Source organism: Lissotriton vulgaris, chromosome 1_2, assembly GCF_964263255.1.
Source record: "Lissotriton vulgaris chromosome 1_2, aLisVul1.2, whole genome shotgun sequence".
In the NCBI taxonomy this organism is placed as follows: Eukaryota; Metazoa; Chordata; class Amphibia; order Caudata; family Salamandridae; genus Lissotriton; species Lissotriton vulgaris.
Window position 1 is genome coordinate 223300131 of NC_141686.1, and position 72089 is coordinate 223372219.

Below are 72089 nucleotides of genomic sequence, written 5' to 3' on the forward strand. Positions count from 1 at the left end.
TTATAGGACATTTGTTAGTGGTCTGCAATCATGATGACGGACTGTGTCTGTCACGCGACGTCTCGAGCTGCTGAGTGATGGCAGTCGTAGCAGAACCTTTTTGTTGTTGGTGTAGTTAGTGAATTACATAACTTTCCTATTAGACGGTCTGCGAATCCTGCAATACTGTACTACTATCCTCCTAGTTGACCAGATCAGATGCAATTGTTGTTGATTTGTTTCCCCGAGATAATTTTAGATTGTGTTCAAAAAAATCAAATATTTAAAAAAAAAATCATCCATTTTTATTTCATCTTTATTTCATGATCATCAGCACCTCCCAGGGGCAAGGCGATTGATACTCCTGAGGAAGAAGGTGGACCGAATCGGTCCCTTGCAGGCTCTTCTGCTGGCCCCAGTAAGTTGTTCTATTTTTATATTAATACTTATACTTCCCTAACTTTTACAGCTCCTATTCATTACAAACGGTTTCCTAATTCTATGTTTTACAAAATAGTCTTTGATTTTCTTCTAATCTAGACTACTTTTTACATTCTTATCCTACCTCTACCATCACTCTCTGTGCTACTACTATTTACGATTATGAGTCGGTCTGTGTAGTAGCTAAGCTTGCCCAGTCGGCAGACGATGTTAAACAAAACTCTGATCCAGCAATAGCTCTAGATACTGAGTGCAGTCCTCTGGGTTGTCCTTGCTGTCTATTCCAGTTTTCTTAATGTAAGTGCTTTGACAATTTCCAACAACAAAATGTCATTGTTTACACCAAGTAAAAGGTAGCAGTTGCCTTTTTGATTTGAGAGGAGCAGATCCCATACCGCTAGTGTTTCAGGGACTATTCTGCACATAAACAAGTATGGACAAGAGAAAAAGGACATTGTTGTTGATAGGTGCAGTTTGACTTTCGACATACCTCAGTCCGAACAGAAGTTGAACCCCCAATCCACTGACCGACTATCTAGTGTGTCTGACCAATGATTTTACGATCCAGAAGAACAGAAGAAGACTACCGCCGAGTGCCGGCCTATCTGAGTCACTGAAACATGACTGCCAAGTAAAGTAGTTCAAACCCTTCCGCTCACTCACTTGTGAACAAAAACCACACAGTGTTTGTCAGTTTTAAAGTTTTATTTTCAATTAAGAAATGAAAACATTATTTCTTTATTTTTAATAGCGTAGTATTCGGAGCGAGCAATGGTGATGGATGAAGATGACGTTAAAGTTTAAACAACATTCCCATGAATGAAATTAGTATTACTCAAACTTAATAATAGTTAACAGACACATGAAATTATTAGAGTAACTGTGCGGGAGCCCCCACCTTCTTTAAAGTACTTAAAGTACTGCTGGTGATGACTTACGAGTAGTTGCTGAATCATCCTGTTGGCAGAAGGGCAATGGAATATTCTTTCTGTAATTCGAAAAATGGTGCACGTTAAGCAAACATTCATCAGTTGTCATAAGAAGTGTAGCATTTAATGGAATAAGCATATAAAAGGTTAACACCCTCCCCAAAACCGTTACTTTTTTCAATCCCAGTAATAAAAAATGTGTTATGTAACATTTTCTTCCATTACGAGACAAATTAGAGGGTTGTGAATGGCATCTGAAAATATGACATGTTTTTCCTAGACGTTACAACATCTGATGCGGCACAGATGACCACCAGTGCTGGGCCAGCAGTGTGGAGGGGTCCACTCTAGGGCTGGATGCGGCGGCGCCAACAGGAGGAGCTGGGGGGGAAGACGCAGCGCCGGCGGATGGTGGTAAGTTATTATACTCCTTATGGAATTTTTTTTGAGTAGGCTCGCAAAGGAGTGTATGATGACCTGTACAGTAGTACACAATACACTAGTATAAGTACACTGTACTGTTAAGAACAGTTACTAATTTAGAACTACTTTAGAACTACTTTTTGGGCTATCACGGAGAAGACAGTCAACCTCGACTTGTAATAGCATTAGCGGCGGTACTTCTCGGGTAAGAAATGGCCCCCTCTATTTCACTTCAACTCAGCTTGCGAATTTTTATTGTGAAGCCAAGTCATATCAGATGTAGTTTAGGGATGTGAAGAATGAAAAGTGAAAGAAGGGTGAAACGAAGGACGAGCGAGTCTTAATATTTATGACTGTAAAGAATAAAATGTCAAGATAAGAAGACGGTGGATTCCAAAATATAATGAAAAGGGTGTTAGTTGGTTGTTGACAAATAGAAATGTTGGTACATTTGAGATATTAAGAAGAATCATAGACGTACTTTGGAAGCCTGGATGTTATCTTCTTTTTCCTCATCAATAGCAGAGGTGTATGATGTAGTAGAGCAGACACTGAGTGGATGAAGTATGGCCAGTGGCAGTGCCAACCCTATAGAAAAATAAGACGTTCCTATCCCCACCTGCATGTACTGCTTAAAGTACTGCGAGTCTGCATCATCATGGCTTTTGTCTGTATTTCTTGGGTGCAAGCTGAGAGAGCTGCCATTATGCCGGCTACCACAAGTTCACGTACTAGTAATTTCTTTTGCAAAACAAGAGAAAAAGTAAAAAAGGACTTTTTTAGTACTCTCTGACTATGTATGTAGTAGTGAGTCCACCCATAGTGCTGCTAGTGGAATTCCTGAAACTCCCAGTAATGTCACAGGCTTACAAAGACGGCCGAAAGATACATGCCAAAATGTTATACTGTGTTTGCTACTTGCTGGTGTTACTAAGAGTCAACTTTCCGTTACATTATTTTAACTTTATGTTAAAGACTATTGGCCACAGTATTTTTCTTTCTTTCTTCATAGATGCTACTCCAAAAAAGCTCACCCGCAAGGAGATGGCTGTCCGGGCCAGGGCCCGTAAGCTGGATGTCAGACTCCACGCTGCCGAATCCGGTTGATGCACATATGACTCCACCTCCCTATCTCACCAACACGCCAGTAATAGCAACACAGCGTGTTCGAGTGATAAGGCGAGGGAAAACAGGAAACAAACAAGGAGGGGACGGAAGGGGGCTGCAGGGAAGGGACAGCTGGAAGACAATTAAACAATCATACAGGTTATTCGTATTCACCTTGAAACCCTACACTCTCTCTGTCTTACTAAGTAAGTGTAATTGTTCACCTTTACGAAAAGAAGATAGCTCCTCCTCCTCCCTGTATTCCTTAATGTTGATGTTCGCCACACTAGTCCCTAGAGAACACAAACACGGTTAGTGTCTAGCCTCTCCCAGAATCAACATATAATGCTATCCATTAGTGATGAACCTACCCTGCCTTGTGTTGAAAAGTGTCCAAATTATAATCATGTGAAATAACCCCAAAACCCTATGTGAAATCAGCAACAATCCTTTTCATCAAATAAGTCTGTTCACATATGTACAATACTCTCCATATGATTCATGAAGGACACGGTAAGACGTAGCCTCAATACTACAGTCTTCTGCTCTCTATTTCACACCCAGCTTTCCTTTGTTATTTCCGCTCCAAATACGGAAAGGTGTAGGATCTCCCCCCACTACCTTCCGCTTTGGCACTTGCTGAAATAAGTACTAGTGTCTTTCTTCGTAACGGAAGTACGCAGAAAGAACAATCCGCAGTACTCCGTTCTCACTGAGGCAAACAAAATCCTTCAAATCACTTCAAACTTTCAGGCGCCTTATTTTCCTAGGCTTTAGAGCCAGTCCGCCTCTGTTAACTACCCAACAGCGTTTGACAAATAACGCGTTAACTTCACGCGTCTTTCACAGAACTCACAGTACTGTCGCCGCTGGTTCCCTGGTTTCTCAGTTCTCCAGACTTCTCTTATCGACAGCCGTCAACTCCGGTCAAGCCTCGTCACTCCTACGAGGTATCAAAGATCCAGGAAGCGCCGACCTCGCGCTACGGGGAAATTGACAGAAAGCGCCGACCTCGCGCTGCGGGGCTTCAATTCCAAACGCGCTTAACTTTTCTCTTAGCGCAAACGCGCCAACAGTTAATTCCAAAACCAATTCCTCCTCAGAAGGATTACCAGACAGCACTCTATGAAGGACTGGGTTCTGTAGGACCCAGCGGTGCCAGGGCACAACACCTGAAACCTTCGTGGGTAACCTGCTCCGGCGTACGAATCACAGAGACACGGGACACTTCCTTCGACGTCAAAGATTCAAGGTTTATTTACTGCAGGGAATACAGAAGTCACGACAAGCAACACACGTGCAACTTGGGGAGACTGCTTCAAATTGGTTCTGTGGATCGCTCCTTTTATACAGTTTTTACCCATAAGACAACATGGCACACAAAAGTTTACAACCCGGTTCCCACCATCATCCCCCAGAGGGGTCGCTTTGGTCACTTTAAAACACACAAGGTCCGGATCATAAGTGCGGAAACATTTGGCGGTTCCCAACTGTAAAAACCCATCTTCCCAACATTAGTGCATTCCAATCGGTAATAAAACAGATCGAAATAGGAACAAAGACAGGTGCAGAGGAAGACGGAGACAGTGGGGAGATCGGAAAGGGTGTAAAAGGGGAGGTATCGGGAAACACGAGATACAGGCATCAAAGGGACGTGCCTAATGAGATGCACGGCTGAGACAATAAGCCCGTGCAGCAAGATGAGCCTCGAGCGGCGCCATCTGCCTTACAGTAACATCCCCCTCGTCATAAAGACACTTACAAAGGACATGTGTCTTCCGCAAATATCTCGGGAGCCCCAGGGTCGCGAAGCGGACAGCGTCCGTTCGCTGGCTACTTGAGGGCAAGAGACAAAATGGATGCCGTATCTAAGATGGAACCCGTGGGTACAGATAAAAACCCACATAACAAACGAACGGTTCAAGTTAGCACAGCGAAACTGCGCACACTTACTAAACTCGTCATTTGCGGTTCTTAGATACCAGACTCGACCATATTCGTACGAATCGAATGCACCACTTACAATTGTCACGGAACCTCAGACGCTCCTTTTGCCCTCATGTAGGCAAGCACTAGTCGGAATCATATTCGATATTCATCAGACCATCGAGATGTTGCTGTAGCATAGCTCTGTCCAATCGAGTCCCATTGGTAACAGGCGGCTGTCTCATACACGTTGTAGCACAGAGGCCACATAAGGCAGGACCGCACTGTACACAAAGGCAACACGTGAACAGGAACACCACAACGACTCCGATGATCATCAGAATCTTCCAACCCCAAGTCGACATCAGGCCCCAAAACCATCCAAGTAACGTCCAATCCCCTACATCCACGTGTATGGATTCGGAGATCTTGTGCAACCTCGAGATGGCTTGATAAACAGTTGGAGCGTTATCCGGAATGAAAATGCAGCAGCTCGAATGGATCACCTTACATACCCCACCTCGATCTGCTAAGATGACATCTAAAACCATACGGTTTTGTAACGTCATAAGTCTCTCCGCCTGAAGTTCAGTGGTGATATTACCAAGGGCACTGGCAGTAATATTAGCTGTCGATTCTACCACTCGAGTCAACTGTCTCAGGTTCCTACTATTAACCATAGGTCCCCAAAACGGGAGGAAACCCTTGAAAAAGTCTCCTGCCTCTTGACCGGCAGTATCCTCTTCGCTAATTACGCCTCGCACAACTCTAGTCTTGTGATAATCGGCATCTACAGTGAACGTCGGAGGCAACAGATTTGCAATGAAGCATAAGCCCATGAAGTCAGCGGGCAACCATGCGTATGCACGATCATAGCAGATAAAGTATGTACCCTTGGCAGCCAGAAACACAGGGGACGAGAACATTGGCAGAATGTAATTTTCAGTGCAAGCACTTGCTCCAAGTCGGGCTTGAGATCTTCGGCCACGACCCATGAGACAAAAATTACCAGTGTGGGGTACGACCCATATTGGAGGCGAGCTTTTAAGCTGCTTTTCGCTAGTGAACGCACTATATTCACCTCTACTTAGGACCCTATAGGCTTGTACCTCTTCTTCGGGAATAAGCGAGGGATCATAGATATCGCTATCTAAATCCTCTATTGCTATTGACAAAGGTTTTTGATACGAGGTAGGACCAGAGTAGGGGGAACGTGGTTCTCGAATGGGGTGGAAACCCAGTGCGCTTCGAAACATTGTTTGAAATGCTCGAGCAGACCCTTGGGAACTATATGGTAACACCAGATATGGAATTCCCTTATCCGTAGTATGTGGCATCAACCCACACACCCAACAATTAGTAGCGTTAACCACTAACTGATGTTGATGAAGGAGCTGAATAAAGGAATTGTTGCGGAATTCTACACGTCTAGCCTGCTCATGTTCCGGTAACATATGAAAGGAATGAGGAGAAACAGTAGAGGTAAGGTTAGGGTCAGAAGTAGGAGTAGGTGTAGCAGAAGGTAAGAAGTAAGACATCATGTAATACACCCCACCCGCCAAAAGTGCAGAAGCAGTCAAAAACAATACAAACAGTTGGAATATAAAACATTTGGTACGACTGAGTTGTTGCAGCTTGAATCTATGAGCTTGTGCTCCTTCCAAATCGTTCAGCTTCGAGAATGCCATACCCTATGACCGTCCGCAACGTTTCTTGACGCACTTCGTTCTGTGTAGCAATAGTCAATCCCTAGGAGTTCCCAGGAACCGACGGCCTTTAACCTAGTGTCAAGACCTACTATCCAGAAGGAAGTACGCGCGCGGCCCTACGGCCTTCAATGCACAATATATATATATATATGCAAAAACAAAGTCTCTTCAGCTGTGGAAGCAAAAAGTATAAGGAATGAAGCTCAATATATATATATACAAGAATAATTACAATAATACAAATGTTCAAAACTGATCACGGAAAACGGGATAATGCAGTTGTCAATACAACAAAGATCTTTTATTAGTTCTTAGTACGAGATCGCAGAAAGTATCGGGTTTTCCCAAGACGTGTCTGCTCGTCGAACAAAGGATCCGTTGAAGAGACAGCGTCCTGCTGATCAGTTGGGTGTTCTGGTCTTGAGTCCTTTGATGGCAATTGTTCAACAGAGTCTTTCTGCTTCGCTGAGGGTTTTCCAACAGGCTGCGCGTCGCTGAAAGGTACAAACGCTGGCAATGCTTCGGTTTCAGTTGACCCAATGCCTTTCCTTACCCACGGGTCTGCCGGCAAAGGGATAGGGACTCGCTTGGTATGGGTGGCATGCACCCAATTCTTACGTCCCTCGAGACGAACGGCAGTCCTCGTGGCCAGGAGCACCTGGTAGGGTCCAGTAAACCTCGGGTCCAGGTTATTCTTGCGTGAAAAATTTCTCGTCACCACCCAATCTCCGGGCTGGAGCTGGTGGCCTGGACCCTCCGTCTGCGTCGGCAATGCGTCGTAAACCTGTTGGTGAATTAACCTCAGTTTAGCAGTCAAGTCATGTAGGTAATCGATCAACATTGGGTACTCAAGATCAGAGAACATTCCTGGCCTAGGAACCCCCCACACATTCGCAGGACGGCCGAACACTATTTCATAGGGACTAAGCCCTACTCGGGAGTGTACAGTCGCCCTAGTTGACAGTAATGCTAAAGGTAAAGCGTCAGGCCACGAAAGACCAGTCGTAGCCTGAATCTTCGCTAGCTTTAGTTTAAGGGTGCCGTTGTACCCTTCAACCAAACCAGCTGACTGGGGATGATTGGCGCTATGGAATTTCTGATTAATTCCAAGGCCCTTACATACACTCTTCATCACACTACCCACAAACTCACTTCCGTTATCTGACCACACGACTCTAGGCATTCCGTACCGAGGAAAATATTCCTTCAGTAGGATTTTCGCAGTAGACAAAGCAGTATTGTCTTTGAGAGGATAGGCCTCGATCCATCGGGAGAATGCGCAAACCACGACTAAAACGTATTTCAGGTTATTGCATCGCTCCATATGGATGAAGTCCAATTGTATCACCTCAAAGGGACATGAAGGGGGAGCAAAACTGCCAGGAGGAGTTGGGGTTCCTTTGCCAGGATTGTACATCATACACACCATACAATTCTTCACCAAACGTTCAGCACATTTCGTGATACCATCATTCTTCCACACAGGAGACAGCAACTTACCAATACCTTTCGCGCTAATATGTGCTAACCCATGCGCCATTGTCACAACGGAGAGCACATACGCATCGGGCAACAACCATCTTTTCTGATCCGACAAATCAATCCAACAACCATTCGTATCCAACTTTCCCGTACTTTCTTTCCACTTCGCCTTCTCAGTCTCGGTGGCCTCATTCTGAATTTCTTTCACACTTTCGATAGTATCCTCACACATGCTCGATTCTGTAGGCCACCTAACCGAACTCGTCACATACATTCGAGTGCTAAGGTTCCGGGCAGTCTCCTTAGCAATCTCGTCTGCAAACGCATTACCACGACCAACATCGTCCGTCACCTTACGATGCGCACTACATTTAACAATCGCTACTTGCTTAGGCAACGTCAGTGCATCCAAAAGGTCATTCACAAGTTGGCCATGCTGAATCTTCGTACCATGCGACGTCAAGAAACCTCTCTCTCTCCACAATCGTCCAAAACTGTGTGCGACGCCAAATGCGTATTGGCTGTCGGTAAACACATTCACACGTTTCCCTTTTGCTAACACACATGCTCTAGTGAGAGCAATCAATTCTGCAGCTTGGGCAGAATTCTGATTCAACCTTGCAGTCTCAACAACAGTATTCAACGTTACAACAGCATAAGCAGTAGTCACATCACCATTCGGCAACTTAAAACATGACCCATCCACATACAGTGTACCATCCGGATCTTCCAATGGGGTGTTTTTAAGGTCCACTCGACCTTTTGTTTCTTCTTCGGTCCTCAAGTAGCAATCATGTTCTGCTACTTCATCTGACTCTGTGCTAATTGGTAACAAAGTTGCCGGGTTCAGAACATTACAACGTTTTATCTGAATGTGGCTTGCCAACAACGTCAACTCGTACCCAGACAACCTCGCACTCGTCAAATGCTGAGTTTTCGTACGATTCAAAAGAGTATCGACTGCATGCGGAACCATCACCGTAAGCATATTATCCATGACCAATCCTGCTGATTGTCGGATGGAGACCGCAGCTGCCGCTGTTGCTCGTAAACAACTCGGCAATGCTCTAGCTACTGGGTCCAAGGTCGAGGAAAAATATGCACATGGACGCTGCTTACCACCAAAAGGTTGCGTTAAGACACTCAAAGCACAGCCTTCTCTCTCGTGAACATATAATGTAAACGGCTTACTATAGTCGGGAGTACCCAACACAGGAGCCGAACACAATGAATCACGCAATTCAGAAAAACTTTTCTGACATTCTTCCGTCCATGGTAAAGGAGTTGAAACATCCTTGCACGTAAGAGCCACCAATGGTTTCGCTAGCAATGAAAAATTTGGAATCCATTGCCTGCAGTACGACGTGATACCTAGAAAGGCACGCACATCTCTTTGGGTTTGTGGCACAGCCATTCGCGCAATCGCTGCAATTCTCTCTGGGGTCAACCTCCTTCCCTCCTTTGACAATAAGTGACCTAGATAGGTTACTTCTTGACAACAATATTGGAGTTTAGAAGGTGACACCTTGTGATTCAACTCACAGAGATGTTGCAGCAACGACACTGTAGCAATTTTGCAAATGTCCTGAGTATCGGCCGCCACCAATAAGTCATCGACATATTGTATTAAGGCCGCACCGACCAGCAACCGAAACGCATCCAGTTGACTCTTCAAGGCTTGACTGTAAATCGATGGACTCTCACAGTAGCCCTGAGGAGCGCGTTTGAACCGGAAGCTGCGTCCACCGAGAGAGAAACCGAAAAGGTCCCTGCTCTCCTCGGCAATCGGGATGCTGAAAAACGCATTTTTCAAGTCAATCACCGAAAACCACGATGCAGAAGCTGGAATCAGAGTCAGTAATGCCGTGATGTCAGGCACAACAGGAAATTGAGGAACCACTATTTTATTCACCTCCCGTAAATCGATAACAAAACGATAAACAGGCGGTTTGGAAGGATCCGTACGTTTAAGAATGGGCAGCACAGGGCTGTTGCACACGTTTCCCCGAGTCTGTTCAATAACATCTTTCTCGATCAGATCATAAATGATCGCTAACAATGCTCGTTCACCATCAAGAGAGATACGATACTGGGGAATACGTGGCAAACGCACATTAGATTTCAACTGAACAACATAGGGCGAGATATCAAGTAGGCCCACGTCATTCGGACCCGTTGCCCACAAAGACGCAGGAAGAGAACTCAATTCCGGTGGGAGCTTGTCGAGAGACAAGTACATGGGAGAGACAACCCTTTCTCCTAACGTAAGCTTTACACCCGCAGGAGAACAATACAAAGTTGCGTACAAACGTTTAAGCAAATCCAGGCCCAAAAGATTTTCACCACAACCAGTAGTCAAAATTAACGGAGCCTGAAGCTCACGTGGCCCAATTGTAAGGGGCAAAGGGCGCGAAACCGGATTGCTAACGGGGGCGCCAGAGAATCCAACGGAAACATTTGTTAAGCCAGACAAAGGTGCGCCAGGGAGTTTCGAATGCTGAATGGAACTTTTAGCTGCACCAGTGTCCAACAGAAAAGGCTCAACGACGCCCGATGTAGCAACTGCGACGTAAGGCCCTCTCTGATCAACCGGAACTGATACCACTCCCTCTCCTTGTCTTCGGCTGTCCTAGTAATTACTGTCGTCAGTTCCCTGATCGACGTAATAATCGTCTACATTATACTGCGCAGATCGTCCTTGCGATGATCCACGTTGATCGAAACAATTATTATTATTAGAGGAGTTATCAGAACGGTCATTCTGAGCACCACAACCTCTACCACGTGATGCCTGCTGCGAACCACCACGACCTCCTCTAGATGAGTTACCACTATTACGTTCATTTAAAACAGGGCAATTGAATTTAATGTGTCCCTCCTGCCTACAATAAGCACATTGATTGTACCCTAACGACGATCTTTGGGAGGAGGAATCATTACGTGGCTGTGATCGATTCGATTGCGACTGCGACTTATTCTGTTGGGATGCATTCTGATTTGAACGCGGAGGGTACGCTTGTTGAAGCAATACTTTAGTTTTTAGTTCTTTCGTCTTTTTATCAGCACGGTCGTTCTCCTCTTTCTCTCTATTCTCATAATATTGTGCTGTAGCCAATATCTGAGCTGAAGTAGAAACGGCCCATGCACTTTCCGAATTCTTTAATTTATTGCTCAAATCGGGCAATAAGTTTGAAACAAATTTATCCACAAACAATCGCTGACCACCCTCGGTACCCATATCCTGTCCACTATGGTCAATGAATGCTTCCTCGAACCTCGTAAAGAAGTCGGAAACACTCTCGTCCTTCTTTTGCTTACAAGCTGACAATTTATCCCAATTTACCCTCATAGCTGGCATAAGAGTTTTCATTAATGTTATTATTCGTTGAGGAAGATCAATAATCAGCTGGTCGGGTTTAGCGGCAGCCGTTTGTCCGGCATCTGCCGCTACAATGGCAGCCCAAGCACCACCTAATTCATTCGGATGGTTTTCATGACGAATCTTAGCCCATACCGGTTGCGGTACAACATTGCCGAACAACATGTCGATATCGGCGAGATTCATTACCGTAGCATCCACGAGCTGCGATAATTCCTTATAATATCCTGTAGGATTTTTGCGAGGGTCAGGCAAAGATTGCTTCACCTGTAACACTTCCGAGCGTTTCCATGGGAGATGTATCCATACTCTCTGGAAATGCGCCAATGTCGGAGGTTGAGCATTAGGATTGGCAGGTATCCAAACCGGTGGAACTTCGCGCATGGGATATTGGCCAGACTCGTCTGGCGGTGGTTCAACATCCTCGACAAACAATGCATGAGGTATCGGAGCGGGGCGAAAAGATAGCAACCGCTCAATAGCACGTCGAACATTACTATCCACTATCAGTCCATTTGAGAACTGAAGCTGAAGATCAGACAAAGCGGTCAGCACCTCGTCAGGTGCATCAGCCGATATCTGATCGCGAAGGAACTTACACATTTCATCAAACACGTATCTTTGGGTTGGTATATTGAATTGACAAAATGTTTCGAGTACAACACGGGGCGGATTTCTAAGAGGGTTTACCATCCAACCCATCGCCATATTATATAGCGCAACACGTTCTCTGTTTCCAGGAAGCTGACTACGTCTCTGAGGACCATCGGAGCTAGCGGACCCATGAACAGGTCCAAGCGAATGAAAGAAACTAGCTGCAAGAGGAGAATTACGAGAACGAGTCGAGGGAGAAGTATAGGACACAGGACTAACAAGTGAAGGAGTAGAAACAGTAGCAACAGCAGGGGTTAACAAAACAGGAGCAGCAGCGGGAGCAGGAGTATGTGGAAGCGGAGGAGCAGTAGGAATAGAAACAGGCAAAGGAGCAGGAACAGTCGGAAGAACGGGTGCAGGCTGAGGAACAGGCGGGGGAAGAATAGGCGGAAGAATAGGTACGGCAGGAACCACAGGAGCTGCAGCTGCGGTACCCTGTACGTACGGAGGTGGCGACTTCATGAGATAAGACATTAAAGGATCCTCAACTGGCTCTTCCTTCTTGTCCGACTCCGTAGGCAAAGCGGGATAACATTTATCAACGGTCATACGCTGTAGTCTATCAAACACTTCCTTATCCTTATCCTCCTTATCACGCTGAAACTGCTCTGCTTTCTTCACTATAGTAGCAACATTATCTCGCTGATTACGTTTATTCTGTCTGATCTCTTTCTGTCGGGCTTCTTTGCGCCACAACCGAAAGGCATCAAACATGGCCGGCCTTGATTTTCTTTCGAACAATTTAATCTCTAGATTATCTAAGATCGGGGCCTCGAAGCTACCATGAGGTGGCCAACGAAGGTCACCGTCCTTCTTCGTGTATTTAATCCAATAATCATTAAAGGTAATCGGACCTAGTCCATGTTTACTATATAGTTCATAAGTGGGAGTTCCAACCGGAGGTATCGGACACGAGTCCTCCAGTCGGGAATCCGTACCACAAGGTCTGAAACAACTAAACAAAGTACTGCGACCAGGCATCTTGCACACTAGCCGAGTTTCACAAACATCAAGGGTTACGGGATTTACCAAGTCCCAGCAACGAACAAAAACCCTCGGTTTTTGGCGGCTGCAGTCGTCAAACAACACAACAAAGTACGCTAGCAAAGTGTCACCGACAAAAACACTCACACAGCGTTAACAACAAAAACACTCGCTAAAGTGTCAACAACCAAGAACTCTGGGAGCGACCCACAAATACTTAACTCAAAGATTGATGGCGTCACCAGGAAGGCCCGTCTATCGTCTCGCTATACCAAGGTCTACGCCAGGCGCCAAAACAGGTCTACAGTCAGGGCAGCAGTCTGTCGCAGCCGTCAGGAGGCGGGAATCTTCGCGGGAAAAGTCTTCGGGCCACTTATTTCGACAACAGGATCGATGAAGCGGGGTGCACCTTCCCTCGGAGATTTCACACGAAGTTCCTCACGATCGTCGGGCTTGGACCGGTACCACTGATGCAGCCCCACGTTGGGCGCCAACTGAAGGACTGGGTTCTGTAGGACCCAGCGGTGCCAGGGCACAACACCTGAAACCTTCGTGGGTAACCTGCTCCGGCGTACGAATCACAGAGACACGGGACACTTCCTTCGACGTCAAAGATTCAAGGTTTATTTACTGCAGGGAATACAGAAGTCACGACAAGCAACACACGTGCAACTTGGGGAGACTGCTTCAAATTGGTTCTGTGGATCGCTCCTTTTATACAGTTTTTACCCATAAGACAACATGGCACACAAAAGTTTACAACCCGGTTCCCACCATCATCCCCCAGAGGGGTCGCTTTGGTCACTTTAAAACACACAAGGTCTGGATCATAAGTGCGGAAACATTTGGCGGTTCCCAACTGTAAAAACCCATCTTCCCAACATTAGTGCATTCCAATCGGTAATAAAACAGATCGAAATAGGAACAAAGACAGGTGCAGAGGAAGACGGAGACAGTGGGGAGATCGGAAAGGGTGTAAAAGGGGAGGTATCGGGAAACACGAGATACAGGCATCAAAGGGACGTGCCTAATGAGATGCACGGCTGAGACAATAAGCCCGTGCAGCAAGATGAGCCTCGAGCGGCGCCATCTGCCTTACAGTAACATCCCCCTCGTCATAAAGACACTTACAAAGGACATGTGTCTTCCGCAAATATCTCGGGAGCCCCAGGGTCGCGAAGCGGACAGCGTCTGTTCGCTGGCTACTTGAGGGCAAGAGACAAAATGGATGCCGTATCTAAGATGGAACCCGTGGGTACAGATAAAAACCCACATAACAAACGAACGGTTCAAGTTAGCACAGCGAAACTGCGCACACTTACTAAACTCGTCATTTGCGGTTCTTAGATACCAGACTCGACCATATTCGTACGAATCGAATGCACCACTTACAATTGTCACGGAACCTCACACCAGTCTCTCCCAAACACGGGAGATACACAAAATCACGAACAGCGTGATGAGGGGCCGCCCTGCTTTTATGGTGCCCCGCCCCCACACTAGAGTTCTGGGAGATGTAGTTCAGGTATAAGGTGGCGCAGCTTGGCCAAGCCTGACACTGGAGGCTATTTGTGCCGAGTATTGGCTGCTGTGGGCTCGAGAGCAGAAGGAGACAGCAACCACTACATCCTCCTCCAGTGCCTCCGGGTCCACCAGCCAGAAGCCTCCAGCCAAACGGAGCCATGGCCCGACAGCCTCCCGCTGCCGCCGTACAGCAGCAACAAAATCAGCTGCCCCCCCCCCAGATCCTGGATGGTACGTCAGTGCCGGCTCCATAAAATAGTGGAATACCTGGAGCGGTTGGGCGAAAAACATCAGCGCCAGCTCCGGAACCTCCGCAAAGAGCTGCAGGACGTGCAGCACCAGCTGTCCACACTACGCAACCGGAGGAAGTGACTGTCCCTTGCCCCTTTTATAAAGACTGTTGGGGGGTGGGAATTGGGTGTTTGGGTAAGGGGACTTTTGGACTTTTGGACATTGGTTTGGTTAGTGAGGGGGGTAAGTTGGGGTAATTTATTTTATTTTCGTGGCAACAACATCAATAATATATATTTCTTAATAATTATATTTTTCATACCAAAACACAGTATACGCGTTCATATTATTTTGTGTGGGGGTTGGCAGTGGTTACTGGACGTTTCTTCAAACTTACCAGCATGAATGAAACATCTTGTCCTGAAATGTACCAAAATGCAAGTAAACGAGTTATAGAATTCATTAGCCCTACTTCTGTACTTTACAAGTAGTAATGTCAGTCTCTGCCATACATTGTAGCCTAAGCAGTGCTAAATTAATGTACATATAAGTGGTAGTTGCGCGGAGTTTGACTGCTGTAAGAAATTAAGGCAAAGGACACATCAACGTAACATAAGCATTAAGCATTTGATTCTTCACGTCGTGTAGGAGGAGGATGTTCTTAATGATCATCTATACACGATGGCGCACATGAACTTCTGATTGGAATGATTTTGGTTGCTTTGACCTTATCCTCCCCAGCAAGTGTGTGGAATTTATTGTTGTTGTCAGTCACACCTCAATAAAATACCACACAGCCCGGGGGGCGAGGGTTAGGGTTTGCAAATTGGATGGGAATGGGGTTTTTTGCTAAAGTTTGGTAGAGAGGAAAAAAACACAGCATGGACAAACAACAAATGAAGAGAAACTAATCGTAGGATTTGAAGATATTGAAAAATCTTAGGGACATAAAGGAAGTACACTACTGCATGCATGAAGTTGTTTGCAAATGGATGGTTAGGTTACTGAAAAGTAGTACTACTACTTACTGCAACTTACTAGTAACTACGAAGAAACAAGTTGACAGTACAGGGCTGCAGTAATTACGCATTTTCTCTTGCCTCTCTGCCCTCAGAGAGAATGAAGACTTATTATTAGAACATTAAATTAGTTTTAAAAATAGCAAAGACGTATCAAATAGCTGGAGGGATGAATTTGAAGCAGAGATCAAACAAACGCACAGAGTCACACTCGTAGAAGTAAGTTCAAGTTCAAAACAATATCATTTAAAAGATAAGGAGAATGCTTAGTAGTTGTCCTGTTGAATTTGTGTGAAGTTAATCCATCCAGCCATTCCTCTTATACGCAGTACTCCTTCATTCCATCGGATGCTCCGTCGATTAATCTTGGTGACCAGACACACTGTCCACTGCCTGCCTGATGCGGAATTGTGGATCGCTAATGGTAAGCCTGAGTACATCGTTCGATGGCACAGGCTAAAAGCCTGCATGTAATTTTTGATGGAAAAACACAATAGTAAGTGATAAAAAAACACCACAGATTAAAAACAATATAAGGTACGCTGTGTAGTGCAAAAATAACACTTTCAGTTTCAGAGGTGACAGTATCACTCCCCAAAATCTAGAACACCCCACATTACCCTCCCAAAAACATGCAGAATACTGCTACCTGCCTACCTCGCAGAGGCCTAATTTCAAATTGTGCCAAAACACACTCAGAAAGTATGCCCACAACCCCCCTTTCCCACCATGGATTTTCTTCAAGCAACTTGCAACCAAAATTAGACATTCCCACGAGTTCTCCAAGACCCCAGAACCCAGTCGCAAAAATTTAGAACACCCCCAAACACATGCAATACTGCTAACCCTAACGAGCCCTAAGTTAAAAATAGTGCCAAACGCTTTCTGCAACTAGTACAAATCCCCCCTTTCCCACCATGGATTTTCTTCAAACCACTTGCAACCAAAATTAGACATTCCCACGAGTGCTCCAAGACCCCAGAACCCAGTAGCAAAAATGTAGAACACCCACAAACACATGCAATACTGCTAACCCTAACGAGCCCTAAGTTAAAAATAGTGCCAAATGCTTTCTGCAACTAGGACAAATACCCCCTTTTCCACCATGGATGTTATTCAAACCACTTGCAACCAAAATTAGGCATGCCCAGCATTGCTCCAAGACCCGCCAAGACCCCCCACAAACACCAGGAACCCCCCAAACAGCCCTCCGAAAACACGAAAGTGAGCAAAAAGTCTCAAAAGTGAAAAACATTTTCACCATAGATTTTCTCCAAACCACTTGATTCCGATATTTGACCTTCCCTGCATTGCCCCCAGACCCCTGAACCCACCCGCAAAAAAGCAGAACACCCCCAAACAGGCAAAAAGCAAAAATGCAAAAACTCCCACTTAGAAAAAGTTAGGCCTAGGTCCCTGATCACTCCATGCGCGCTCTGCAGCTAGGCCCTAACTCTCCTTTCCCACCATGGATTTTCTCCAAACCACTTGCAACCAAAATCAGACATGCCCAGCATTGCTCCAAGACCCCCCAATTCCCCCCAAATACCAGGAGCCCCCCAAACAGCACCCGAAAACACGAAGGTGAGCGAAAAGTCTGAAAAGTGAAAATTTTTTCACAATGGATTTTCTCCAAACCACTTGATTCCGATATCAGACCTTCCCTGCATTGCCTCCAGACCCCTGAACCCACCCGCAAAAAAGCAGAACACCCCGAAACAGGCAAAAAGCAAAAATGCAAAAAGTCACACTTAGAAACATTTATGCCTAGTTCCCAGATCACTCCATGCACGCTCTGCAGCTAGGCCCTAACTCCCCTTTCCAACCATGGATTTTCTCCAAACCACTTGCAACCAAAATTAGGCATGCCCAGCATTGTTCCAAGTCCCCCAACCCCCAAACACCAGGAACCCCCAAACAGCCCCCCGAAAACATGAAAGTGAGCGAAAAGTCTGAAAAGTGAAAATAAATGTCACCATAGATTTTCTCCAAACCACTTGATTCCGATATTAGACCTTCCCCGCATTGCCCCCAGACCCCTGAACCCACCCGCAAAAAAGCAGAACATCCCCAAACAGGCGAAAAGCAAAAATGCAAAAACCTACACTTTTTAGGCCTAGTTCCCAGATCACTCCATGAGCGCTCTGCAGCTAGGCCCTAACTCCCCTTTCCCACCATGGATTTTCCCCAAACCACCTGCAACCTAAATTAGGCATGCCTAGCATTGCTCCAAGACCCCCCAACCCCCCCAAACACCAGGAACCCCCCCGACAGCTCCCTAAAAACACAAAAGTGAGCGAAAAGTGAAAAACTTTTTCACCTTGGATTTTCTCCAAACCACTTGATTCTTATATTAGACCTTCCCCGCATTGCCCCCAGACCCCTGAACCCACCCGCAAAAAAGCAGAACAACCCCAAATAGGCAAAAAGCTCACACTTAAAAAAATGTAGGCCTAGTTCCAAGATCACTCCATGCACGCTCTGCAGCTAGGCCCTAACTTCCCTTTCCCACCATGGATTTTCTCCAAACCACTTGCAACCAAAATTATGCATGCCCAGCATTGCTCCAAGTCCCCCAACCCCCCCCCCAAAAACCAGGAACCCCCCAAACAGCCCACCGAAAACACGAACGTGAGCGAAAAGTCTGAAAAGTGAAAAACTTTTTCACCAAGGATTCTCTCCAAACCACTTGATTCCGATATTAGACTTCCCCGCATTGCCCCTAGACCCCTGAACCCACCCGCAAAACAGCAAAACATCCTCAAACAGGCAAAAAGCAAAAATGCAAAAACTCACACTTAGAAAATTTCGGCCCTACCTTCAATTCAGTCCAAATGCTCTCTGCAGCTAGGCACTAACTCCCCTTTTCCACCATGGATTTTCTGAAAAACAAATGCAATCAAAATTAGACTGTGCCAGCAGTGCTCCCAGACCCCAAAACCCACCCCATTAACCTAGAAGCCCCCCAAACAGCCCCCCAAAAACAGGCAAGTCAGGAAAAAACAGAAACACTTTTTCACCATAGATTTTCTCCAAACCACTTGCGTCCGATATTAGACCTTCCCATCAATGCCCCCAGACCCGTCAACCCACCCGCAAAAAAGTAGAACACCCCCAAACAGGCAAAAAGCAAAAGTGGAAAAAGTGACTCTTACAAAAATGTAGGCCTAGTTCCCAAATCAATCAATGCGCGCTTTGCAGCTAGGCCCTAACTCCACTTTCCCACCATGGATTTTCTTCAAACCACTTGCAACCAAAATTAGACCTTCCCACGAGTGCTCCCCGACCCCTCGACCCAGTCACAAAAATCTAGAAGATCCCCAAACAGACCCCAAAAAACATGCTATACTGCTACCTCGCAGAGGCCTGCTCTTCCACCTCTAGGAGGCTGTGATTGTTTTCTGTTTTTTTCACCCTTGCAGCATATCTAATTGTATGCAGCAACTCCAGAAAGCAATATAGCCCCAATTTTACATGAACTGCTGTCTGGACTCTGAATGGCATAACAACACTGCACTGGCTCGACCACTCCACCACGACTAGATAAACATGTAGTTCTGCTGTAGGAGTTGTTGTTGATTGGTTTACCTGTTTGCTACTCACGAATTGGACATACTTCTTCCGCAAACCGAGAATGATGAGCCATCCATCCCAGCGAGTGACTGTAAAGATATAATATATATTATTTAACTTGGTATATTGGCAAACAGTGAGTCGAAGAACATTTAACATATTCTAAAATGCGACGTAGTGGGCCCTACAGGTGAAGTACAATTTCAATTAAACAAGGTAAAAAAAAGCATAGTAGACTTTAGTTACTTTAAGTGTGTAAAAGATTACATAAAAACAGAAGAGGTTAATTTCATGCACAACAAACAAACAGCAATTGCTTGCTTCCATCAGAGCCAGACAGCCATTGATGTCCACTGCATGCCATCTTCTCATTATTCGGTCATTACCTGTTCCACGTTTTGTCCGCATCTTCTTCTGGAAGTGAAGTTCCACAGGGCAGCCTCTCCTGTCAGTTTCAGAAGTAACTGTGTCAGCGATCATTAATGTGGACTCATTCATTCCAGTCCCACTTGAGGGGACTCGTCTACGAAGACAAAGTTCTTTCTTCATTGTGCGTAATCCAGCCATCTGCTTTTAGGGAAATAGATAGGAGTCTGGAGGAGGAGGATAGAGGAGCATGACTGAGTTCTTGTGAACTTGTGAACCTGAGGAATGGAGACTGCTGCACCTTCAAATCAATAAGGTAATACGTGAAGACACTTCTGCTGATGGGCTTGTTGTTGTGATTAGGTGATTAAAGTTTTTTCGTGGTAAAAGTTGCGAAACAAAGAAAGACACACAGGAATAAAAGTGAATAAGGATGAAAAAGAAAGTAAGTCATTTTCAGGGCTCGGTGTCAGGGAAGTAGAGAAGAACTTCTGTCATCTAAGTCGGTGTCCTCTTCTTTCACCGTACATTCACATATTTTGTAATCTGGTGGTATTTCGGGCTGATTCATCTTGATCATTGTTAACCTCTCCACATTTTTGGGCAAGAGGCGGCTCTTTTTTGAGGTTACAATGCCACCAGCAGCACTGAAAACACGTTCAGAAGACACACTTGCGAGTGGGCAAGACAATTAATTTATAGCCAGGTTGGTGATCTGTCACCATAGATGCCTTTTCCCATACCAATATACCAATGGGTTCTGATTAACGTAGACCTCTGTTGAGTCATCCAGATAGGCCTGCACCATCGACTCAAGGTTCTCCAGGGTTCCTCCACTTTGCGTACTTTGTTCTGTGGCCTTTGCATCTCTGAAACGAGCCAACCCTTGCTGAGTTAGCCAATCCGCTTCCGACAATATTATGGCTGGGCCTGGTGCAGGTGAGGATGATGATACGGTTGCTGGTGTCGTTAATGGCTGAGAGGGAAAGTGACTCAATTCGGCCACAGATTCAGAAAATGACCTTGACGCCGGATGGCCTGCTGATTCAGTACTACTACTGCCGCTTCCTTTAATTTTCTGCCGCTCTTTTTTTAACCGAGTGGCTGAGACAGCGAGCCAATGTTTGCACTTTGTAACATCTGCTTCATCAAAAGGAATGAATGATTTGCTGGCCAATGCCTTTTTGTACCATGGATCCAGAATACTGGCACAAATGTAATGTTGTTCTGTGTGTATGTTTTTAAGCCTTTGATTGTCAACTAGGTGGCTTAATAAGATCTCCGCCAACTGATATGCGTCTTGCTTGTGAGTATCATCTTTGAACGTTGAAGATACCGCCTTCAGTTGGTGCTCTAGCATGCGCAATATTGGGATAGCTTTGCCCAAAGTACAGTCCTCCCTGCTGACTTCATGTGTGAAGACCTCAAAAGGATGAAGCATGTCTGTCAGGCTTTTAATGAGCTTCCATTCCTCCAACTCTAGCCACATGTCTTTCATAGTAGAACCCAGTCCAAAGACATACTGATTGATTACCACTCACTGCTCAGACAGACGCTCAAGCATGTAGAAGGTTGAGTTCCGACGTGTTACCACCTCCTGGATGAGTACTTTGACTGGCAGTTTACGTTCATGTTGCATGTGCCTCAGCTCCTTCCGGGCCTTAAAAGAATGGCTGAAATGTGTGCAGATTCTTCCGCAGGTGGTCAGTAACTTGCTGACTGTATTTTCTTTTTTCAAGAAATCTTGCACAACCAGGTTTATGCAGTGCGTCAAACACGGCACTCTGAAATAGCCACCCTTTTGCATGGCCTTAACTACATTATTGCCATTATCCATGGAAACATAACAAATCATGCGCTTTCTTGGAGACAGCCAATGAAAGACCTTTGTGTTAAACTCATCCAAAATGTTTAATGCAGTATGAGATTTCTCCATGGCAAACTTGGCTACTGTTGCATGTTTCCAAATAGCTTGAAAAATTGTGTCCTGGTCAACACCTGCGTCTATCTTTGCTCTGACCCCTGCAAAGGAGACCCAGTGTGTAGTGATGCACATGTAATCAAGGGCTTGGCAACTGGTCCACATGTCTGTTGTCAGGTGTATAGTGTGAACAGTACTCTTCTGCAAAGCTGCCCCAATCACCTCCAGCACATCTTCATGTAGTGCTGGAACCGCAACTCTGGCAAAATAGGACCGGCTAGGAACCTTCCAATTAGGGTAGACTGTTTCCACAAATTCTAGAAAACCCACCCCTTCCACCGGATCGTCCAAAAATATCTTTGTAATAAATATTGTTTACATCCGGGGTGATTCCTGCGCTATATAAGCACACAATTAATTAATTAATTAATTAATAATGTTATGTATTTTAGTGTTTTTAATGAGAATTGTTTGTCATTTTATTATATGTTTTAGAGTTTTGCTAGTTAATAATTTATTTTTAAGTTTAATGCTGCGTTTTTAGTTCAGTAGCAGGTTGTGGGTTTATTGGGGAATAAGGTAGGACGTAATTTAATTTTATAACATGGATTCAATAATGAATGTGTTAAATGATTATTTAATAATATTTAAAAAATTAGTTGTTGAATAATTTCAATTAGTCAATTAATAAATAATTAGTTTAATTATTTAATTAATTTTAGGTGTGTGTTGTGGTGTTTATATGTGTAAATTGTGTGAAGGGTGGTAAGCAATTAATTAATTTATTGAATAATTATTAAATACTTTTAAATACATTAATATTATTATCTTTGTTAATAAGAATATATTTAAATGTAATTATTTATTATGTTAATATTGGAAATTAAATGTAATAAATAGTCATTTTTAAGCCTACTCTATTCAAGGCTTTCCCTATTGTTGCACTCACTGGAGTGGGAATAGCAATTTTTACCCCTTCGCTATCCAACATTTTAACTACTAATGTTTTTATTTTGTCATTAAATGTGTGTATTATTGGAGTGGGAATAGTAATTTTTACCCCTACTCTATCCAATGCGTTCCCTACTGTTGCACTCACTGGAGTGGGAATAGACATTTTTACCTTCCGCTATCCAACGCTTTCCCTACTGTTGCACTCACTGGAGTCAGAATAGTAATATTTACCCCTTCGCTATCCAACGTTTTAACTACTAATGTTTTTATTTTGTTATTAAATGTGTGTATCATTTTTTTCAAGTAGTTTCATGTGTTAATTAAATATAGAATATGTTATTTTAAATTATTTATATATGCATTTATTTTATTTTTATATAATTAAAACGTTTATAAATTAAACAAAGTTAATAAATTGTATTTAAGCAAATATCTGTATATGTACTTTTCTGTGTTTATATTTATTAACTTGATTTCGTTTGTTATAATTTGTTAAAATATATATTGCATTTAAAGTATTTTGTTAATAATATTAATATTATTTAATTAATTTATTTTAAGTTATGTTATTTATTAAAGTCTATATTTTTTACATTGACATTTTTGAGTCGATATTAATGTACTTACCTGTTTAAGTAGAGGGATTCGATATTTTTGTAATCAATATAATTGCATCAATATTTTTTTCATCTATACCTTTGTAATTAATATTTAAACATGAAACCGGTAGGAAGACCCAGTACTTATACACCAAGATCCCACACTCCTGCACATAGTTCTGTATTTGTGAAGAATCCCTGCAACATGGTGCCTCCAAAGTTTGATCTGGTTCTTATTCGCGAGAACCCAGATTAGTGCGTGTGCTTGTCCACAGTACCCTCTCAATGGTTCCTGGAGACGTCCGCGGTGAGGGGGCTTAGCCTCCTATACTGTTAGATTTATACGTTTTTCAGTCTAGAGTTTTTAGCAGGTTTTGTTTAACCTATTTTGCCTTACCATTTTATTTGTTTCTGAATTCCATTTCTGATGAAGCACAGGTGGGCGCTATTGCAGCGCATAACAATGCTGCGGTCACAGCGTATTTGACTCAATGTGGTGTCCCTAATGCAGAAGCTGATTTTATCTTTGTTGTCAAGTCAGACGCATTGAGGTTTTTTACTCGTTACATTTCTAGCAGTGGATAGTTTTGATAATTTCTTTCATGAATATACATTGGCTGCGGTTCCGAAGGATTTTCGTCCTTACCGATAACTTGAAGTTCCGTTGACAGCCTGGGAGCATACCTTCTGGTTTAATGGCGCCCTTCCTTACCCTGTTTCTGTGGTCCGATGAGCCCCTTATCGGTTGACGAGCCACATGGTATCCAAATTACCTTAATGTTACACACGCAGAGCTACATCAGTTACATACGTCACTGGTTCATATACACAGAAGTGTTATACAATTCATGTTAACAATGAGTTTACCAAGTGGTATTGTTAACACTTTAGCTGATTGCACCACCTAGGGGAAGGTGTTTGCTGCAGTGTATACACTGTGCTTTCGCATCCCCTCCAAGAGCATTTTACCAAGCGTTCTGAGGATGGCACACCAAGAGGCTGATTCTGATGCAGGTTAGAAATGCTTCCCAACCGAATCGGGTCGGAAATGGTTTCTGAACCACTCGGAACGGGAGATGCATCCGGGACATCTAGTAACCACCAGTTGAACTGCAGCTCTTTGTAGAATTATTTTGATATTGGATACTATATAATATTCACTGCCCCCTGCTAATCTCATCCCATAATGCTTTGCAGGGCCTTTGGTTGGGAATGTATTTTTGCCAATAACTGTGCTTGGGGTGGTCCTAAGAGGATGGGATCACCACCAAATTGTTCAATAAGATGTGCTTTTTTTGTTTTCAAGGCATCTGTTTGGTACTCCCCCTAGATTAGAGAGGATCCCAAAATCATCACCACTCTCACTTCTTGCTAATTTTTCAGTTTCACTTTTGTGAAAGTACTATATGCACTTTAGCATATAAAGATGGAGATACTTATTTTATCTTAACTGGCACTGTCCAGGATGCCATTTACAATTATTTTGCAATTTTTTCACAGTGCAGACAAGTACACAGTGTCATCAGCTACGATACGCAGACTACGTGTAATACGTGAAGTTCAAAGTATACTACGTGAAGCTACGTGTAGTGCTGCTACGCAAACGGCGCCGAGGCCTCCTCAAAACCGCTAACGGCTAGACAGAGAAAATAACCTTGATAAACATCTACATCTGGCCAAACCCAAGCTCAAGGATAACTCTCTCAAAGACATGAATCAGTATGATTCTAAATCTTTGATCAGAGAATGCCAGTATAGACATCATATAATCAGGTACATCAGTATGTGGCTAATGTCAGAAATACCTGCAAACTAGATAACACAGGCACAAGATGGCATCTGGGAAACACCAACTCAAGATGGACCCGGGTGGCACAAGCACACAGAGGATAAGAATGGAAGAGCACTCCAAAGAAATCTAGAACACCTTGGTTTGAGAGTCTTAAATGGACGATCTCCCCCCCCATAAGCCACCAGGTTTTTCCTATCTAAGAAACAGTGGAGTTTCTGGAATTGACTTTACACTAGCCAGTCTTCCCCTACTGAATAAAGTTACCTCATTTGCTTTGTCAAAAAGATGGTCACTGACCATTGACCTCAAGAGCTCACCTTCAATATTAGGTTGGGAAAGTTTGATGCTGCAGAGGACTTAGTCCCAGAAAGTTAGACAATAAATCTGAAATGTATTAAGTGCACTATGAATTCCATTTGAAGCCTAGCCATTCCATTGAAGCTAGTAAATACTCACAATCAAGAAGAAGATCTAGATTTTGAGCTGCGCAATGTTCAGTGAAAAACTTGCAGGCCAGCATGCAAAGCTGGTACCAGGAAAAGCAATAAATCGTAAAACTCAAAAGTTGCATACTACTCAAAGAGGTGGAACCAGCCACCTAATAAGGATTGCCAAAAATAGGTCTAATCAGCTGTGGAGAAGCCTCAAAAGGTCACCAATACCTCCCCCCCCAAAAAATCTGCAACCTATGGGAAGCACGAAAACATGTGAAGGTGGCGAAAAAAATTAAAAGGAGACATGTCTGCATAGGCTTTATCGATTACCAATCTGCCTTCGATAGGGTCGACAGGGGAATGCTGTCACAGAATTTCACTCAATTCAATGTGCCTGGACATCCTACTCAGGACCCTTCAGTTGATGCATCATGATGCTTGGGTCAGAATTAAAATTGGAGATGCTTCACGCCTGTCACAGCCTATAATCACTGTGCAAGGCCTAAAGCAAGGCTGCGTTCCAGCACCTACTCTATTTAACCTGTTTTTAATATGATCTTACCCAGGCCTTGAATATTATCAATTCCCATTTACCTAAAGTTGGGGTTTTTCACCTTTCAATCTTATTATATGTGTACAACATGTTTCTCATTAGCAAAACAAAGAACGGACTGCAGCGCCTTCTGAATGAAACCTCCACATTTATAGCCTCTTAAGTGCTGCTGACGGCCAACGGTCGTCACGAGCGCTACCTCCCCAGTGCTGCGCACGACCATTGGACGTCCATTCAGCACTAGTTCCAATGGACAGCGCAGCACTGGGGAGGGATATCTGCGAAGCAGCTAAGGTGTTAAATAGGAATGGCCTGCTGATCAACAAAAAAAAAACCAAGATCCTTGCAGTTCGTGATTCCAGAATAGAAAAGCTGGCATGGTTTCAAGAGCAAGAAAAATTAGGCACAACAAGAGCATCATGCAGGCCAGCAAACTGGACTATGGAAACACACTCTATGTAAGAACCACCACAGACCTCGTCAAAAGACTCCAGACAATACAAAAGGCAGTTGTATGACGCATGCTTGGCTTGCGCAGAAGAACCCACATCGCCTCCCATCTCATGAAGCTACATGAGCTCCTGATTAAGAAGAGATGCCAGTTCAATATGTTGACCCACACCTACAAGGCCCTGCACAACGAAGGACCAGCATACATCAACAAATATCTGACCTTCCACCAGCTTCAAAGACACCTCCAATCAGCCTCCCTCTTCCTATTACATACCACGCACGTCCGCTGAGCCAATAGCAGAGGGCACGCCTCACACCTGGTAGCCAAGGCCTTGAAAAACCTACCCTGCACTTCAGAAATGCTCCATCGCTCCAGCAATTTAGAAGAGATTTAAAGACCTGGATGTTTGAATGATTGATCCTACACGCAGCAACCAATCACTCCAGTGCCTCAAGATCCTGACGGATGAGTATTTGCCAGGCTCTGTAAATGATTGATTGTTTGACAAAGCCATTTCTCTCTTCCTTTAACCACTTGAGTGGTTTACTGATTGAGAAGTGAGTCCTCACCATTTTATCTTTCAATGATGGTGTTTTCATGTATGTTACACTTGGTTTTGTTCACACTTTCTGTGGAAACATCCTTGTCTTTGCTCAGCAAGTACCAGCACTTGTTAAAAATATTATTGCTTTTTTAATTATCTTTAATGAAAATCAATATAACTCTTTCTAATATTCCTTATTAGTGTCTGTGCCTGGGTCAAATCTCTCAAAGTATGACTTAACTTAAGAGCTCTAGTTTTACCCTAAATGTATTTAATATATAAAAAATATGAGAGTAAACTCCATAAAATGTTCTGGTTCTCCAGTGGTTGATATCATAGGTTCGTATTGCAATAATTCAGATAAATAATTAGTTTAACGACTCAATGCATACAAAATGTAATGGTAATTACAGTTAACAGCAGGACTCCATGGTTCATTTTATACTTCTTCAGTTTGTAAGGGGTTTGTTTTATGGTCTATAATAATCATCTGATATTTGCTTAAACTAAGTTCAATATTTTAAGTTTGCTTTTTTATTGGTATCAAATGGCTTGATAATATTTTCACAATTCAGTCATCGTTCTCATTTTGAGCAATGCAAATGTTTCGCTGCACAATATTCAAGGTTTTTGGAGTGGTGTGCGGTACTACTGCTGATGGTTGGTTGCTCCACTTTATCAAACACCATGTCTTTCCTAATCAAACTATCATTAAATTTAAATCAGGACTGCATGTCTTTCCAACTCTTCTAATTAATATACTTTCCAGTATGCTTGCTGCACATTTGTGCTGCGGAAATATCTATCATCTTATATATATAAAAAAACTACAATGGATAATGTATGCAATAGTTTGGATTATTAGTGGTTTAGCTATGTCTGACCACATTTCTAACGTTTGTGAAAGTGACTCTCATAGTCAGGCAGAGCGAATAATTTAATACTCAGTGCCTGATGAGTGTGTTTTCTACCAGAGGGCTCCCAAAATACTATCCAAATTTCTAATGCAAATGCTACCTGCTCCTTTAAGACCCCAACATCCAGGCAGGGAGTTAACACCATCCCCACCCACACAGACACTCAGGCACCCATACAGGTTCTCAGACAACCAATCATTTTTCCATATACCTTGGCATATATAGATATAATGTTCTTGAAATGTTTAGAAACACTCAGTCACTGGATGATGTAATCAGTGATGTCATTTGAGACGTCTTCAGTTATGTCACTGAGCATATCATCAGTGCATTGCGGGGGTGCGAGTTATAGTTAGCTCTACTAACTATAACAGCCAAATTTCTCTGTTTTTATACGAGTGAAATATCCAACTAACTATATAGTCCCTGCAACCTATGCTGTTTCAGTGAATTTCTAAGGTTTTATTAAATACTAACTATAACGTCCCTGAAATCAATATTTTTTCCAATGAATTTCTAAGGTTTTTTAAATGCTAAATTCTAACTATAACATAGCAGTCGCGTTTGCAGAGTGATGTAGAAAGGTGAGAGTGACCTTTGAACACCTCATAGCAATCCCACTGTGTGGGATTTACTGGAGGTAACAGGAGGGGTAGATAGCCCCCAACGCCAACCTTGGGGGCCAACTACCCCTCCTATTATCTCCAGTAGGTCCCACACAGTAGGATTGCTCTAACTTCTCATACCAGGCCATGGCCCCCTTTCTCCACTACTCTGCAGACGTGCCTCCTGGTGCGTTCTGGTTTGGGGAAAAACCCCTGAGGGTTCCTGGGGGCCAACTAGCCCACCAGGTACCTCCAATAAGCCCAACACAGCTGGATTACTGAGAGTGGCCCGAGGCCACGCCCCCTTTTACATCACTCTGCAAACATGCCTCATGGCACACTGCTGCTCAGGGGATGAAGTTCACTTGTGTCTTGAGGTCCTCAGGACACAAGAGGCCCTTGTCACCCCACCAGCAGTGTGCCATGAAGCGAGTCTGCAGAGTGGTATAAAAAGGGGTGTGGCTTTGGACCACATCTCTGCAATCCAGCTCTCCTTCGCTTACTGGGGATACCTGTTGGGCTAGGTGGCCCCCAGGGAGCCTCAGTATTCCAGGGGACTTAATTTCCCAACTTACAATGCACCTGGGGGTGCGTTTGCAGAGTGTTGCAGGGAGGGGGCGGGGCCTCCGGAGAGATGCGGTTTTTTATTTTTATTATTGTTGTTGCACTATTTTTGGGGCCCTGGGGACCCCACCCCCAGGGCCTGATCCCTTTTTTTATTAAAAAGAGCAACAAAAAACTGCCAATTTCTGCCCTGGGGACCCCATCCCCCAGGACAGGGTCTTCTTTTCAAAATGTAACTATTGGGAAGGGGGGGGTCTGCTGTTTTTTTTTTAAAGAAAGGGGAGGGGTGTCATGTGGTCACCGTCCCGGGTCACTTCTGGCCCAGGGGACCCCAACCCCTGGGGCAGGCCCTTTGCACTGGGGACCGTTGGGAGAGGCCCAATGCCCCACGGTCCCGCCGGCTTCCCGCCTCCTGCGGGAGCCGGCATTGCTTTTGCAAAAGGTGAGCTGCTGACATGCAGCTTCCCTTGTGCAAAAGCAAGCTACTTTGGTTTTTGGAAGCTAGAGTAGGTTTCCTGCTCTCGCTCCTGCCCTGTAATTGCAAACAGCAATGTCTCAGGGGTGGGTAACCCAGGACATTGCAGGAGATGGCCCTGGGCCTTGGTGGTCCCCAGGGCCATCAAGGGCTCCAGGAGGGGGGCCACACAGCCCCTCCTCCCTTACTGTTTAAAGCCCCAGGAGGTGGTGGTCCCCGCGGCTCAGGAGTCCGCAACAGACCCAAGCATTTAAGTAAAGAGTGCCCTGGGGAGGTGGTGGTCCCCAGGGCAGTGTGGGAGGCAGGAGCCCCTCTACACTTCATTTTATTTATTTTAAGTTCTGGGGATGTTGGTCCCCGGGGCTGTGGGGTCCGCATCATACCCCAGGATTTATTTAAAGAGTGCCCTGGGGAGATGGTGGTCTCCAGGGCAGTGTGGGGGGCAGGAGCCCCCTTACACTTTATTTTAAGTTCTGGAGAGGTGGCGGTCCCCGGGCTTGGGGTGGCCCGCTAGGCCCCCCACACGTTATTAAGGATTGCCCCGGGGAGGTGGAAGTCCCCAGGGCAGCATGGGGGAGCAGGAGCCCCCCCCAAGTATTATAAATATAAGGCCCAGGGAGGTGTTGGTCCCCGGGCTGTGGGGTCAGCAACGTGTCCCAGCAATTAAGTGAAGAGTGCACTGCAGAGGTGGTGGTCCCCAGGACAGTGTGGGGGGGCAGGAGCCCCCTTACACTTCATTTTATTTATTTTAAGTTCCGGGGAGATGACGGTCCCCGGGATTGGGGGGCCCCACTAGGCCCCCCCACACGTTATTAAGGATTGCCCCAGGGAGGTGGAAATCCCCAGGGCAGTATGGGGGGCAGGAGCCCCCAAGTATTATAAATATAAGCCCAAGGGAAGTGTTGGTCCCCGGGGCTGTGGGGGGGCCACATTGCCTGCATAAACAATTAAGCCTCAGGGAGGTGGCAGTCCCTGGGCCTGCGATAAGCATTGCCCCAGGACCTGGCCCACCCGGGGTCTTTAAAAAATGAAGCGCAGAAGCCCATGCTTTGTTCTTTTTTTTCATTTTAATTTAATTTAATTTAAAAATATTTGTTGAGTGCACGTACACCAGGCGGTTTCTTGGCTCTGTTGAGTTGGAGGGAAGAGAGGGTTTAGATTTTAAAAGCCTGTGAGAACAGATAGGTTTTTAGGGTGCTACGGAACTCCAGGTAAGAAGGTGTTAGTCTCGTTTGAAGGTGTAGAGCGTTCCAAATTTGCGGATCAAGGACAGAGAACTTAATTTCTCCCATTGTGCTCTTTTTGAACCTGGGCACCACCAAAAGGGACAGAGAGGAAGAGCGCAATTGACTGCTAGGGATATAGGGTACGATTTTGGACTTGATAAAAGACAGAGCTGTTCCCGCCAGGGCCTGAAATGTCATGCATCCCAGCTTAAAAAGGGCCCTTTCTCTAATAGGGAGCCAATGAAGGGATCTTAGAAGGGAGTAGTGTGGTGTGATTTGGGTAGGCCATATACCAAGCGAGCAGCTTGGTTCTGCACCAGTTAGAGCCGTCGGATGGCGTACGCAGGGGCGCCGTTGTACAGGACATTCCCATAATCTAAACGGGAAAGAACCATTGCTATCAGGATCAGTTTAAGGGCTGGTAAGGAAAAAAAACGTGAGATCTTCTGAATAGTGCGCAAAAAAACAAGAAGAAACCACCGTGCTGATCTGAGAGTGTAAAGGGTCTTAACAGAGAGAGAAGGAGAAGGGGAGTGACCAAAGGAAGGGGGCCAAAAAGTGGGAGACCAGGGGTTAAGTTTGCCGCCAGTGAGGAGAAGCTCAGTCTTGTCAGGGTTGAGCTTAAGATGGTTGAAGCTCATCCAATCCCTGACAAAGACCATCACCGACTGGAAATTATAGATAGAATCAGGAGAGTCAGAGAGGTTAAAAATGAGCTGGAGGTCATCAGCGTAATTAAACACCGTGACCTCCATCCTCTGCAGTGCAGAAATAAGCGGAAAAATATATAAATTAAAAAGAAGGGGGAAAGGGAAGAGCCCTGAGGGACACCACATTGAACTTTGCGGGCCTGGGAGGAAAAGTTTGCCAGATGGACTGCCTGTGAAAGATCGCTCAAAAATGAGCTAAGCCAGGTCAAGGCAGAACAACCAATGCCCACCGCCTCGGCACGGGAGATAAGGATGGTGTGGTCCACCGTGTTGAAGGCGGCGGACAAATCAAGTAAAACCAGTGCCTGTGGAAGATTTTTATCTTGCCCCTCTCTGAGTGTGTCAATAACAGATGCCACCACTTTTTCAGTGGAATGGAGAAGGCGAAACCCGGCTTGGCAGGGTGCAAGATAGCCGCTGTCCTCGATGAAAGAACTGAGGACTTTAGTAACGTGGCGTTCGAGGACTTTGGCTAGGTAAGGGAGAAGAGAAATCGGCCGAAAATTTGCTAGCGCAGTGGGGTCTGCGCCTGTTTTTTTTAAAATAGGGATGATGGTAGCTGCTTTGTGACATAGAGGGACAGTTCCTGACTTAAGGGTCTCATTAAGAAAAGTGAGGGGAGGGGAAGGGCAAGTTAGGAAGATATCTCGCAAGATGTATGCCGGGCAGGTATCGGAAGGGGATCCAGACTTGACGCAAGGGAGCAGAGAGAGAAAGATTTCTTTAGACAGCGGAGCTATGTGGTCGAGGTGATAGGTATTGGGGTGGGGGATCAGGGGTTAGGAAAGCTGGGGAGGGAGGAGGAATGTTGGCCTTGATGTCTGTAATTTTATTAATAAAAAAGTTATTCAGCGAGTCGCATAGAAGCTGGGAGGGTGCCGGCTTGGGTGTGGTCCTGTCCGAGGAGGCCAGTTCGAAGACTGTGGCGAAAATTTCTCTGGGTTGGTTCTCTGCCCGGAGGATCTTGTTGGACAAATAACAAGTTTTGGCGTCTAAGATGGCTTTCTTGTACTCTGCCTGGATGGAAGAGTACAATAATTTAGAGGCAGTGCAGTAGGTGCATCTCCAAGCACGTTCGGCATGGGGGACAGCCAGTTTTTTCTCTTTAAGTTCTGAGCTGAACCATTTGTTGGCGTCGTGGGCGCGTCTTCCCCTAATGCGTCTTAAGGGGGCCAGTTGATCACAGGCGTTAGTCAGCCATTTGCTTAGAGTTTCTGCCTGGAACGATGTAGCGTGTTCCTCTATGGCAGGACTAGAGGTTAATAAAGAGGAGCAAAGTGATGGGATATCAACTTTGCCCCAATTGCGAGCCCAGATGTTCTTGGGCAGGGGGGGTTTTGTAGTCGGACTTAAGTCCAAGGAAATGGAAATCAGGTGATGGTCAGACCACAGGCAAGGGGTGACAGTAGGGGCATGGATAAGGATGTTAAGGGACCAAACTTGGTCCAAAATATGACCCTGAACATGGGTTGGGGTATGAATGTGAGATATGAAATTCAGGAGGGAGGAGGAATGTTGGCCTTGATGTCTGTAATTTTATTAATAAAAAAGTTATTCAGCGAGTCGCATAGAAGCTGGGAGGGTGCCGGCTTAGGTGTGGTCCTGTCCGAGGAGGCCAGTTCGAAGACTGTGGCGAAAATTTCTCTGGGTTGGTTCTCTGCCCGGAGGATCTTGTTGGACAAATAACACGTTTTGGCGTCTAAGATGGCTTTCTTGTACTCTGCCTGGATGGAAGAGTATAATAATTTAGAGGCAGTGCAGTAGGTGCGTCTCCAAGCACGTTCGGCACGGGGGACAGCCAATTTTTTCTCTTTAAGTTCTGAGCTGAACCATTTGTTGGCGTCGTGGGCGCGTCTTCCCCTAATGCGTCTTAAGGGGGCCAGTTGATCACAGGCGTTAGTCAGCCATTTGCTTAGAGTTTCTGCCTGGAACAATGTAGCGTGTTCCTCTATGGCAGGACTAGAGGCTAATAAAGAGGAGCAAAGTGATGGGATATCAACTTTGCCCCAATTGCGAGCCCAGATGTTCTTGGGCAGGGGGGGTTTTGTAGTCAGACTTAAGTCCAAGGAAATGGAAATCAGGTGATGGTCAGACCACAGGCAAGGGGTGACAGTAGGGGCATGGATAGGGATGTTAAGGGACCAAACTTGGTCCAAAATATGACGCTGAACATGGGTTGGGGTATGAATGTGAGATATGAAATTCAGGCTGAGAAGTGATTCCGTGAAGTCTCTGGAGGGGGCATCTTCAGCCGGATCAGATGGTCAAAAGTTGAAGTCTCCAAGCACCAGGACTGCTGAGTTGTTCACAGCCAATGTAGCAAGCAAGTCCTGGAAGGCTGGGAGGAAGTGTGACATATTATTTGGAGGGCGATACATCAGAACACATGTGATAGGTGTCTGAAAGGAGTTAGAGCGTGCAACTAGATAGTCCACTGCTGAGATGGGGGAAGGGGGTAATAGTTGGAAATGTAAATCAGAGCGAATGATCAAAGCCACTCCCCCTCCTGCTTTGCCGGGAGGTCGATCTGCCTGGAGCACATAGTAAGAGGAGGGCAGAGCCGCTAACAAGTTGGGCAGGGAATCCTGGCAAAACCAGGTTTCCGTAGGAAATAGTAATTTAGGTTTCTGAGTGTCCAGAAAGATGAACAGGTCAAGATGGTGTTTTACTGCTGACCGAGTGTTCAATAAAAAGGCAGAAATGATCGATGTGTCGCTTATTTGGGAGAGTCGTTGCGAGCGGGAAGTCGAGCTAATGAAGGCAGGTTAGGTGTTAAAGAAAGTAGGGGATGAGCACTTAGAATCCTGACCTCTGCAATGTGGTCCAATACTGCTTGCTTCAAGTCCCAAGGGCCTTGATAGGCACACAGTGTTTCAGGTGAATAAGAAACAAAATGGGCATAGTGCTGTGGCCTTGGCCCAGTCCGGCCGCGGACGGGCGCAGACGGGCTTGCCTTAGGTGCGCGTGCTGCGCTCGTCTGCTGCGCGTCCGAGAAATGCACATTGGTATAGGGTGGGAGGAGGGGCGCGGCCTCACGTCAGTGAGCGTGGCCTATGGGCTCGTGGATGATGGCGGCGATGATTTACCCGGCCCGTGGCAGCGCTTAGATCCGCTGCGCGTGAGTGTCCGACAAGACCCTGGGTAAATGGAGACCAGAAACAAGTAAGCAGCCAGATAAAAATCAAAGTGCTAAATACACAGGGGCAGATTTATGTTAACTGGCGCATCCCGAGGGATGCGCCAGTTAACGTGCGCCACAGTGGGCCACAGCTACGGCACCCATGGTGCGCTGCATTTATAATGTGTCGCACCATGGTGCAAAAAAGGCACAGATGCGTGATGCATCTGTGCCGGAAATGTGGCGCATTGCTGGAGTTGCGTCGCAAGCGCGACGCAGCTCCAGCAAGGCTCGGGTGTGCCCCATTCTACTAATGCTGCATTAAGACCTACGCCTGCTTCAAGCAGGCGCAGGGTTTTGACGCAGCATTGACCTGAAAGTGACTGAGTGAAATCTCATATATTTCACTCAGCCACTTTCAGGAGGTGTCCCTGCGCAGGAACCCCCCCCCTGCGCAGGAATGCCTCCTTATGGCACAGTGCTTTACAACGTGACGCATCTCCTAGATGCGTCACGTTGTAAATAGGGTGCATTGTCTGCGCCGCAGTTGCGTCAAAAAAAGTGACGCAATTGCGTCGCAAAGAGGCCCAACGGCCTCATAAATCGGCCCCCAGAGTGCAAAATACAGCTTTTAAAATAATGAGCGTCTCTCCGGGCTTCCGCCTCAGGAGTGTCTAATCCTCTAGCGCGAGCTAATATTCAGCGCGGCTATCTGAAGATTTACAAAGGGGCGTGGCCTCACGTCAGTGGGCGTGGCCTATGGGCTCGTGGATGATGGCGGCGACGATTTACCCGGCCCGCGGCAGCGCTTAGATCCGCTGCGCGGGAGTGTCCGACAAGACTCTGGGTAAATGGAGACCAGAAACATGTAAGCAGCCAGATAAAAATCAGAGTGCTAAATACACAGAGTGCAAAATACAGCTTTTAAAATAATGAGCGTCTCTCCCGGCTTCCGCCTCAGGAGTGTCTAATCCTCTAGCGCGAGCTAGTATTTAGCACGGCTATTTGTAGATTTTAAAAAGGGGCGTGGTCTCACGTCAGTGGGCGTGGCCTATGGGCTCGTGGATGATGGCGGCGATGATTTACCCAGCCCGCGGCAGCGCTTTGATCCGCTGCGCGGGAGTGTCCGACAAGACCCTGGGTAAATGGAGACCAGAAACAAGTAAGCAGCCAGATAAAAATCAGAGTGCTAAATACACAGAGTGCAAAATACAGCTTTTAAAATAATGAGCGTCTCTCCCGGCTTCCACCTCAGGAGTGTCTAATCCTCTAGCCGGGTTCACTTTTAATGAGCATGTGGGTCCTTGGGGGATCACTTGGCAGCCCTGGGGGCGTCAGGGTGTTTTTTCCTGCCCCCTATTCTTCTTTTTAATGGTTTACTCACCTTTTTCCTTCTCCCTCGGTACCGAGTCAGAAGATGGCTGCCCACACCTCCAGGTTGGAAGTGTTGGCAGCCAATCAGAGGCAAGATTGTGCTCGAGAGGGCTCAGCCAATCAGATCTCACAATTCTCAAATATCGATATTTGTACATCTTTAAATATATCAAAAACTACTGAACGGAATTACACCATTTAAAAACAAGCGTGCTTTCTGGACAAAGAGCTATCTCTCTGCCGAATTTGTAGCCGTGTCTAAAGTTTCCTATGAAAATTACCATGGAGAAAACACATTTTGGGACCCCCCTTTTTTCTCAGTCCACCTTGGTGAATTACCCAAAACTTTGAAGGCAGCAGCTGACCTGAGTGAACAATTAGTTTTGAAAATTCTGTGACGATTCAGCAAACGGCACCAAAGTTATTGGCAAATCAAAAAATGCTTTTCCTATGGAAAGCAGGTTCCAACTGTAATAAATCTTGTTAATCATGTACAAATATAATTTTTACAAAGCGTATATTAATTTTGTAAAATGTACATCACAAATATTACAGCATTTAAGCTGATATGTACACATTTATGGTGTTTCTATTAACACTAAGTACATGGGACTCTCAAACTCTGAAAGTATGTTTGGTGATATTTACCGGTATTGGACTGTTACCAGTTTGCAGAAACCCTCGCAGGAAGCAGTCTCCGTGGTAGGCAGTCCGTTTGCCTTTGGTTGGTTTCCAGGCAGCAGTATTGCAGGCGCATGGTGCTGCTACGGCGGGAAACCCGGGTGCACGAAGGAAAGTTTCGGAGAGAAACGGACTGAGCCCCCCAGTGCAGCAAGAACACTTTCAGTTTGACAGAATCGGAGAGTGACAGTGTGAACGAGGATAGCTGCCGTTCGTTGGAGGAGACCGCTCGGCTGAGCAGGTACAGGATGGGGTGGCTTTCATTAGTTTTAACGCTGGGTAATTTCACTCCGTGAACAATTGTGAATGCTGTTGGGGTTGCGAGGTGATTCAGAAAAGGGGGTGGTGATGAACAGAGTGTCTGAATTAAGCAGACCACTCTTACCCAGTCCAAAGATCAGGGCTTGATCCATCACCGTTATTTATCTCACTGCACCATCCCAGCTCAGAACCTGGCTATATGCAAATCAGTCTGTCCCTGGCCCAGTGCATCATGGGAACAGGGCAGACTAAACTACCAAGCCAATTCTTCACCAGAAAGGAGACAAGCTACCGGGGACTGGTTTCTGGCATTTCAGCCGTCTTCGGCCCGGCTTGCTTTAATCCTGATGGTGCAGTGAGAAAGGGACTCATGTCTGAGTATACCCTGCCACACCTATAGTGGCCAAAAACGATTCAGAAAAGGGGGTGGTGATGAACAGAGTGTCTGAATTAAGCAGACCACTCTTACCCAGTCCAAAGATCAGGGCTTGATCCATCACCGTTATTTATCTCACTGCACCATCCCAGCTCAGAACCTGGCTATATGCAAATCAGTCTGTCCCTGGCCCAGTGCATCATGGGAACAGGGCAGACTAAACTACCAAGCCAATTCTTCACCAGAAAGGAGACAAGCTACCGGGGACCGGTTTCTGGCATTTCAGCCGTCTTCGGCCCGGCTTGCTTTAATCCTGATGGTGCAGTGAGAAAGGGACTCATGTCTGAGTATACCCTGCCACACCTATAGTGGCCAAAAACGATTCAGAAAAGGGGGTGGTGATGAACAGAGTGTCTGAATTAAGCAGACCACTCTTACCCAGTCCAAAGATCAGGGCTTGATCCATCACCGTTATTTATCTCACTGCACCATCCCAGCTCAGAACCTGGCTATATGCAAATCAGTCTGTCCCTGGCCCAGTGCATCATGGGAACAGGGCAGACTAAACTACCAAGCCAATTCTTCACCAGAAAGGAGACAAGCTACCGGGGACCCGTTTCTGGCATTTCAGCCGTCTTTGGCCCGGCGAGGCGAGGTGTGCATAAAACTCTCCTCGCCAACCTAGGACATGACTGAGGCTTAGCCTTGCTTCAACGAGCAACGTCATTGGGATATCTTAAAAGGAGAATTTAATTTTGTGTAAAAACAACCAGTGGAATGTCTGCTGACGCACTCAGGAGCCGCGAGCTTGCCGTAAATGAAATGTTCTCAGATGCCATCGAGAATGAAGCAAGTGCCAAAGCAGAAATAGTAGGAGAATCCAATGCCAGAACTAATGGTTTGAAAGAAAATTTTAAGCTGCTGGAGAAATATAAGCGCCAGGAACAGTCAAAGTAGTGGGAGGCACGCTCATTAAAGAGATACCTGGATGTGGGAAGAATCCCCAGGGGGCCACGTATCATGATAGCCCCCAGTTATGAGGCACCAAACCCACTAATGATTGCGGAGTGGGGTGAATGTAACCTCAACTCATCAAGACAACTAGTTGAGATACTGGTTAAGTATGCTAAAATCGATAGGGTAGAGTTACAGGTCAAAGTCTAAGCCCTCGAAGACAGCATAAAACAGCAGGAAGGAGAGTTCCGGCTGGGGCAAAAAATGAGGGAGGAGATGACCATTAGACTGGCCAAAGAGGAAGATAAAATAAAGATACGTAAAAAGTATAAATTCAAGAGGGACAGAGAAGACTATGCTAATGGTCAGATTTTTACATTTGCTCGGCGCTATGATTCCTTGAGGGCTGCCACTGCAAATAAGCGATTGCAAGGAAGCAACAAAGTATCTAATGAGTGTGTTGAACTATCCACCATGTCAGAGTTAAGCTCAGCACCAGAGAGTGAATCAGAGAATGAAAGTGCCAGGAAAAACAAGGAGCAGAGCATCAAGCTGACATTGGGGGAAGAATTGGACATTTTAAAACAAGTCAGAAGGGACACCCTGAGACCACGAAATCAGGGAGTGGTGTCAAAACAAAGTCTCAAAGCAGACTGGGAAGACACTAGGCCTGCAGGAAGCATTGAACCCAAGAAGCAGGGCCGGGGACGAGCAAGGAAAAATTAACACCCCAAAATACTGAACACCAAGGTCCAGGGAAAGTAGCAACACATCAGGATGAGAACACTATAGTCAATCTGACCAACATTGACTTAACAGCAGCTGAAAAACAGTTACTTTCTCTAGGGCTCATATTCTGCCCAGAGTCCAACTTTCAGTATACACGAACAAGAGCTGATGTATACTTGTTCATACACAAATTAAAATTTAAAAAGTTTTGTTTACAAAAAATGAGCGTGGAGCCAATACCTCTAATTCCTTCAGTATCTGGAAATAAGGAATCCCCAGGACTGTGGTGTCGGACATTCAAACATATCAAGACATGTGCAGCCTAGGAAATGGAGATCAATCAGAGAGTCAGTCCCCCGCATTTCGATGGGGACAAAAAAAGCCTGAAACGCCATTCAAAAATAAGTCAAAATGTATTCCCTTGGCTGCACAAGATGGTTTAGACTCTTTTAGCGACCATGTGGTTGGACAGATTAAGAAATTAACCCTCACCACAAACAAATTGAAAAGATCATATACAAACAAAGAAAGAAATTATAACCAAATAATCTTAAAACTGCAAAAAGAAGAAGTGATCATACGGAATTCAGATAAGGGCGGAAATATTGTCCTCTGGCCGATGAAGAATTATTTAAAGGAGGCATACTGGCAGCTTGATGATGTGCAGTGTTACAGAACAAGTACTCCACTCAACTATAAGGGGATTCAGGATTCCCTGTTTAAAAATATACTAGCTTGGAAAAGTTGTGGACTATTGAGTTTGGATGAGTATAAATTCATTAAGAAAGAACATCCATTGATACCATATATTTACTTTATACCAAAGGTCCACAAGAGCATGATTGCACCACCTGGTAGACCGATCATTGCAGCATGTGATGGTCCACTGGAAAATCTATCCAGGTACATTGATTTCTTTCTCAAGTGCACATGAAACAAATCAGGTCTTATGTACAGGATACCAGTGACTTTTTAAACAAAATCAAGGACTTGTCCTGGGAATCAAATCTATTACTTATAACATTAGATGTATGTTCTTTGTATACGTGCATAAGACACCGAGATGGGTTAAAAGCAGGGGAGTATTTTCTAAATAAGAGATTGATGATGTATGCACAGCACACACAAATGTTGTTAGACATGTTACGTTTTTGCCTTGATAACAATATTTTTATCTTCAACGGTCAGTTTTATCAGCAAGTCCAAGGTGTTGCAATAAGGGCCACCTTCTCCCTCAGCTATGTCTGTTTGTTTATGGGATGGTGGGAGGAGCTGGTCCTCATGCGCAAACACGAAGAGGTATACAATACGAAAATAGTCTTATGGATGCGGTCCATAGATGATCTTTTTTTTGTATGGAGAGGAAGTGAGGAAAGTGCACTAGAATTCATAAATGAAATCAATAAAAATGATTTTAAGTTGAAATTCACTTTTAACATCAGCAAACGTACAGTGACCTTTTTAGATGTTGAGATCCTAGTTGAGAACAATGTTTTAACCACTACCCTTTTTAGAAAACCGACTGCGGGGTATACACTTTTACACGCGTCGAGTGCCCACCCTTCACACCTAATTAGAAGCATCCCTTATGGGGAGATGCTTCGGATCCGAAGCATGTGCAGTGATCCAGAGGATGCAAGGATCAAACAACTGGAGAGTGGTGCTAGATTTCTAGCCAGGGGTACAGCAAGGAAACAGTGGAGGCTGCCATAAATAAATCAAAGGTGAGGACCAGGCAGGATCTCCTTGTGTATAAATCTAAGACCCCGCAGCAAGCTGTAGAAACAAAGCATCAGCCTGTGAGGCTCATTTTAACATATTCAAAGCAGGAGAAAGATCTTAGAAGCATCGTAGGACGCAATTGGCATTTTATCCAGGAAGATCCTGTGATAGATGACCTGATGCCCGTCATTCCCTCTATCTCCTTTAGAAGATCTGTAAGCATGGGAAATATGCTGGCTAAGAACAGTCAGGAGAGCTATCGGAAGGATATGTGGTTGACTACTAGGAAGGGATTCTATAAATGTCTAAAATGTAAAGCCTGCCAGTTTGGAAGTAACACTAAAACATACACAACTGCCTTTTCCAAGAACATTTGAGAAATCAAACAACATTTAACATGTAAAACTGAATATTGTGTTTATGTCTTGGAATGTGATTGTCAACTAAAATATATAGGCAGTACAAAGCTGGCAGTTCACAAACGTGTCTTGCAACACTTAAGGGAAATAATTAATAAGGACCAGACATACCCAGTTGCAAGACACTTTCAGGCAGTGCATGGTAAAAATCCACAGCATCTACGTTACTATGCGATTGAAGCTGTTCCTGTGATGAGAAGAGGGGGGGACAGAGAGGCCAAATTGTGACGCCTGGAGACAACATATATTTTAGAGTTCGACTCTAAGTCTCCAGGTGAATTAAACGCTACAGAAGATCTTCATACCTTTCGATAACAATACATCCCACCTCCACCCATAGCATAGTATTGTACTCTATGTAACCAGTGGTGACATTGGGCCTGATTCACAGAATGAACTTAAGACTCAATCCTAAACTTACTACTTTTTTTGCTATTCACAGAATGCACCTACTACTTTTGGCATTCACAGAATGAACGTACTACTTTTGGTATTCACAGAAGTTAGGATTTTGTCTTAGGCGTGTGCTGGGGGCGTGTGGTACATTCCGCTCTTCATGCCATGTCTCATATCGTGTGCTAATCCTACCCTGCTCCCTTTAAATACCCCTGCACCCCATAAGCATAACCCACCCTTATTCCTTAAAATACCCCAACACCCTTAAACACTAACCCATCTCAACCCTATAAATATACCCTCTACCCCACAACCCAAACCTATCCCTAAACCCTAAAAATACCCCTATACCTCAAAACCCAAACCTAGCCCTGAACCCTAGAAATATCCCTGTACCCCAAAACCCATACCTATCCCTAAACCCTAAAACTACCCCTGTAACCCATAACCCAAAACTATATCTGAACCCTTAAAATACCCAAACACCCCAAAACATATACCTCAGTACCCCAAAAAATATATACCCCTATACCCATACTTACCTATCCAAACATAAAAAAAACCATGATTTTACCATTCACGAATTTCGTTGTAAATGTATGCCTGGTAAAAGCATATAAAATGTAATGCCATGCGTTATAATGGCATTGCGGAGTCATGGTACTTTTGTAATGGAAGTTGCGGAGTGATGGTATGCGGAAAGAAAGTTGCGGAATAATGGGTTTTTAACCTCCCCCGGTAAGTACATTTGTGGCACGGTTACCCACATCTCCAGCAACATACTCATATTTTTTCACCACCCATTTGAAAAATGCACAGGTCTCTCTCATTGATGACCAGCACCGACATACACTTTTAGACACACCTCCCACGGCGGGTCCTTTTAGGTACAGCCAATAATTGGTGGAATAGGTCCAGGCGGAACCTCGTCAGCAGGAAACAGTTGTAACCTGACATGGGCCATGATAGGTATGGCTCCATGAACAAAGAGGTTTTTAGTAGCACGTGTTTCTGTACATTGCCTTTCTTTAATTCACCATCCTCCCGAGCTAAATACCTAGATGTGATAAAGATCTTCTTCACATTAATAACATCCAATTTCGTAATGAATTCTGGGTTTGAAAAAAGTTTGGGGCACCCTAATTCAGTAAAACAGTTACTTAAGTACTTAATCCAGGGAACTTTACGCCTATTTTCCCATGTTAATGCTTCCCTCAAGATTTACTGGGTAAGGGTTAGGTCACTGTTTAACCAGCAGTTTAGACAGCAAATTAAAGGGTTTACGGCTATTTTGTCACATAGGGAGGGCACACCCAACTCTTCGTGTACAGAAAAGTTTGCTGTTCCCCTTGGAACCCTCAATACCTGTTTTAGAAAGTTGTTTTCTACTACCTCCAGGTCTCCTAGTGGGGCGTACCCCCATAGTTCGCTACCATAGCATGCGATGGCAACGCTCTTGGCCTGGTAGAGTTGGAGCAGTGCAGCCACCGGTGAATTAAACGCTACAGAAGATCTTCATACCTTTCGATAACAATATATCCCACCTCCACCTATAGCATAGTATTGTACTCTATGTAACCAGTGGTGACATTGGGCCTGATTCACAGAATGAACTTAAGACTCAATCCTAAACTTACTACTTTTTTTGCTATTCACAGAATGCACCTACTACTTTTGGCATTCACAGAATGAACGTACTACTTTTGGTATTCACAGAAGTTAGGATTTTGTCTTAGGCGTGTGCTGGGGGCGTGTGGTACATTCCGCTCTTCATGCCATGTCTCATATCGTGTGCTAATCCTACCCTGCTCCCTTTAAATACCCCTGCACCCCATAAGCATAACCCACCCTTATTCCTTAAAATACCCCAACACCCTTAAACACTAACCCATCTCAACCCTATAAATATACCCTCTACCCCACAACCCAAACCTATCCCTAAACCCTAAAAATACCCCTATACCTCAAAACCCAAACCTAGCCCTGAACCCTAGAAATATCCCTGTACCCCAAAACCCATACCTATCCCTAAACCCTAAAACTACCCCTGTAACCCATAACCCAAAACTATATCTGAACCCTTAAAATACCCAAACACCCCAAAACATATACCTCAGTACCCCAAAAAATATATACCCCTATACCCATACTTACCTATCCAAACATAAAAAAAACATGATTTTACCATTCACGAATTTCGTTGTAAATGTATGCCTGGTAAAAGCATATAAAATGTAATGCCATGCGTTATAATGGCATTGCGGAGTCATGGTACTTTTGTAATGAAAGTTGCGGAGTGATGGTATGCGGAAAGAAAGTTGCGGAATAATGGGTTTTTAACCTCCCCCGGTAAGTACATTTGTGGCACGGTTACCCACATCTCCAGCAACATACTCATATTTTTTCACCACCCATTTGAAAAATGCACAGGTCTCTCTCATTGATGACCAGCACCGACATACACGTTTAGACACACCTCCCACGGCGGGTCCCTTTAGGTACAGCCAATAATTGGTGGAATAGGTCCAGGCGGAACCTCGTCAGCAGGAAACAGTTGTAACCTGACATGGGCCATGATAGGTATGGCTCCATGAACAAAGAGGTTTTTAGTAGCACGTGTTTCTGTACATTGCCTTTCTTTAATTCACCATCCTCCCGAGCTAAATACCTAGATGTGATAAAGATCTTCTTCACATTAATAACATCCAATTTCGTAATGAATTCTGGGTTTGAAAAAAGTTTGGGGCACCCTAATTCAGTAAAACAGTTACTTAAGTACTTAATCCAGGGAACTTTACGCCTATTTTCCCATGTTAATGCTTCCCTCAAGATTTACTGGGTAAGGGGTAGGTCACTGTTTAACCAGCAGTTTAGACAGCAAATTAAAGGGTTTACGGCTATTTTGTCACATAGGGAGGGCACACCCAACTCTTCGTGTACAGAAAAGTTTGCTGTTCCCCTTGGAACCCTCAATACCTGTTTTAGAAAGTTGTTTTCTACTACCTCCAGGTCTCCTAGTGGGGCGTACCCCCATAGTTCGCTACCATAGCATGCGATGGCAACGCTCTTGGCCTGGTAGAGTTGGAGCAGTGCAGCCACCGGGCTGTTTCCCATTTTCTTACAAAATCAAGTATTGCTGCATTTGCCCGGTTTACCTCCCCCTTTTTCTTTTGTACAGCGGGTCCCCAGTTCAGTTTGTGATCGATCAGGACACCGAGGTAAGAAAATGTTTTTGTTACTGGGATTTTTTCCCCATTACCATTGAGGGAGTTTGGCTTTTTATTACCTAGGCCTACCTTCATTGCGTATGATTTGGAGTTGTGAATGCTCAGATCTCGAGACTTCATAAACGCAAAGAAGGAGTTTAACAATGTTTGAAGACCAATTGCAGTCCTGGATAACAGGACTGCGTCATCCGCATAGAGCAGAACCGGCAGACCTTTCCGTCCGACATAGGGGTAATCTGCTCCCGTATTTAGAAGATGCTCTTCCAGATCATTTATATATAAATTGAAGAGGAGCGGGGCTAGAATGCACCCTTGCCGGACACCCCGATGCACTCCAAAGTCTCTTGTTACTTTTAGATCTTGTGTGTACCCGACATTTGCTCTCATGTCGGAATGCATATCTGCTAACAGGTTAATTAGGTTCTGCTCTACACCCATTTTGGCCATGGCGTCCCAGAGCCTACCGCGGTTTACACAGTCGAAAGCCGACGATAGGTCCATGAACGCCATGTGAATTGTACCTTGCCGGGCCATGGTGCATTTCCCTATGATCATATACTGGTTCAAACACTGGGTGACCGTAGAATGACCGGGCCTGAAGCCATATTGGATTGGGGATATTACTTTGTTTTCATCTGCCCCATGCTACTAACCTGGTTAAAATTACTCCCCCCACTACTTTGACCACAGAATTAATTAAAGATATTGGTCTGTAGCAGAGGGGGCTATTGCGGTTTCCCTTCTTAAACATGGGTACTATGGTAGAGACCCCCCACGACTCTGGGTTTTGTTTTCAGGGCCATCTCAAGGTCTCGGCTGGCCTTAGAGCAGGAATTATCAAACCATTTTGGGTTACTGCCGGCATTCCCTTTAACTTGCACCATTAATAATGACCCTACTGTTAATACAACGCCCTCAAATGCAGTCAAGGTTTGTTGTGATGATGATGCAGTTGACATACAGAGAGAAAGTTCAGAGTTGCACAAGTTATTAATTGAGGTGTACAAATTTTCACAGTTCACCATTGTCCATTTTAGGCAACGCTTTCCATTTATGCACTTTATAGTCCCAGGAGCTTCAGGTGACTTATGCTGTTTGAAAATTCCCCCACCCAGTTTGATGCAGATAGGATTGTGGTCACTATGATTGTTCATTTGGATGGAGAAATCTAAAACGAAGTTGGCAAGATCAGCAGATAATAAGATATGATCTATGTATGACCCATTTGTGTGGCCTTTATACGCAGGGACGGGGTGAAGGGTGTGCTCCGCCGCCACAGTCATAGCTGTAATTAAGTTATTTTCATTCATCAGGGTGTTTAGTTGTGTTCCACGCCGTGAGTGATCAAAGTGAAAGCCTTTGAGGCTATTACATCCCAATTGTACGATAACAGTCACTCCTGGGTTCCCACAGGGGTGGGTGTTGAAATCACCTGCAAGCAGTGTTTGGCGTGGCAAAATTCCCGCATTATCTCTCAAGTAGTCACGCAAGGGCAATAAGTTGCACTCACCGTTCTGATTTACTGCGTTATAAAAGTTGATCAGAGTCAGAGTGTTTTTGCCCCTCTTTAGCTCAAGAACTTGGATATTTCTATTGCCTGAATAGCACTTGCCTGTTTGACAAGTAAGTGCCAGGTTTACGTAAGTTGCCAGGCCCCCCTTTGCTCTTCCACTACTCGATGGTTCGGCTGGTGTGAAGAAGCTTTGATATCCCTCAATGTAAATGTTTTTTTCTACCAGCCATGTTTCTTGGATGCATATCACAGCGTGTTGGCTGACAAAAGACAGCCAAGTGGGGTCACATGCTTTATCAGCCAGCCCTGCAGTATTCCAAGAGACTAAGCTTGCACTACAGGGTATTACTGAGCACAGTATTTCGGTGTCTGTGTCTGTGTTTGCCTTATCGGCTAGGATTAAGTAAGGTGGCTCTGTACATGTGACTACCTGCTCTTCCATGGTGTTATAAATTTGATCTATATGGGTGGGAACAGGACTATAGTCATTTAGTAAGTCAATAGTGGTTGGGTTTAACCGGACTAGTGATGGCGCGACCTCTAGTGGGGATCCCCTTTCTTGGTCTATAAGGTTGTTTAGTTTAGGTTTTTCAGCGGGAATTGATTCATGTAACACAGTTGTGTTAACCTCATTACCTAGGCCTATATCGTAATGTATATAGGCGGTATAATCAGGCAAAATGGACGTTACAGGTGGTCAATAAACCCCCTCCAGGCCTCCCTGTCCATAGAGGGCATCAAACCTATTTGAGGTAGGGACACTGTACTGATTATTAAGATGAGTTGAGTAAGGGTACTCATATTGATGTAATTGATGTAGGCCTTCCCGCCTCTCTGGTTGCGTGGCAAAGGGATTTATAGTTCTATAGTCCCTGGATATGAACCGATTTGGATGTAATGAGTCATTTGGGGTATAATGCCCATAGTTCCCTGTGATATCCCAGGTTGGATATTCATTAACATAAGCGTTAAATGTCCCCCATTCCGGCGAAAAATGTTAATACGTGTTATTTAACCCCCGATCATTTGGCGGATAGAAATAGCTGAGACCCTTAATGCGAATCAGACTATTTATGGGACCATCCCTCCAACTGCTAATGTAACTTGCCACCCTGGAGTCTCTAAAGCTTACGATCATACACTCACCCTCTGTGGACTTAAATCTGTGTCCCACCCAGTCTACCCTTCTAACGTGGGATATATAGCCATTAAAGTGTAGGGGAATCGGTCTGTGGGTGGTTAGCCAGTGGCTTACTTTATTTTTTAATTCCCCGTACGTTTCCGTTTTTTCCTCACCAAGTTTCAGGACGCCTATCATTACTATGGTGTAGGGGTGAGATTCCGGGGGGAGGTTGATATGGATGGGCTTTTTAGCTGTTGTCCGGTTTGTAAATTTCTCAGGGCGATCATTTTTGGCCCTGTTTTGAGATGCTATGGGCTTTAAAGGCCCATGCTGATCGCTATATTCTTCAGTACTAAAACCCTCTGCAGCCCATTCACTCTCGTCATTGTCGGCTATAGGAGCCTCAGATGCCGTATTGGAATTTGTACCCTCTGTCAAGGAAGCATTTTCCGGGGCACTAAGGTTTTTATTTGGATCAATCTGGGCTACTACTGCGGAAGAGGGAGCCAATCTCTGATTAATGTTGCTATTATGTGATGCTTTCTTTACTTGTGGATTTTTAGTAGTGAACACATTTGGTGTAGTTTTGGCCGTTTTTGAGTTGACCTTTGGCAATGGGGATCTTAGGGTTTTTAATAAAGTTACAGTATTTTTGTTTTGTGACGCCTCTAATTTCTCAATAGTTTCACCCAACCTAGTTATTCTTTCACGTATTGGAAGCAGAAGGGACCTCATTAAGTGTTGGGAGTGTGTTGTCACTTAAATATGTTGAATCCGTCTGGCTTGCCTGATCTACTCTAACTATCATGTTTTCTACCTGTGTCTCTTTTAGTTGTGAATGTGCCGCTGAGCTAGGTGTTGATAATGTCAGTTGATTGGAAATTTTATTTGTCAGTTTGGCCAATCTAAAATTTGACCAAACGTCCTTTGCTGAGAATTTATGTTTGCAAAGGGGGCGAGAAGTTTTCCTGACTAATGATTTTATTTTCTTTCCTTTCCCTCTTTTGGGCTTAATTATCAGACTGCCTTTGTCAGGGACAGGATCATTTATGGGCGGTGTTCTCCCGGAGTATTCATCGTCTACCCGTGATGAGACTGTAAGCGTAGCTATAGGGGAAAGAGGACCCAAGTTGTTCTGTGTGCTACAAATCAGCAAAGGGCTACTTTCTCTACTATTGCAGTCTGATAGTATACTTAAATCTCGTAGTGTATTTTCCCTGCCTTGGGTGTTTGGCAACCCTGGAAAGGACTGCATTAAAAGTGATTCCTGCGAGTTTATTGTGATATCAGAAGTGTTAATAGTCGCAGTATTATGTAATGACAAGTTTGGGAAACACAGATTTGGACTTAAAGAAAAGAGCCTCTCTGTGTTGTGAATTGCATCCGCCACAACGCCTATCGTTTTCTGTAGCATTAAATCGATAGCAGTGAGGCTTGGGAGAGGTGTGGTAGGGGCCACTTAATTCCTAGTAGAGGATCTTGTGGCAATGGGTGTCTTTTTTGCTTTAATCATGCTGTTATTTGGAGAGCAGATTTCCTTGAGCTATAAAGCTGTGATCTCTACTTAGGACCAATGATATATTATACAATTCTAGTGTTATCCCTCAGGGCTAAGGCCACTAATGTATAACAAAGTCACCTTAGGCCGTGTTCCACATGGCTGGTTGATAGAGCGGTGGCCCGTCCCGTCCTCTTCGTGCCTGTGAGGGCCTTAGAGGGCCCGCCCTTTGCCCGGGCTTCGCCCTGGGCGCTCCCATGACGCGGGGGTGACACCTTTTTTATACGCCGCCTGGCGCGATGTTTCGTTGCGTCTCCCGCCGCTATGCAGGGCGGGAAACGTAGCCAGGGACCCCCTGCGCTCTGCGGCCGTTGGAGGTATCGGTTGCGGCGGCGGGAGGGGGACAGAGGCAGGCACCAGGTTGCGAATAGCGTGGGCCAGGAAGAAGTGGCAGTCAAGTATGGGCAATCCAGGTAGTAGTGTTTGGCAGCGTCACCCGCTCCTCCAGGGTGACGCCTTCTTTATACGCCGCCTGGCGCGATGTTTCGTTGCATCTCCCGCCGCTATGCAGTGCGGGAAACGTAGTCCGGGCCCCCCTCCGCTCTGCGGCCGCTAGAGGTATCGGTTGCGGCGGCGGGAGGGGGACAGAGGCAGGCACCAGGTTGCGATTAGCGTGGGCCAGGAAGAAGTGGCAGTCAAGTATGGGCAATCCAGGTAGTAGTGTTTGGCAGCGTCACCTGTGATCACTCAATCAATCAATCGGGGAGTTTTGTTTGAAGTGTGCTACTCACACATGAGGGTCTCAAGACACTGGGAAGGGGGCGTACAACTCTGAATCAACCAAAGAGCCAGGCCTTGAGGCTCCTCGTAAAGGTGTGCAAAGTGGGGGAGTGTCTGATGTTGATCAGTTGCTCGATCCAGGTCTTTGCTGTGATGTAGGAGAAGGATCTTCCACCCACTCTGATGCTGGGGATGCGTGGGGTTTCAGCGAGGGCGAGGATGCCAGAGCAGAGGTCTCTCATGGGTACGTGGAAGGAGACTCTTTTGTTGAGGTATTGGGGTCCGGCGATGTAGAGGGATTTGTAGGTGTGAGTGAATAGCTTGAAGGTTACTCTCTTCTCGACTGAGAGCCAATGGAGGTCTCAAATGTGCTGGGAGATGTGTTCATGTCTTGGGATGCCAAAGACGAGTCTGACCACATTTTTCTAGATGGTCTGGAGTTTGGGAGCAAGAATTTCTTGTTTACGGCAATGAGGGCATTTCCTTAGTCCAGTCTGCTTGTTATGAATGCTTGGGTGATGGTCTTGGTGCCTGGGTGTTGCTGCTTATAACAAGGAATACTTAAGGTGTTCAGATGGTCGTTCATGGACCCCTGTATGACCCTGATGGGAAATTACTGGGATCTGGTTTCTTTGCTATGTTTTCTCACGAGGGTCGGTGTGCCACTGGGACTCATTGTGCTTGGCCCAATGTGGGTGGTGTTAATGGACTCAATGGATTTTTCTTCTACAGATATGGGTTGTGTGATTGCATTTTTCTGTAGTTTTATGGACATCTTTGCCCAAAGCATGTGAAGACCTCGCTCCCAACACTGGAGCATTTGTCTTCTTTTGGAACTAAAGGAGGGCCTCAATTTGGTGGAAAATGCTGAAGTTGGCGAAACATATGTACCGCACCCAAAGTTGGACTTGGGTGAATGGTCCTGGGTGCCCGCTTTTATACACCAGCTGGGGGGCCATCCTGCTCCCACATCAACCTTTCTCCTCAGGGGGCATGGTCAGGTGGCTTTGCCCTGTGGGGCCAAGAGCAGAGGAAGGCCTAGACCCCTAAGGGCACCTGGATTCTAGATTTCGGACATGGCCTCCCAATAGACTTAGCATTTGGTGGCCTACACACCTGTTGCAGATTCAGCTAAGGAAATGTATCTGCACAATGGTGTGAGAGGGATACATTCTGTTGGGGGTGATCTTTTGCTACTGTTCATATTTTGTGATTGTGTAAAGGAGTTGCCTCTCAAAACAGGTACCCCTCCCTGCCACAGCTGTGGCCCAGCCCTTGCTAGGCTCTCTGTCAGCAGTGACTCTGGCAACACACTCAAAAAACCATCTGGTCCCTGATGTGGCTGGGCACCAGTTGCCTGATTTGACTGATGCTGATTGGAAGCCCCAATGGCGTTGCTTTGTGCTTGATTTCGTGGAAGGATATTCTGTGTGGGCTTTCCTGAGATTGTTCATGATATGCTTTTAGGCGACAATAGTTGACCCTGTGGTTTTTCCTTTAGCAATTGTGACATACTCTGGGACCTGGGGGCTGACTGCCTTGTTACCCTCTCGTACACACACTCTGTCAGAGCCCTCTGGGGTTCTGTAGCAGAATCCTCTTCCAGCTAGGCACTATTTACAAAATATGGTTGGTGTGGTCTTTTGGAGGGCAATCTCTTTATGGTACTGCCATAAAGTCAGTCAGCACAGTCATCATTCACTTTCTTGAGGACTGTCTGTTGAAAAAAGGTTTTAAAAAATAAAAGGCAATAAGTGTTGCACACTACCACATATGAATTAAAGAAGAGGAATTTTTTTGCAGAATATAAAATAGAAGAGATATACACACTTCATTTATAAATAATTAGCCTTAGAGACCGGGCTTTATGTGTTTATGACTTTTGAGTGGAGGGTGACCCGTAGTCTCTTTTTCCCTCTGTGCTCCTATTGGAATAGATTGCTTAACTTGGGAGACAGGTGCGGAAAGCATTTAAAACTATCAATACATTAAACAGGTAAGACACAATACACAATAAAAATCAAACACCAATTCATAAAAATAGGTTATATTTGTATGAACAAATACAAACCTAAACAACAAGAATCTATTGGAGAACACCGTAGATAGAATTCTTTAAAGAATAAACATTTTTTAGTGATTAAAAACCAATTGGGACATCTAGTTGTGCTTGACTGGGACAAAGTCAAAGTTTGAGGCTGACCATGATAAAGCCCTGGTTGGATACACTAAATGGGAGACCTCTGTCAAAATCTTTACCTTCGCACTTTTACATTTTTATGGAGAATTTTCTCTCGACGTTGAAAGGGCCAAATTCTTCTTGTTCTGAAATTCTTCTACTAACAGTTCTTTTTAGTAGCATAAAAGCATGAAGGGGAGAAAATCATAAAGGAACAATCAAATTAAAGTAATTGTGACTTCTACATAATGACAAAGGGACACTAATGAAGGGGTAATTGAATCTATTACAAAGCCCAAAATAACTGGACAAAGCCAAACCTAAACACCCAATTTAGATGGTGCAGCATGAGCAGAACTATTGATTCAAGAAGTAGGATACAGGCAATCAAGAAGCAAAAGTCCAAATTTCCCTGCATCGAGAGCTGATGGGTAAAAAGCGTTTAAACTGCCCCATCTCCATCTTTAATTTGACACCCCTACGTTAACGAGCAAGCATTTTCACTTAGAGTAAAAGGTGTCAGTCGTGGAGTCTTCATTAGAAGTCTCTCCACTGTTGAGATGAGACAGCAGCATAAAGCTACAATAGCTTGAAAATGAGCTAGTTCTGGGATGTCTCTCCCCAAAGGCAAGAAAGATGTGGGCACTATCCCTAATTCCAACAACCAAATATCCTCAGGTTGGATTCCCAGAGAGCAGTAGTAGTAAGTTTATTTGTTGATTAATTAAAATCATTACAAACAAGAATAGATAAAAGCAACCTACATATACAAACATATACTATGCACAGAGTTATAATCATATTAAAATAATCATCTAAAATTGCATTAATACAGTCAATTCCATAATAATGTTTAAGCTTTTACACACTGATTAAAATACAGGTATTAACTAGAGTACAATATATTAGCAGCAATCACTGTTATATCAGCATTTAACTTAAAGTGACAGTGTTAGCAGTAGGAAATACTATTCTAATACATTTTTTGCTGTTTTCCATTTGCTAGCTATAGTAAAGTGCAATATGCGTAACTATAGTAAATTAAACTAATAGACCCTTCAACTGGCATACCGTTTGATTTAAACAATTCCTAAAATAAGTTTCTTTTTTTTTATTTTTATTTTTTTACTTTGGGTCACAATAAACAGTTATTTACTTGTTCTTCGTCTTTGAGTTTCTTCTCAACAATAATAATGAACTTAACAAAGTGGTAGGTAACTTTGATATTGGCCCCACTCAAACAGGTAATAATTGCTTGCCTGCATGTTCTAATTCCTAATTCATTAAAAATTGGTTTTAAGATCAACTTCCGAGCCTCTGCCAAAGCTGGACATAAGGTTACGATGTGTGTTAGTGTTTCCTCCCTTTGACTACAAAGCCTGCAGATGCTCGATGCCCATTGATTTTCCCATTTCGGTATACCATCCTTTGTCGGATATCTTCCCAGCCTTAAATACATAAATTTATTCTTAAGTCTAGGTTTTAAATGATAAGACAAGTAAGATTGAGGTGACAGCCTATCGAAAGAGTTAGCAACTGTCCAGAAATGACTTCTTTTTCTTAATTCCTCCTTGTCCGCTATAGTCGTTAATAATGCGGCCATTTGATTCATTTCTTTTTTAAAAACTATCCTGCTCCTCAATTCATCAGCCAAATTAGAGCAGTCGAATTTACTTATGCATTCATTAAAATACAGCTGCCAATTTTTTGAATATTCCCCTTCTGAGATTTCCAGCCAGCATAAATTTGCCAGTGAGCCTTCCTCTGAACGGACTAATGTTAAAAGAGACTTCAAGAATGTAGATTGACGCGCCAGGGATTGTTTTTTCAAACCAAATTCCAGTCTTACGTTTGCTCGACTAATATATTTGGGGATTTTAAAAACAGTTTTATATATTCTAATCTCTATATCGTCGAGCACTTTAGCGTCTTTGCCCCTGAAGATGAATGAGCAATATTCCAAAGATGGCATTAATTTTGCTCGCATCACCTTTATCAGATGGTTGTAATTGGGGCATAATAGTTTGTCTCTTAATTTTCTAAAAGCAAATGCAAGTGAGCAACCCCTAGCTTCCAGACTGTTAAAATGCTGTCTTAAAATCAAACCATCGTCAAACATGATTCCAAGGTATTTGTATAATTTCACATTTTCAATTATCATACCGTTAATATTCCACTCTTTAATCCTTGGCTTCCCTTTTCCCATAGTCATTATCTTTGTCTTTTTTATATTAATTGTCAGACCGTTTTGTGTAACATAACCATTAAAAGAGTTAATTAACCTTTTTAATCCTATTTCTGTTTGGCTCATTAAAATCGTATCGTCTGCATATTGCATGTATTTGATTTCCTGGCCATGAATAGAAGGCGAATGCGAATTTATATTTTTTAAATGGACTGGTAAATCAGCCATAAAAAGATTAAAAAGGCAAGGAGCCAAGACACACCCCTGTTTTAGTCCCACATTTGTTACTAAACGTTGGGTCATGTGTTTGCCATCGCCTAATTTGATTTGCACCCAGGTGTTGGAGTATAGCAATATAATCATTTTTAATAGAGACTCTGGAATACCCCAATTCTGTAGCTTCCTCCAAAGTCTATTTCGTGGTACAGAATCAAAAGCGGCTTTTAAATCAATAAAACAAACATATAATCTTTGATTCCTACTTTTGGCTCTCTCACCTAATAACGTTAATAAAATCAAATTCGTGTGGGTTGATTCGCCCCTTCTAAACCCTGTTTGAAATTTAGGAATCAGCTCCTCCTGTGAGGCCCAAGTCTCTAACTCTTCCAGCAAGCAACTAGCAAATATTTTTGCCTCTACGTCAGTGAGTGTAATTAAACGGTAATTAGCCGGATTATCCTGTGGGCCACATTTGTAAATCGGCTGTATAATACTCCCGTGCCAGGATAACGGAAGAAGACCTGATTTAAGAATTTCATTAAATAAAAGCATTAATTACTCAATTCAGCCTTAAATATTGCATTCGGGATACCATTTGGACCCGGTGCACCGTTGGATTTGATCCTTTTTATCGCCTTTTTTACTTTATTGAGCGACCAGGGTTCCATATCCACTCTACAAAGAGGAGGAGAGATGCCACCCCCATTCCCCCTAGCTTTTACTTTATGCAGGTCATTTAATATATTACTATATTTATCATTATCTAAATATTCTGTATCGATTTTTTCATTAAAAAAGCTCACCCAACTCACTTCATCAACATTAGCACTGCTGGCTCTATTATTACCATTCTCAATATCATTAATGATGCTCCAGAATAACCGAAGGTCTTTGGATTTACACGCATGATGGACTTTTGCCCAAGTTGATTCATAATAATCTTGTTTTGCTATCCATATTTCCTTCTTGTATCTCTGTTTTAACTCTCTAATTTTACATGATATATTGAGACGCGGTAGCCTGGTATTATTCCTGTGAAGTAATCTTATTTCTTTATTAAGTTTTCTTTTTTGATAAAGTAAGTGGAAGGAATACCATCCTGGTCTCCGGGGATTTAGTGTTATACCCTTACAGGGCTCATCTCTAGCAAATTTAGCTACTAATTTATCACACAAATGAGACCAAAGCTCAACCATAGACTGCCCTTCACCGTAAGCAGAATGTGTATCCTGAATTAAACAGCCAAGAACGCCCAAGATTTTATCCTCAGTTTTTCCATTCCAAACTAACCTTTTAAGATTAAAGGCTGTTGGAACTTTTATCATAGTCCTAGTTTCTGGCAGATACTCCGGGTCAATGTCAAAGAGAATGACTTGTGGATTGTGATCGCTTTCGATCCTTGGGACAATCTCGTAATTTTTTACTAAATTATTTAATTTCTCAGACAGTATAGTATAGTCTATTACAGAGGAACATTCGCCCTTGTTAAATGTAGGAATATTATCAGAATCATGCAGAATCTTTAAGTTGTATTTTTTAAACTCATATTCTGTCCATTGAGCTAACCGTTTTAAGTCAAGAGTCTGCCCATTACAAGGATCAAAGTGCATATTAAAATCACCTGAAATAATAAATACTGAATCCAAATGCTCGTAATATAAAGTTTTTACCATTCCCCAAAGCAGGATTATTTGAGAAGATCTAACTTTCTTTTTACAACTTAAGTACACATTTAATAAGATAATTGAGTGACTGGCTATTAGTTTAACACACTGGAGCCATTTAACATTGAGGTCAATTTCAAAGTGAGATGCTTTAAGATTTGTAGAGATGTATATAGAAAGACCCCCACGTGGGCGACCTGAGTTGGCTTCATGTGTTGCATTATTACAGTATTCTATGTAGCCGATAAGGGGTTCATTAGTCGTCGACCAGGTTTCCTGCAACATTATTATACTGGACGCTTTCAGGAAATCCATTACCCCTTGGTCTTCAATTAGCGATTTTAAGCCATTGGTGTTCCAGGAACATAGAGTCAGAGGATTTGAACTACATCAATCCTTCTTTTCGTGATTTTGCTTAATTAATATTCCTGGAAGCCAACTCCAATCGTCTTGTAACTCTGGGACTTTCTTCAATGTTTCACAGGTCCGCAAACCAGATTGACTACTCCTTACCTTAATGCCGTATGCTATATTTAATTCCTTAGTTGCGCCTGATGCATTTTTTAAAACTCTAACCTGTTCTGTTCTGGTTGTTTTTTTATCATCTCGTTTTTGACTAGCCAGACATATTTTATTCTCATCACTTTTTTGCTGCATTATATCATGGGGCTCAATTGGAATCAACACCATTGGATAACAAGATTCTTGTGGTCTCCAAACTTTAATACCCCATTTCTCAAATACACTAACATTCGCCATTATTTTGTCTGCAATGTCCCTGTTTAGCCAAGTAGTAATTGTTATCTCCTTATCGGAGTGTGCATCTTCTTCCTTAAATTCCACTGACTCGAGATCCGTAGTTACCACATCTTTAAGGTCTGTAATAACACGTAGTAATTTCAAAATATTGCCACGGTTTAAAATATCGTGCGGGCCTCTAGATATGTATTGGGGGCTGAAGGCCACTTTCCTTGTTTCGGGCGACAGGTTTAAATACTCACTATTTTCTTTCTTCATAATAACAGGGGGGCATATATTTTCCATAACTGACGACCCATCTCTTTCCGTCGGCAAATTACCTTCTTCGACATCCTTGATTAATAGCTCTTGTGTCCCTAAATGGACCTCTTGAATAATTTTATTATCACCTTGCTGGACAGTGTGACTTGCTAGTATCTGATTAGCAATGTTGTTTTGAGCTTCTTGGTCAACCTCTAGTTCATTACTTGATTTACATCCTAAATCAATACCTCGATCATTACTCCGGCTTGTTAAATAACTGTTAGACTTAGCTGGATTCCTAATTTGGCCAAATTGCAAATTATGGACTTCTGCACTTGCACTTATCCTTTTATCGGATACTATTTCCTTTATTATTATTGGTGCATCCCCTATGGGGACTGCACCGGATGTACCCTCTACCTCCCCTGGTTTTTTTGAACAACACTCCAATAATTGGTTTACATTTACAATAAGTCCTGATTTTTTATTGGGGCCAAAGATCGGAAAGTAGGAATTTATTTCAGATCCCTTTACTTTCAATGGGTTAGGATCTATACTCACTTTTTTACTAAGCGTTTGTAGTTCATATGCTTTTTTATTGTGAGTTTTCCTTAGCCTTTTCCTAGCCCTTTTTGACAGGTTTGTCATTTTTGGTGGAACCCTTGTTTCTTTGCTTTGTTTCGAACATGCTTTTTCCAGATTACTTGAGTCATTGATTCCACTAGAGACATCACAGCTCCCCCCTTCTATTGCCAAGCTGTCTTCTAAAGAAACTAAGTGATGGACTTCAGTTTTAGCTTGTGGATTACTAACATCTTTCACAGATTGAGATGTAACATCATCACTCAGTCTGCCTAGAATATTAGAAGGTGCAGTCATTTCATCCCTACCTAGACCATTTCTACCCGACAACGATTTTACTTCTTGTACCATGGAACTAACTACTGAAGGCAGATCCGAGATCTTATCAATCAGCTGTGCACATGTGCAGGTTATATATGATGTATTCTTATCTGCTTGAACTTTCGTAATAAGATTGGTTAAATACAAGAGTTTTGTGTCAATACCCGCCACATGGTTTGCTAGAGTGTTTAATATATCCACCTGAACATCCAATTTATCTGAGTGGAAATTCAGCGCATTAGTAATTGAACCCATGGTATGTATTAAACAGTCCCATAAGCCCTGTTCTGTGCTAACCTCACCCATTGTATGATTGGCCTCAACTTTAGATGATGACGGTATGTTCTCTTTTAGGTCTGAGCTACATTGATCGATTGTACTAATATTCTTCTCAGAACTACCAACTTCTTGATCGTACAATGATTTATTAATAGTGAGGCTATTAAAGCTATTCTCCATTTCAATACTTGATTGACCCAGATTAATCAAGCTGACATTGCCATCTTTAATTAAACAACTATTTGGGACAGGCTGTAAATCCTCAGTAACTAGAAAGGATTCGCTGGATCCATCTTTAAGAGCAGGAATTCCAACATCAACTCCATCTCCAGCTTCAGCTCCTTGTACATACATATTATCAAGCACACTTTCATATTTATTTTCAATCGGTGCCTTCAGCGGAGACAAATGACACCCTATATTCACCCCCTCAAAACTTAACTCTCGACTGACCATTTGAAAATCATTAGCCTGCAGAGGCTCCACCTGCGCTGTAGAGGCACAGACATGAATTTGCGCCTGAGCTTGTAACTGCCCTGCTAAAATTAAGGGATGGGGTGAGGTTGAGGGTGCGAGTGTGGGTGTCAGCGCTTTTTCTGTCACAACCTCTGCGACTAGAATCTTCATGTCCTGCTTAGCCGATACAACATCCACTTTTTCGGGCAGCTTAGTTTTGGTCAGATCATTAACAGGGCAACTTTCTTTTTCTTTTTTACACAATGGGGAGGACAGGGGAGAGGATAATGTGCACTCACTAAACCCCCCGCTAAGTTCGTCCCTCTCAGAAAACTTTCTTTTATGGTTTTCTTTGTGAATATCTTTATCTGATTGTATTTGATGATACTTAAAGAAGTAGTTCTTTATAGACGTCTGCGCCACACATGGAGACTTCATATGAACATGGTCTTTACATAGGGGAGCGGATAGAGCCCTTTCCTCGGCTGGGATAAGCAGATTCTCCTCTGAACGGGCACCTTTTCCGTAATTTAACACGTCTCCCTCCTGTTCTCCGTTTCCCTTTTCCCAGCTCAGTCCAGCTGGGTTCTCTCCAGTCCCTACCATCACTTCTGGTTTCACCTCAGTCGATTTGATTCGCTTAGAGCCTTGCGGGGCTCCACGCTGGAAACCAGACCTCATCATCATAAAACACACAAGATCACACAAGGACCGCTCAACACCTTCTCTTCTCTTTGAAATCTGTTGAGTTCCCGAGCTTGCCTGGGGTTTTGCAACTCTCTTGCTGCTCTATTGCGAGATCTCACTAACAACAAGGTGTTTCCTATTCTATTTAAGTCTCTATAAGCGCAAACCCTCGCCACCCCGCTCTATTTGCTCCTCCTCCTCCTCCTCCCAAGCCTGTTTGCCCCCTCTAAGTAGGAACACCTGCCGTCAGGGAGGAGAAACGAGGATATTGCGTATTTGACGTGGCGTGATGTCTACTCACTCTGGTGTTGAAAAGATAGTTAAAGAGTTGAAAGGTGCTTGTATTTTAGTTTTTTCACTAGGGATTATAACTGCCAGTGCTTGCAGCAAAAACAATGCCAGTTCGCTAGGTTCTTAATATATACTAGTTATACTCCAGTCTCCTGCATTCACAGTGTACGGAAGACGGCCACAAGACTCGGGGCCATAAACTGCCAGGAAACCCACAGCAGGGGATCCACAGAGTTGTCCCTGGGGGCCAAAGCGAATCGAGTTCAACACAAACACACAGCACAGCTGCTCGATCCTAATCGCTCTGCCTGTTGTCACACAACTTGGTGTGGGCTTTCCTTTAAGCCCCCCTTCTGTCCCACTAATAGTGGTAGTGGTTCGCTCCAGTAGCAGAGTCCGGGGTACACACGGAGAGTACACACAGGGCCAGGGTCCTCTTCTAGCGTGAGAGGGAAATGAGGCGGGGGCGGGCAAACACACAAACTGATCACCGAAATGATTCCACGCAGGCTCCGCTGACCCCGCTCACCGCTCAGGGTTCTCGTTAAAATTGCGGGTGTGAAACTGCAGTGGCCGCGGCGGGCAGACACACAGGCTGGTCACAGAGATGCTTACTGGCAGGCTCCGTTCGCTCCGCTTGCATCATTCACACCGCTCACCGCTCTGAGTCCTCTTTGGAGTTATGGTGTGAAGCTGCAGCAAGCTCTGGGCTACGAACTCCTCCGTAGTGGATACACTCAGCTGGGCCGGATCCCAAAACTCCGGATCCGGGGCCCGTGGTCTGCACTCCGCGCTGTGTTCTACGGCAGCTCCGCACACCTGTGCTCCACGGAAGCCCCTGCTGCTCGCCTGCACTCTCGCCCCGCCTCCAAATCTCGACAGCGTTCGACTCCAGTGCGGTGAAACACTGCCAGGCAAAAGAATTCCAGGCAAAAGAATTCCTCAGAGAGCACTTCTTGCACGTACTTTACAATGGGTACAGTCATGAGTGTACTTTTTCCACAATGGTCTACATGTACATCCCTTTCAACAATGTGTCCTTGGTTCCCATGCCTTCTTCCATGAGTAACCGACTTTTCCATTTATCATCTCCAAGCCATATAATTGTAGCTACATCTTTCTTTGCCTAACTGCTAAAACAAAGATATTACTTTGCCTAAAAGAATGCGTCTTCGCCTGCAATGCAAAATGTGATAAAGAACAGGTTACACAATGCATAAGTCTCATAAAGTTAATCCTAAAGAGAGAGTTGTCGTGGTCTGCATTTTAAGGGCTACAGTTCAGCAAAAAAAATCTTATCACTTTAAGTGTACAGATTTGTATAACTGTATGACACTTTGATTAACGTATTCACCAAATAATACAAGTATTGTTGTTAAACAGATCTAATACATGAATAATGTCAAAACTTCACAACACAGGTTATTCACGTTAACATTTCGAGCTAAGTACATTCAGTTCCCACGTTAATTCTCCATACTACTTGTCTGTAACCTAAAATACATCATGTAAATACATTAGCACAGGTCACAATTCTAAAACTCATGTTTACATGAGACAGGATTATATCAGGTATGCTTTAGACTTGATAATGATGACCCGCTACAGATGAATAAACACAAATATGAAATGTATGCTCCATCAGTTCCCCCCGCTGATGATGTTGAGTCATCACAATAACCTACAAAAACCCCTGTAGAGTAAACTGATCTAAACAGATGTAGTAGCCAACCTTCTCTGCCTAAACTCCTCCATTTGCTTCACATTCCCACAGAGACTGTCCTGCAGTCATTCCATCCTTCTCTTTCTTTCCTTAAGGAGTTCTTCAACTGCCATTTATACAACTTTACTATTCCAACTAAAACAATGCCACAGACTGTAATGATCAGTATGGGTTTCAGGATGTATCCAAAGATCCCACTTCCCAAGTTTATAAGCCACCTTCCAAGTATGCCAAATCCTTTCGCAATCAAATCTCAAACTCCTTCTGCTGTTAAATCCTGTATTTCATAGTGTATGTCAGTGTTGTTGCTAATATATCCTTTCAGATCTTCACTTTTATCAGCGATATAAGTACAACACTGTTGGACCACTAGCATTCAACAGACTATGCCTTCTTTTGAGAGTAAAACATCAAATGCAAGGTGATTCTGCAACACCATCACCCTTATCTTGAACATCTCCTCCTCAATGAGTAGCAAAGACTAAACTGTGTTGACAGACAACTTATCCACTATGATAGACAATCTTGATATCATTAAGCACTACTCCTAAACTAGCTATAATGGCTCTAAATATGACTCCCACAACCTCTCCCTCACTCAATCCATGTCTTTCCCTGCTTTTAGTCATTCCTTCAGAAGTCTCCAAATCATCCACATGGTCAAGTTTCAGAGACACTATCGCCAAGTAACATGTACTATACCATTTGCATGGCAACTGCACAAACGCATTTTTCCCACACACAAAATTTGCTCCTGGTACCATGCGAACTGACTCTTGCAAAACAGTCTTCCAAGGCCCATTCACCAGAAACATGGGATTTAATACACTCTGTCCCAAAAATAGGGAAATGCTTTCAGCTTGTCATATGCAAAGTATTCCTTGTTGTGATAATCTAAAGCTTTTGGAACAGAACTTCCATTAGTCTTAAGAGCTTACTCCTCCTTGGTCCAACGAGAATCCTTATCCTTGTGATCAATATTTTCAATTAATGTTCTACGTCTATCTTCTACCTGATATGTAAATGTATTTTCTATCTCTTTAAGTGTGCATGTCAAGTTATATCTACGTGTATAAGCAGTGTCTAACGTTACAATTGGTGCAAAACATTTTCTTTTGGGCATCATATTTATTCAGGTGTTTATATACAGGGATTTCTGAGAGTACCATGTCATAATTTTAGAAGTAGTACTCATAATAACCCTTTCCATAAAACATGCTAATGAGTAAACTGCAACTAAAGCCATAAGTCAGATTCAACTGATGGGACGAGATTTCCTCTTTGACTGATGCAGGTAACTGCATGCACACATAGCAATCTCTGACCCCCAAAGTGTCTAAGTATTCTTTCAATAACCTAGCATAAGCATTTAAAGAATAATCTCCCTTGGACATATCTACATGAAGGAAGTGACTAGTTTGCTCTATTAGGCTCCTCTCAGATCCGAGTCTTTCTCCCTTCAAGACAGCAGGAGTAGGTGTTAATATCATATGTACTCCCACCCCATGTTCCTTGCCTTCGAGGTAACTTCAAATTGACTCTAAAATAACTACCGCTATTACTATAAACACCTCAACAATTAGTGCACCCACAATACATTTGTGCCTATGATTCAAATTCCCAGACTCTATTTTAGAGTAACTTGGATCATTTGTTCAAGAAGAGGAATAGCACACAGTGTCTCTTTTAAAACCTTTGACCTCCACTTTCAACAAAGTCCTTGAACAGCTTTTGAAGTAACAGTCCCTTCTTGTACGATATTTAAAAAATCCAGACGATTCCCCTAACATGCCTTCTTTTTATTCAACTAGATGAAATCCCTAACTGTATTCTTCTTTAACCCAGGCCTAGGTCAACTATTTCAAGCAAGATTATTTACAGTTCAAAGTTCAGTTCATATCCCTTATCAGATCAGAGACAATAGCCTTAATGACTCTCGGTAGTAGTTCAGCTCTCAATGCTGCAATCTCTTTAGACTGTGGTGCTCCCAAACTTAGGAATTCTATGCCTTCCAGAATCAGAGTCCATAAGCCACTTAGCCTTGATGGAAAAGGAACAGGCAATGTCAGAAGTACATTTACTTCAAGACCATGAATTCTATGGCAGGACCGGAGGCTTCGGATTATGCCTTCTTCCTTTGCATTATTGTTACACACAGCAGCAAGAAAAATATTAAACAACTACATTTCCCATGAACACTTGGGAAACAGAAAAAGTCTCAACATTAGTCCTTTGTTAGTCTCTGCACTCCAGCAGCTTCCATCATGCACCGCTGCTGTTTCCTCTTCCTCTTTCTTCGCTGCACAGCAGCAAGTTAAGTGGTTTTTTGATATCTCTCCTGGGTTTTGGGCGCTGTGTTAGTAGCGTTTTTGGTTTATGACAAGCGCTGACCTTTTTCCTTGATACAGGGTCCCCTCGTGATCGCGGGATGCTTTCCAGCACTCCTTGTGCGATTTAGACCCAGTAACAGCCTGGTGTGGTCCTCCCAACGCTAGGGGGCGAATTTTCTTCTCTCTGGCCAGCGCGACTGAGGGACGCTTTTTGAAAGCATTTTCCGCACGTTTGCCACAGGCAGCTTGTCTTGCCCCTTGCCACCCGGCCTGACACCCTGTGGGGTTGCAAGTGTAGGTTTTCCCCTTTTGTTGAACGCCCTGCGTGGATTGTATTCCTGCTGTTCACACCCTGAGGGGTTGTAATAAGCGCCAGTCTGCTGGTGCAGAGGGACGCTTTGCCGGGTGGTGCCCTGTGATATTGAGGGCTGCAGCGTTCCCAGGGATAGTCCCTTAAATTGGGGGCCTTCGTGCCCCCATATTGCCTGTTCTCCCTCCCAGGTTTAAATTGGTGCCCGTAAGGGTCCTTGTAAATTTGCTGCGCAGCAATTCTCTTGCCCCTAGCAGAGCCTAACTTACCTCATGATGCAAGGAGAACAAGGCAAGTACGCAGAGGAGGACCCTCTGAATTACGCCTCTTGGGATGAGGACTTTTACCAAGCGGTCGATGACTCCATTTACAGGGCAGTGGATCAGGCCATGGTACCCCTAGAGCAGCGTCTCACGGCGCTGCTAGATGAGGCGTACATGAAACGTTCGCCCCTTATTCCCACGCCGGCCCCGGCTCCTGCCCCTGCGCCTTCACCCTCCGGTCCTCCCACTAAGAAGCCTTGTACAGGGGGAATTGACTCTGAGGCTTTCGCACGAGTTAAAAGCGCCTTTATGGCGCATGAGTGGCCCCAGCCCATCATTGTGCCCCCGGTGGAGGTTCCCCCCTGACCCCGCACACTCCCCGGAACCTAAGGATGATGGGGATTCTCTGGATACGGACGAGGAGGCCTTCTCCTCCAGGTTGTGGCTCCTGTCCCAGGCCGCCTCCTCCGCGGGTCCTTCAGACATGTTGGACCCAGACAATATCGTCCACCCCCGGGCTTCGGACTGGGTCCCAGGGGATAAGGGCGCCCAGTATATGGCAAACCATTTGCGCAAGCCTGTGGATAAGGACGCCTGCAACCGCCTCAGGGCAGAGTGTCCTCGCCCCACCTTAGATGGTAAGTTGGCAATGACCCCTGACATTGACCTGAAGATGGCAACGTTCTTGGCTAAATTTGTGAAGGACCCTAGAAAGGGTATTGACAGGTCCTGGTGTACCTGCCAGGACAAGTTTGTTAGATGCGGTGGGTCCCATGACCAAGATTATGGACATTGCGGAGGAGGCCAAGGTTTCGAGGGATCTTATATCCCCAGAGGTCCTGTCCAATTGGGCGCAGCGGGACATTGTCTTTCTTGGTAACGCAAATTGCGCCCTTCCTACTGAGAGAAGGAGGTCGCTACTGATTAAACCCGTTCATCAAGGAACTCTGCAAATTTGTCCCCACATTTACTTCTCTGGACAGAGCCCAGTCCAATATAAAGAAGGTTTTTGCCCCTCTGGTTTTTGAGAAGGCCGGACAGGGCAGGGGCCGCATGTTCGGTCGTGGCAACAGCTCCAATTGGGGGCAAAGCTCCAGCCGTGGTCAGTTTCAAGACAACGCCCGCTTCAACAATTTCTACCCAACTCGGGGACAGAGATTCCGGGGCTCCGGAGGCCAAAAAGGCCAGCAACAAGGTGCTGGAAGAGGTGAGTGTTCTTCCCTCAGCGAGTTTGTGGGTAGGGGGGCGCTTGGCGCAGTTTCTCCCAGCATGGGTTTCCCTTACAAGCGATGCTTGGGTGCTGCAGACGGTCCTTCGCTTCCAGCTGAAGTTCCATGGCCATCCGTGTCAGCTTCATCGTCCCCGACCCATTACTTTCTCGCAGCGAGATGCAGGCTTGCGCGAAGAGGTTTCCGCCGTCCTCCAGAAAGGGGAGATTTGTTGCGCGCAAGAGCACCCTGGAGGTTTCCTCAGCAATCTCTTCTTGGTCGACAAGGTCGACCGGGGCCGGCGTCCGGTCATCAACTTGAGGGAATTCAACGAATGGCTAGTGTACCGCCATTTTAAAATGGAGGGGATTCACCTCCACAGGGATGTGTTGCATCCGTCCAATTGGACGGTCAGGCTCGACTTAAAAGATGCCTACTTGTCGGTTCCAATTTTCCCTCCTCAACATCGTTTCCTACAGTTCAAGTGGAATGGTCAAGTTTACGAATTCACCGTGCTGCCTTTCGGGCTCTCCTCGGCGCTGTGGTGCTTCACAAAGGTGCTTTGCCCGGAGGTAGAAGCCTTGCGGGCACGGGGTATCAGAATGATCGTGTACCTGGACAACATGCTGTTCATGGACCAGTGTCCAGAGCGGTTAGCGGCCCAGCTGCAGGTTGCACTCAATCTGCTTCAGGGTCTGGGCTTCGTTATCAACATAGACTCGGTGTCTTCCACTTTCAGTCTCCCTGCCAGGAAGATGGCGAAGATCAATCACAAACTACGTCAGACTCTGGCGAAGCCGCTAACGTCTTTGCGCCACTTGGCGCATTTGGTGGGTCTTCTGTTGTCTTTGATCCTGGCCATATTCCCAGGCCCGGAAGGGCCATGCACCGTCTGAAGACATACCATCTCAGGAAAGGCCTGATGTACTCTCAGCTGATTCCATTGTCGGAGGAAGTGAGAGACGAGATGCGGTGGTGGCTGTCTCACATGGAGGCCTGGACTAATGTTGAGACTTTTTCTGTTTCCCAAGTGTTCATGGGAAATGTAGTTGTTTAATGTTTTTCTTGCTGCTGTGTGTCACAATAAGGCGAATGAAGAAGGCATAATCCTCGCCTCCGAGTCCTTAATAGAATTGGAACTTACCAGCACGAAGGCTAGGCAAATTCTCATTCTCATCAATATTTCAACAACTAGCACTGAGTTCTCAGTCCTCACTCTCCCTGGCATTTGCAACCAGATAACTCCACAAGGGAACAAGGTACTCGGGCCAACTAAAAAGAAGCACATTAAGGGCTTCATTTACAATAAAATTGCATGGAGCTGCATGGCATTTTCTTCACCCAGCTGCGTTTTTTTAAAAGCACATAAATGCGGTGTATTAACAACAATACAACTCATCCATGTGCTTTCCCCTCCACTGGCGTACAATTGTCTACCATGCATGTACCATGTATCAGGCATAGAAAGAGGAAAGAAATAGGAGAAATAAAATTCTTTCTCTGCATGGCGTGAGGCGTAGGATTCTGACGTATTCCCAGCTTAACAAAACGATGTAAATTTGGGAATGTGTCAGGTTCCATGGATATTGCGTGGGAACACCCACAGCAACACCCATGTAACGCCACTTTCACACAGAGTAATGCAGAGTAATGCATCAAAGAGGCCTGCCTATATTTATAAGGGCATGAAAAGTCATGCAGGATGACTTTACATGGCCTCGTAAATGAGGCTTAAGTGTTATCCTGTCGGTATCACATTAAAGTTCCCGAAGACCTAGTTTGTTCCTTAAAAATATAAGAAATAAGAATTAGAACCACACATGCCCTGCCTAAAATCTGAGGCAGGGACCTTTCTAGTCTTGAAAAGTAGAATAAATAGATACATGAACCCAAAGCAGATATTACTTGCAGGGTTACTTTATGTTGCTGATTTTCTTAAAGATACCGTATTTTACAACAATCTTTCACTTTGTTCAACGCTTAATACCACACCAATTATAATTACAGAATGTGCCTGTCTTTCCTGGGTAGATTCCCAGGGCTCAGATGAGCTCATCTCCAGCTCAGCATCTGCAGCTCTCTTCCCAGATGGGGTCAGTCCCTCGGGCGCTGTGAGGAGGCAATAAATAGTGCAGCCCGAAGACCCAAGCGGCTGCCATGTGTTATCATTTTACAGTCAGGTGAGTCCAGATGAAGCTTGGCGAGAGGGTGCATGTCCTGCCCTCTACTGTTGACTGGTTAGCACTTGTGTCAGGTCCTCTTAAATCTTCGTCTTGTGTCTAGTTGGGATATATCTTAGGAAGGATAGCATAAAATGCGTTAGCATGAGCCCATTCTTGTTGTGTTGTGTGCCCCCATGGTCTGGGCTTCACGTGTGTAGATACACACTGAAGAGAGGTGTGCAAGAGTGATTGCATGTCATATTCTCTCAGGGCTGAAATTTCACGGATGAATACCATGGATATAAATAGATATAATTTCTTAATGGTTGTAAATGTTTACAACTTATGTTCATTGTTAGTGTTTCGCCTGCCAATGTCTGACATAGGAGGGCAGCATTGATTGATGTGTGACCTGTATGCAGTGTTACATGATACATGGAGGAACCTTTATATACGTTAGAAGAAACATATTGCGATATGTCGATAGGAAGAAACCCATATATCATGATAGGGTGGGATAGTTAATTGGGAATTGGAGTGCCACTAGATGGAAAGGTTATGGCAAAGAGATGGATTTTGCAAATGTTCTTAATGCTGAATGTAAATGTGTTTGTGTTTATGTAGCACCTTCTACCCAGATGTCTTGTAGCCCTGTATTCATACCGCTGTGGAACCCTTCCTGGCTTTCCTGTGAGATGTCCACTCCTGGGCACCCCCAAGGTGAAGCCAGGCATCCAAGTGCTGCTGGGGCCGTTGTTGAGATTAAGCAAGCTATTGCCCAGAGTCACAGAGTTAGACCCATGATTAGAATAGGCACCGAGGCGAGAATCATCAGGTCCGGGGAGATTGAGTCCAAGAACCGCCGAGGCAGAAATTGAACACTGGTCCCGGGCCAGACCTCTGAATCAGGGTTTGCCGCTCTAACCATTGAGCCACGCTTCTCCACAATGGGGAGTGAGAGGGTGTGCAGTGTTGCGTTGAGCACTCAGCAGCTTCAGGGTGTACGCCAATGCGCAGAATGACTTCCCTGTGAGGGCTGCCCTTTTGAGTCTGGTTATTCTTCAACCAACCTGCTTTCCAGGAATGAGATCTTCCTGATCGTTAGGAGAGTGACTCCTCTCTTGTGCCCTTTTTTGAAAGTAGATTTCATTTATAAATAATACATTACACTGAGCAGGTATGTTCATATCATTTTTATGTAATGTTGTCCTGTGTACTTTCATGTTATGTTATGTCTTGTTATACTATGTTATGTTATGTTATCTTAGTTTATGTTATGTTATGTGTATTTGGAAAGTATGCTACTATCAACAAGGCTATCCTGGTGCCTATGAGTCTGCAGTTATTAACAGCTTGACTGTTGTAAATGTGATGTTATTTCTCCTACAACTATTATCCAGGTTTATGTCTGATCTCACCCTGGAGAAAGATGTATGTCAGTGTCATTGAGCAGAGACACATTCGGGCCTATTGATAAGAAAATGGCGCAACACTTCTCCAAATATTGCAGCATCGCGCTGTGTCACTTCTAAAATGCAGGGATGCGCCATAGTCACAAGAATACGGCGCACCCCTGTGTTTAGCGACCCAGCACCAACACAGACACCCTTACACCCAGTGCAAGGTTGCCTGCATGTAAGGAATGATCGTTTATGTGCAGGAATGTGTCCCTTCCTGACATAAACAATATTGGTGATAATGTACTTCTGTGTCTACTGCATTTAACAGCCCACATAAAAGTAGCAAATCGTCGTTATTTAATGATTGTTTTTGTGTATGAATGAACACATTCCTGCCCAAAAACAATCCACAATCGTGTGTTGCTCTTTCTATGTGTGCTGCAGAATGCAGAGCAAAAATAAAAGCAAAAACAAGGAGAAATACAAGTGTTCCTCTTTGCACCAATCTAATGTTTACTTTTACATGGTGTTAGTTTTTGACACTGAGTCAGATCTACACATCCTTGTAAATCTGGAACAGCATCAAAAGACAATTGGTGTTGCAGTGGAATGCCCACAATAACACCCATTGTATGCCCATTTAACCAAATACCTTCGTGAAAGGGCACCATATTTACAAAACGGTGATAAGCCGCACAAAGTGGCTTAAAGCCACTTTGTAAATATGGAGCAGGGCATTGGCACATTAAAGGTGACATTCCGGTGGCACAATCCCCTTGTAAATATCCCTTGTTGTTTTCCCCAGGTTCCTTGATGATAGTTTGGACCTGGTTCACCTAAGAAATATTCTAGTCTCCAAGCAATGCTTCATGTGACCTGTGTGCTACTCCGGATTTGAGAAACTCGCTGGTTAGGTCGCAGGGTTCTACAAAAGTGGATGTGCATAAAGTTCACCTTTGAGTTTTAGAAGGAATGACTTCTGTGTGCTCAATGATTATTTAGAAAGTAAGACTGCAATGTTACCCACAAAGCTTTTGTGTGCCATGAAGCTTTTGGGAAGTAGGGTATGGCTTAACGTTTCAAAATGCACATAGGCTCGCTTTCAGCACTCCCATCATCGAGGAGTACTGTGGATTGTAAGTGCGGAGCAGAGCAAAAAAACAACAAGTAAATAGAGTTAAAAAACAAAGTCCCCCAGGCAAATAAAAACACTTTTCACACCCCAAGGGCTAATGTGTTAGCCCCAAAAGGAGATAATTTGGACACAGCAATGTCAGAATTTTTACTGCTCTGATATAAGACACAAAACTTTCAACAAAAGCATCCTTTCACAGCTTAATCTGCCAATCTCCAACCCCAGGGACCCCCTTCCACATACCCCACCCACACCCGTACCAACTCAGCAAGCTAGGACTGCCTGTATCGCTGTAATCATGGTGACTGTGATCTGTTTCCCTCTAAGGGCAGTGCTTGCAATGGAAAATTAGAAGTGCAGGTACTCTGTATCAGTGTACCTGCTTATTTCTGAGGACTGCCAGTGCGCTCCTAAAAGTATTACGTCTCTCTTGAGAAGTGCAATTACTCTCCTAAAAGTATTATGTCTCTCTTGAGAAGTGCAGTACTCTCCTAACAGTATTACGTTTCTCCTGAGAAGTGTTCTCTCTCTCTAAATTGAAAAGTGCTGGTACTCAGTACCAGACAGTACTGGCCCATTTAAAGACTGTGATCTGATTCCCTCTCAGGGATCTAGGAGGTTTCCTATCTAAGGGCCTGATTCACAGAATGAACATAAGACTCAGTCCTAAACTTACTACTATTTTGGTATTCACAGAATGCACTTACTACTTTTGGCATTCACAGAATGCACTTACTACTTTTGGTATTCACAGAATGAACTTACTACTTTTGGTATTCACAAAAGTTAGGATTTTGTCTGAAGTCTGTCTTAAGACAAACTTAAGACAGACTTAAGACAGACTTAAGACACAATCCTAACTTAAGTCTGTCTTAAGTCGTTCTTAAGTTTGTCTTAAGATAAACTTAAACCAAAATCCTAACTTCTGTGAATACCAAAAGTAGTAAGTTCATTCTGTGAATGCCAAAAGTATTAAGTGCATTCTGTGAATACCAAAATAGTAGTAAGTTTAGGATTGAGTCTTAAGTTCATTCTGTGAATCGGGTCCTAGGTATTACAGTCGCCAGAAAATTAGCCATGGATGTATCGGGATGTGAAATCCAAAAGCTAACTACATTTCAGTCAGAACTTCTTCCCCGTATCCATACAGCCTGGGGCACAACCTGAATTGTGTACGAGTGCCTGCAGGGCAGCATCCTTTCCAGCATGTGTCACACCTTGAGTTGTCCCATGTGGGTATCTTATCTGGCGTACTATACAAGTATATGAGAGTCTTATAGTCTGACGCTCTGATCCTTACACTTTGTGCACTATTCAAGCCTTACGATAGAGGTGCTCCCAACTGAAGATATACATTCACTCAAAGCTCCCGCCCCACAGTCTCTGGTGAAAAGCCTGCATTAATGCATATAGGTGTGAAAGGTGAAGGTTAGGAGGGAATGCCCAAGCGCACAGACGTCATTTCCAGGAATACCCCTGTTACTGGAGATGAGTACAGATGCCAGCTCCATTGAGATCCTTGCATCCAGAGGACCTGCCACAGAGCTGCTACTGTTAAGTAATAAATGTAACAACACTGTTTGGGGGTGTCTGTTTTCTCCCAGTCCACCAGATATCACAAGTGGACAGTGCAGTAGTACGGCAAAATTATGTCGCATCACCAAACCTCCAAATCTGGTCAACATTGTGTCCTACTTGATATCCGCGGGGTCTTCTCAACTAAATAAAAAACTGCTGACTCCAGTTGTTTCAACAACTTCATTGGCTGTGACAGGAGGTTGCTTAGAACTCATGCAGAATTTTTGTAAAGGTGATTCTGCCCAGCTAGGTTCACTAGGTTACTAACTATGTCACTATGAATCTGCTGAAATAATCCTATTGTTGCAGAACTTGGTTAAGGATCTTCCGACTTTTTGATGATCACCTCATTACTTCAGCTTAAAACAGGGCTTTCCTACTGCCCATCATAATCAGCAGTCAGCCCTGAGAACTGTTTATTTTCACGAGGAGCACTCATAAAGTGCTCATCGGTGTTGCATGATTAATAT